This window comes from Juglans microcarpa x Juglans regia, chromosome 5D (assembly GCF_004785595.1).
Source record: "Juglans microcarpa x Juglans regia isolate MS1-56 chromosome 5D, Jm3101_v1.0, whole genome shotgun sequence".
Lineage (NCBI taxonomy): Eukaryota > Viridiplantae > Streptophyta > Magnoliopsida > Fagales > Juglandaceae > Juglans > Juglans microcarpa x Juglans regia.
In genome coordinates, this window is record NC_054602.1 from 14,238,829 (window position 1) to 14,310,249 (window position 71,421).

Sequence of the window (71,421 nt, forward strand, 5' to 3'; positions counted from 1 at the left end):
TTAAAAGATAATCTAATTAACCCAATATTTATAATGTGAATGCTCCTAGCTATGTACACTACTGGGCTCTAATTAGTTCATCAAAATATGATTTGATTTTTCAAATTAACCCCACATTTTGAAAAGGAAAATTATATTTACGATCTTCATGTGCAAGTCTCCTACATTTTTTCCTAACAAATTGATTAAATTTGAAATTCAGACGAAAAAAATTATTTTTTTTAATAATAAACTCTACTTTTTCTTTAAAATGAGTACGAAAAACTTGCATACCATAAAATTATATATATCTAACATTACTCTTTGGAAATCATATTGTACTAACTAATTAGTTAAGATGATCATCATGTAATTCATGTACAATTTATGAAGATATTTATGTAGAGTACTTTGCATTTAATTAGACAATAATAGTGCGTCATGCATGAGATCAAATGGTGGAAAAAGGGAATTTTGAGATAATATATTATATCCTAATCACAATTTTAGGGTGAAATTAATCTATCCAGAGAAACATAAATAAATAAATAAAACAGGTTTATGATAAACTATTACACACAGTACGTTGTTTTTTATTAGATAAAGACGAAGAAAGTTTCTCTCAAATAATTCGATCGTATGAAGTAATTTCTGGCTACATTTTTCTCTTTATATATATATATATATATATATATATGATTATGATAGCAGCTTGTCCTTGAAGCTTTCGAAACTTACTGGACAAGGGATTTGAAGCAAATATATATCCTAATGGAAGTGGAACCTAATTAATTATTCCATGGCCAGCTTTCGTTAATCGTATATAAAAGGTGAGACCGAGTAGTTCTCTCTTTCATGACTCCCATGGCCGCTGGCCGGCCTCCTCATTTCTCCGTGCGTTAACTGAAACTTTTTGGCGTGATTTGTGCAGGACTTCTACAATCTACTACAAATAAATGTTTGGGGCTCTTTCTGCAAGGCTGGCATGGGATCAGATTCTAGGGCGGACAGCTTTCTCGAGGTCGAGACCACTCACTCGGAGTACTTCGCAGATGTTATTTACTTCCACAACAGCAACTTTTCCGGTCGAGTTCTGATGATGGAAATAATTCCCGATCGGCCCGATGAGACTGGTAATTAATTTAGAGATGATCTTTTCTTTTATATATCTTTCTGCCATCCGTGTGTGTGTGTGTATATGTGCATGGTTCATCGTGTATATATATTCTAGTTGTATATATTATCGTTCTTTTCAGATTCAACGCTGGGTATGGACTTAACGCTTCTCGGCTTGAAAATCGTACCCATAAGTTCGCAGGTTTTAGCTGCAAATCTTGACTTTTTTGGTAAGGTGAGGTCATGACCATCAATGTTCATATCGTTTGCTGCTTTTGATCTTTTCTGGGATTATTAATTGTACTCTCTCTCTCTCTCTCTCTCTTCGTTCATTTTGCAGTGGTTTTCAAATGATATGATGACAGTGTCCAATTGCCATCGAAGTGTAAATCTACGGATGCATGCATCAGGTTATTATAATCACTCAAAACTTTTTGTCTTTTTTGGCAACTATTAAGATCTCCTATGAAAAGGTTTGGATTCCATTTTTAGGATATATATATATTATTTAAGGAAAAAACCTGAAAAAGAAATGAAATTTGTTGAATGTTGTTCTGGATTTGTATTCATGACTGCATGGTTTTAATAATACGACCCTCGCGAACCCATAATTCTAACTTCCAATTTTTTTGCTTGCATGCATGTGAGCTGGTTTGTGAAGCGCCTTCTCTTCTTGATAGAAGGAAGAGAAAAATATATAATCACACCGTTTCTTTCTTATATATTATGGCACTGGAGCAGAAGCAGCAGCACTCATGAACAATCTGAATGATCTGAATTGTAACACTCTGGAGCCAAACAGGAGACCTCTTTTAGTTCGATGGATTGCTCCCCTGTTTGGTAAAGCTAAGTTAAATGTGGATGGTGCATCAAAAGCTGGTAATCCTCGTGTAGCTGGTTGTGGAGGGGTTCTTAGATGCCATTGCGCCTTCATTTACGCTTTTTCTCGTTGCTTGGAGTTTGGAACGTCTAGTGTCTATGCAGAACTATCGGCCTTAAAGTATGGGTTAATGCTTTGTTGTAAAAACAATATACGCAAAGTGGTGGTAGAGACGGATTCACTGTTAGTAGTGAACTGGCTTGATAACGAGACACAGCCTCCTCTGCAATATCGCGAGCTGTTGGAAGATATCTTGAAACTTCGTAATCACATGATGTTTTGTAAGGTCAGCCATGTATATCGAGAGGCGAACTCTTTGGCTGATGGACTTGCAAATTATGGTGCACTAGGGAATGATGCATCATTCTCTTGCCCTTCTCAACTTCCTAAGCATTTACTGGCTATTTATGCACTTGATAGTGCTGGAGTTCCAACCTTTCGATCCACACCAGCTTTAGTCTAATTCCAATCTTCATGTTTTCTGTTTTCCAGCTAGTTTGTATACTTTGATCATGTATTTACTAATACGTACGCTGGATAACTGAATCTAAGAGAGCTTTTTCTTATCCAAAAATGAGCTAGCTGGGTATATAATTCCAGTTTGTGCACATGTTCTCGATGTTTGTGCACATATATGCATGGACCGCGGCACCATATATCATTCATGTCTACAAGACTGCAAACGAGGCCAATGCAACAAGGACCCCATGGGGCTTATTCCATCGCTTTGGGCTATTTCAGGCGATACACTGGAATCTTGGACCGGCTGGCTACTTTGTCGTCGATCATGCCGTCGCAGCAAGCTCCAAGCTGCCAACTAATTAAGGAGTTTGGTAGCTAGCTGTTTCAAACAAAATGATCATATTATATATATAGGAACACACCATAAACAATCATAGAAAATATTTTTAATTGGGACCATGAGTCATGATTCTTTGATCTTTTTGCATGACTCCATCCACGAAGCCTAATTAAGCCCATTATACGAATACCAACCCAATTAATTAGAAGAAGATCCACCAAACCCAAGAGTTGTAGGTCTACTTTCTGGCCTTCAACACAAAGGCTTGCTCTTGATCTGCCCATGCTGAAACTCATCTTGTGTTTTCTTAACATTTAAAAATAGAAAAATGCACTAGGACTAGGACTAGGAGCACGCAACCCAACATCACTCTTTTAGAAGGAAAAATCTAGTTGTAAGCAATTCTGCGCACTAATACGCACACTTATTCAATATGATTGGTCAGAAAGTAGACTTTATTGAAAACAGTGCTAATTTAAATTTAAAATATGAAAATAACAGTATTAGTACGTAGATTACTATGCGAACTTGCTTGTATATAGTAAAACTCCTTTAGAAACTGTTAATTTTGACGAATTGGTACGAATTATAAGCAAATGAATAACCTCTATTGTGTCAAGAAAACAAACAATTAGATAAGCTTTATATAAATTTTATGATAAAATTTATAAAGAAAGAAAAATATATGTGACAATATTTTCCAGCAAAAAAAAAAAACGGGGTAAGCACTTTTCAGAAAGAATCAATCCTTGTATAAGTTGTAGTGTGCAAGTTTAGGACAATTTTTTTAACAAGTAAGATATAACTAAATAAAATGACATTGGACGCCTTTTTTGGACAATGACAGTGTTTCATTTCATCTCATTTTATGATTATAATTTTATCAAATTTCTACATAAAATATAATAAATAATTTAATTTTTTTCAAATATCAAAACAATAGTAATATTATAAAATAATATTCTAATAATATTTTATTTAATTTTTAAGTTTTATTTCAATTCATTATCCAAACTGCATGGAAGTGAAAACCTAAGCAATTTTTTAATTTTTTAATATTTTACATCATAAGCAATTTTTTTTAGACCATCATGAATATGTCAATAAATATTAAAAATATTTTTTTTAATTGCCGAATATAATTTTCAAATGGGATTGGCTAATTACCATTTTTAAAAGAATGGTTTTATTTATATTTTACCTGATATATTTTAATTAAAAAAAATTAAAATTAAAATATTTTAAATCAAATCTGAATTAGGATAGCGCGGTCTAGTTTGAATAATAAAGTATTTTCAGAATTCTTCACTAATATTTATTATTTAATTCTTATTTTTATCTATTTTTTCTTATTATTTATTATTATTTAATATTTTATTATTATTTTTTATTACTATTCATAAAATATATAAAATTAGCTCACTACACAATCTTATTCTTTTCAAAATATATATATCTTTTGGAGAAAATGATAATAATAAATAACAACATTTTGCTTCGTCTTCGCATTTTCTCTTCGAAGAACACCGAACACTCAGCAATCCACCTTAAGAAAAATGGAATCACTCAATCCAAACGACGCCGACGACGTTTTCCTCGACGCCCCCGACGACTTCCCCTTCTACGACTGCCCCTCCTCCCTCACCGCCCAACCCGAGCCCTCCACTTCATCCTCCACTCTCTCTTCTCCCTCTCCGGCCGCTCTCTCCACCTCTACCCTTCGCCGCCGTTCGCTCTCTCGCGTCGTGGGTTCCAACCACTCAATCTTGGATTCCGATTTCACCCTCGGCTCTGAGATCCACTCCGCCATCGATACGAAGCCGAGGTTTCGGATTCATCGGAACCTGAAGGAAAGCCAAAATCCCGAGCCTGATCCCAGTCAATTTAGCTCTGTGTCTCAAGCCCAGGGATCATCAAATTCGACCGTAACCACTGAAACCGATAAACGGGCTGAAGTCTCGGCCGTGGAAGCCAACGATCCCTCATCCCACTTTCTCATATACGTTGCCGGACTACTAATCAAAGCAATTAGCTTCCAAATCAATCTCTTCGTTACCTTCACAACACTTCCTCTATTTCTTCTCTACCACTCTTACATGCTCGTCACCAACCCCTTTCAAACAGTGCGTCGCGGTAGAGACTATTTGATCCAGGAGCTCTCAAAATTAGGGCAAACCGTAGGCGAAAGCGTGAGTCCTTTGCTAAACGACTGGTCGAGGGAGCACAAGTGGGTTTGGAAGGTGGCATTGCGGTGGGGGTGGGGGTTTCTGTGGTCGGTTTACGTTTGCATCGTTTTGTGCAGCCTATTGGTCTCCTCGCTCGTGGTTAGCGGAGTTGTGATGAGGTTCTTGGTGCAGGAGCCGATTCAGATGAAGGAGATGTTGAATTTCGATTACACTAAACCCAGCCCGGTCGCCTATGTGCCCATCGTTTCGTGTGATGGCGTTGGTTGTGGCCAGGATTGTAAGGAACAGATTGGAGGGTTCAGGTTTATACCTCCTAATCACAGGTTGCAGGTTACGGTTTCGTTAACGTTGCCGGAGTCCGAGTACAACCGAAATCTCGGGGTCTTTCAGGTACTTGTTCACTCATGGAGAGTCAAGTCATCTTTTTTTTGTAGCTTTAGGAATGTTAGAGAGATAAAAATGCTTTTCAGTTATGTTTTATCAATCAGTCGTTATTAAGTCAATTTTGTTAGATGTTGGGATAGCAGCTTGACTTTTTAGTATATGGGGTTTCTGTCCAGTTATAGTTTGGACATGGTAGAGCTTAACCACTGATGCTCGAATATGTCTATTGCAATGACATGTTTACATGAATAGAGATTTACCCGTGTTTCATTTATATTCTAGTTGTGTAATTCTCCATGGTAGTTGGTTTGTGTCACTTTATTTCTTCAGTTTCATTGTCAGATGTTTTTTTTTTTTTTTTATCAGTAAACAAATTTTATTGATAGAATAAGACATAGCCCAAGTACTTTGTCAGATTGTTTTTTTTTTTTTTTTTTTTTTTTTTTTTTTTAAGATTGTTATCACGGAAACTGTTGGTAAACAATATGGGATGTAAAAAGGAGCTTGTGTCAAGTCTGTTGGCATCATAGGGTACAGTTCTAGTGATATTGGCAACTGGGCAAGTGCCTGAGTTTAATATGTTATTATATTCTTGAATTGGTGGAAAGTAGTCTGAAACTAAGAAGACACGAGATGCTTATAATAGTTAAGAAGTTCTAGATGAGATTGAGCCCGATTTTTGAACTCAATATCCTTACGACCCCTTTTGTTATAAAGGAAATAACAAATAGAAAACATATAGAACATTTAATCTATTGCAACAGATATATATCTATGTGTGGACTGTTAAATCATGTTTAAATGGAATGTTGCTTTTACAACAAAGCATTAAAGGCTTTGAAAGTTTGAGGGAAGGATGCTATTTCTCTCTTGAGTTTTTTCTTCTTTATTGTATAGTTTCAGAATTTTTCCTTTTTTCTGGAAAAGATATGCCTCTGTATTGTTTGGTTTAATTTTGGTGTCTGATATTTATATAAGATAAATGTTTGCTTGACTTTTTTTAATGTTTTTTTGAAGATCAGGGTTGGTTTCCTCTCTGCTAGTGGTAAAACCCTTGCCAGTTTAAGCCATCCATGCATGTTACTATTTAAAAGCGAGCCTATCCGTCTTCTACTGACTTTTCTTAAGATTGCGCCTCTCGTCACTGGTTATGTATCAGAATCACAAACCCTAAATCTGAAGTTTAGAGGTTTTACTGAAGGAGAGATGCCTACTGCCTGCTTAAAGATTATGATTGAACAACGAGCAGAGTACCATGCTGGTGCTGGCATCCCCGAAATATACGATGCATCTCTAATCCTTGAGTCGGAACTTCCCCTGTTCAGAAGAATTATATGGTATTGGAAGAAGACTTTATTCATATGGATGGCCATGATGTCATTTATGATGCAGTTACTGTGTACTCTAGTTTGTTGTAGACCGATTATTATTCCAAAAGCAAGGCCAAGGGATAGCTCTGAAGGAAGTAGTGCTGCTCTAAACGGTCCCTCTGCACAGGGTTGAGAAGTGGCTCCTGCAGACTTGATGATAATGGTGGAAAAGGGCCTTATTTCCGATATTGAGCTCAGTGTCTACTAACATATTCGATTGAAACGCGTTACTAAGGTTTGGGGTTTAACCGTGTAAAAGACATTGTTGCCTTTGTATGCCTATAAAAAAAAAAAAAACAAAAACGCATTCAATTACATTTGGTACGAGACCCTAACTCTGATTTTCCTCCATTTTTCGTAGCAACCATGACATGTGTGATTATGGATGATGTATTTTTATGTCGAAGAAAGGATTAAAATTAATAACCATGTAAATATTTTTTATTTATTTGGCTTTCAAATGAACATTGTTGTTGTAAAATATGATGTAATGAAGAAAATAAAGTATATATTGTTTTATTTACTTCAGGAAATTTTGGTCAAACAATCATTGTGCCATGGGGACTTTAGATTCATCCCGGATGTTATATGTACGTAGAGAAATTCTATTTGCAATCTTCGTTTAGAGATTGTATGTACAAGCTTTTATTAAATAAATAAAAAATATTATTTTAATAAAAATATTATTATAATTTTAAAAAAATTTAAAGATAAAATTAACTAAGTTTATAATATAGTTCTTATTTTGAGACTGTACGTGCATTGCTCATGTATGTATATAGTGCTATGAGGTAGTGAGAAATGGGATCCCTCCTTTAGGTTTCTGCCTATTAATTGATATAAAAATAAACATAAAGAAGAGGGCTTAGCCGATTAGGACCGAAGCTACATCACCACAAGTGTGGCCGGATTTGGTAGCTACCACGAGGTGGCCCTTTTCTTAATTTTTCGTAACAATTTTAATATTTGTAAGAAATTCAAAAAATTATTTTTATTATGAGAAAATATTATTTACTATTAAAATTAAAACTTCACGTGGCAATCTCATTGACTACCATATGTTTATTTTATTGACATTGATAGACAAGAGAACTCAGGGACCTCGTTCTCAACTTTCAATATAGGTTTTTTTTTTTTAAAAAAAAGGAAATAGACTTCATTTTATCTATGAAAGAAGTTATAACTGTGACTAGTTAATAAGGAGAAAAAATCTTAATACAAGCCAAACTATACATCTATTGTACGCTTCTCTCTCACAAATTTTTATGCGACGGCCATTATCTTAATTTCTAGAAACTCTCATAAGAAAGTATCGCTCTCCCAGAAAAAAAAAAAAAAAGATAAAAACCATCTCAGGTATCCAGATTCATCCCATCCTCCAAAAGAGGAGGGGTTCTCCTACTATAGACATAAGTCTAATAGCCTATTTCTTTTATTAATAAACACGAACATAAAAACAAAATTACAATTTTCAACTCATCTAAAACATGCATGCAGTCTTAGGATTTATTTTGTGTGGGCTGAGGTTTCATCTCATCTCATCTCATCATTATAATTTTTTTAAATTCACACACAAAATATAATAAACAATTCAACTTTTTCAAATCTTAAAATAATAATAATATTAAAAATAATATTTTATTCAACTAATTTTAACTCATCTCTAACTGATATCGGCTGTTATTGATTAATGTATTTTGTGGTATTTGGGTTATTTTCTGTTAATCCCAATAAAAGAAAAAGATTAGCGAAAAACAAGGTTGACTATTTCCTTTCTTTGTTAGAGTCAAACGTAGTATTTAAGCAACATATTAAAATCTGGAAGGGGAAAATAAAAGGAAAGAAAGAATGCGCTGTCGACAAGTAATTGACAAGCTTTTCAACTAATATTTAAGGATAAGGATTATCATGTTTCACGAGTTTGACGTAAGGCTGTTAATTGGGTGAGAGTAACATTTTTCTTAATTAAGAACAGCATTCATGTGACCTAAACATAAAGGGTTTCAAAAGACAACACCCGCCGCCCTCATTCAAACACCTTTATCCATTTGAAGTATTAATGGCTGCTAATGCATGCATTCAGCCTTTGCTTCTGTCATCTCTCCTTTCTTCCTCCATATATATGCCTGCTTCATATTATTATCCCATATTTAAAAAAAAAAAAAAAAAAAAAAAAAAAAAAAAAAAGAGGTGACCCCTCTACTTATTAATAAAAACCTTCACTCAGGTAGATGAATGATTATAATTACAACAATAAACCCAACTAAATACAAAAAATCTCTAATGTCTAACACAAGGAATACTCAATCTATCCGTACGAATAAGACCCATAAGCCTCCCCGGACCACACTCCTTATAGAGACACCAATTTCTTCTTATAAAAAATCTAATAGGAGGAGTGAGATAACTTCTTATAAAGATTAGAATGAATTTGTTCCTAAGTCGTGTGTGACTTCTCAACCCACCCTCTCACGTGTGGGCCGGTATTTCCGTTCCTCTTGTCCCAAAAGCTTAATCTGATGAGAATGGGTAGATTTTATTATTTTATATCTTAACATTCTCTTTCACTTGTGGGCCAAACTTTCCTTCAATGAGTAAGCCTAATAAGTGGAACATTTAATTAAATGGAATAGAGTGTAGAGTCAAGATTCAAACTTAAGACCTCTGCTTGTCTCAACGATTAAGTCATGCGTGTGTAAGTATGAACTAATTCAAATTGTGAAACTGCGAATGGCTCATTAAATCAGTTATAGTTTGTTTGATGGTATCTACTACTCAAATAACTGTAGTAATTCTAAAGCTAATACGTGCAACCCCCGACTTTTAGAAGGGATGCATTTATTAGAAAAAAGGTCGACGTGGGCTTTGCCGTTGCTCTGATACTATATAGACACTCATTTCTTTTCATAAAAAACCTAATAGGCGGAGTGAGATAACTTCTTATAAAGATCAAGATGAATTTATTCTTAAACCGTGTGTGACTTCTCAACACTTCTCTCTAAAGAAATCCCAAGTCCCGCCATTAGCCCCATGTTTAGCTAAAATATGATATATCCACCACCATCTACATACATACATATACATACATATATATATATATATATATAATACATCTGAGCAATAAGCATTATTAGTACTGTCTGAAAAATTTACACGAATAATGAGTTGAGACTCTCAAATTTGAAATAGACTAACAAAGGAAACAAGCTTCATTTCTCATATTTAGTATATTTTGCTAACATACAAAAAGCACATGGGTTCCTTTGTGATCAGAACTTGTTCTCTCTCTCTCTCTCTCTCTCCATGCGCACACACACATATCTCTTTATTTTTTCTCCCATTCTTAAAGATAATCAGATAGATCAGCTGTTAAGTCTTGACCCTCGAAGGAAAGAGCCACTCTTGGTGATCTCACGTGGCGGCTTATCGGTGAACCGGATTAAATTGTAGACCCATGCACCCGATATGGCCCCAAGAATCGGTCCCACCACATATACCCATATCCCCTTGAATTGCCTATGCACTATTGCAGGCCCCAAGCTTCTTGCTGGGTTCATCGATGCTCCCGAAATCGGCCTGTCATACACGTACAATACATATACCATTTTCTTATCATGATTAGCATAACAAATATATATATATATATATATATATGATATATACGATCAATGCTAATTAATGAGATTGGATCAAAGTTATATACCCTGCAAACAACACGTTGAGTAGGACGGTAGAGCCAACAGCAAGGCCAGCAAGCTCTCCGATCTGCAGACACCCAACAATATATATTTAATCAAATGAATGTAGAAACCTAAGAATTCATCCGTAATTGTTTGGTAACTTCAATTTTACATGGGAAAATTGAGAGCTGAGGAATTACTTACAGCTCTGTTGTCGGTGGCTACACCGGATATGATGAACATGAGGTAGAATGTGATTATGAACTCAAGCACAAGAGATTGCATGTTCGACCCGGCCGGTATTGTTCCTGGAAACCGGTTCTCTTCCCCACTGAATATTAGCCTAAGGCTTCCGATTGCCAGTGTTGATCCCAGCACTTGCGCTATTACATAAAGTGGCACCTACAGAATATATACATGATATATAATTTGAAGAATTAAAGAAACGAAGGAAAAAATGGGTAGATCTGGCCGGTTTTTATGGCATTTTCTACAGAACATTACGGTGGCACGACCAAGAATATTGAGCCGGTTTCGATCTATTTGTAAAGATGTTTTGCAAAGTTGAAACCCCCATGAATTTACAGAATCATTTGATTGCTAATATATAACATTAATTGATGTTGTGGTTTTGAAAACAAAGACGTTGAAGATCATCAAATGGTGACTGATTCTCCGACGAAAAGTTGGTCATTATTTAAAAACTGCCAGAAGTGTTAAACAAATGGCCTTTTTCTTGCAGTGCACCCAATTATAGACCAAATTAGGTTTGTTAGCTTACCAATTTAGACCAAAGTATACGTAAATGGATGATGCAGTTATACCTGTTTCCATGGAAATCTCTTGCAGGTGGCAAAAGCAATGGTGACCGCAGGATTAAAGTGGGCACCGGAGATGTGGCCGACGGAGTAAACCAAAACCATCACAGCCAGTCCCCACACAATTGAAATTCCGGGCAAAGTCACCACCTTTTCATAATTCAAATTCACCACCACCGCTGCACAACCCGCAAATATCAAGAAGTACGTACCCATCACCTCGGCAATCAACTGTCATCCATAAGTTAAATTCCCATGTTAAATTATTTGCATACTTGGTACAAGAATATATAAGAATTCGCATATGCATGGTAGACCTGAGAATATAGACCCCGGCCCCCAAAAAAAACTGACTTCTGGCAGAGTGTGAGGTTTGTTCATCAAGTTAAGATACATATATGTATGCATGATCGATTAATATAACCAATGGTTGAGTTGATGGGAAAATATATGAGGAATTAATGGATCATCGAAAATATTGGTTGGAAGAAGATGGGGGGAGACACCTTCTGCAGGAAAGGTATGCAAAAGCATACTTCATTGTTGCTTTTGGAGGCAGAGGAGCTGTGATTATCAGCACCTTCTTGGACATTCAAAACATCCACAGCATGGTTTCCATTACTTGCCGAGTCTTGAGCCATCTTTTTTTACACCAAAAGAAGAATTATCTAAAGGGACGGAGAGTTGGGATCAGAGAGATTGCCCAGCTTTGGCTCTCAACCTCGAGGTGGGCAAGAAACCGGCTGAACAACTCCAATTAAATCTCTAGGTACCCAAAAGGTCCAGAGAGAGAGAGAGAGAGAGAGAGAGAGAGAGATACCGAGAGGGAATTCTTTAGATAACAAGGATCAGAGAATAAACGGTATGCGGGCTGCTATCCTTTGTGTCTTGCATTTTATGGTAGAAACTTCAGAAGACACCTGAAAATACGTTGTTTTGGGGTTTTGAAGTTTCCAACGAATAGAAAAGCATTGGAGGGTATCGATTCGAACAGGAGAAACGGAGGGATATGAATGCCAAGTCTGTAAATATACAGAAGGGCGGAATCTTATCTGTTTTCCTTTCCTAACAGCTGGAATATGATAAGTTACACCCAAAAAGTGGATCGATTAATTTTTTTTAAAAAAAATCTGTGTTTATTTATTTTTTAGTATTGTGTTATTTATTTTTTATATTTTTTAATAGACACAAAAAATATTTAAAAAGATAAAAAAAAAAATGCTTTTAACATTGATAGGTAGCCTCTTCGGTACTGATCATCGGTATACGTAGCATCGTTCTTCTTAATATCAATTTTTAGACTAGTTATTTTTATTTTTTTATATTAATATTTTTAAATATCTGTACATTTAAATAGAATGAAAAAAATGAGATACCAATTAGATAGAAATGCGGTCTAGCTTAAATCAGAAAAGGGGCAAAAGTTCGTCACTCTGTTCTCTCCCCCGGGCATTTCTTCTTCTGTCTGCTAAGGTTCTTCCATCTGCAAACTCTGGGTCGGATGATTTGGTTTAAAGATATGAGATCTGAGGGTTACCTTGCAATGACTTGACACGCATGTGTTGCAAAAGTAGTCTTTCTTCTTTGTTTTGGATAAGTACTGGGTTTAGTTTTGCCCTGGGTTTCTGGGGCTTCATTTGGGGTGTATAGTGAATGATGATATATTTACCAGGGAGCAGTTTTTTTAATGCATTATCGATGAAAATGCGGCCTAGAAAGCTATATCTGACCCATCTGGTATTATTGTGCTTCGCTGGAAGAAGTGAAAAGCTTCGTCAATGGCGTCTTTCTCTCTGTAAGCTTCTTTACGCCTCTCTGTCATCCATGAATCCAATTTCAGGAAAGAAAACTTTCGAGTCTTCGAGGAAAACAGAAAAGAAAGGTCAAACTTTTCAATATCTTCGAGATGAAGTACATCCAAGGAGATTATCTCCTGGTAGACTCTCAAGGCAAGTAAATACCAGAACAACTCCAAAGCTTCTTGCCAACTGCAATGCAAATAGCGGCATTTTGTCTGTGAGTTGGAGCCAATGCAATAGTGACACCCTCAAGATATGTCTCTGCAATTGCTTGCTATCCTTGTAGGTTATTGTACCCATATGGTGATGGCTGGTTATTGGGTGGGTTGGACCTGATCCTGATGATAGCTGGGGTTTTGTTGAAGCTTTTGTCAATCAAACCTTTTGACTTTGGGTTTTTTTTTTTAAAAAATTATTGTGCTTCGCTTGTATGCCCACCAATGTGAGTTGTAGATGGTACTGGTTGTTGTTTCCATTATCTTTCAAGATTTGGGAAGGGTATTGTTAATGCATAATTTCGCACAACAGGCTGGAACGGCGGAAAGAGCTATCTTCAGTCCAGGATGACGATTCGAGCGTTGATACAGTATTTTTTGCATTCCTTCATGGTAATAAATAATAAATAAATATAGATATAGAGATTTATGTAGTTCGACATAAAGTCTATATCTACGAGTTGATTGGGGGGCAAAATCTACTATGTTGAATGTTTGTACAACCTTTCATGTCCTCATTTATCTCTCAATACAATGGAAGAATTTGGAACCACTAAATGGAAGGGATAATTCTCGCTCAGATCTCAAGCAACTGCTAACTCTCGTCGACTCTCATGTCACCTCTTCCTTAGTGCGAGGTTTTTTCCCTTTTACATCCACTAGCGTGTTAAAAGGCCTCTTTTGGGCACGGGAGGTGAATGGCTCCCTCATGAATTGATAATCACTAACACGCGATCGATTCGGCATCACCAAGAACCAGTCAATGTTGACTCTAGTCAAATGAGCATCGGTCCAAACTTCTTATTAGTGTCCCTCGACCCAAGAGTAGACGTTCTTTAAACGAGCTTGTTCTCGATTAGATAGATTTAAAGAAAACTCCTTACCGTCTGGGAGCCATCCCCATATGGCTCGAACAGGAAACTCTTGTGGGCCGACTTTGCTGGCGAGAAATTCCCAACCATGGCCTGAAATAAAGAAGAGTCTTTTAAGCCAATCCTTAATACGAGGTACTTGGTACAGGAATGAAAGCTACATGGATGACCATCATGGCACCATACCTCGTGCATATAAAAAAAAAATTCTCTTGCAGTCAGGTTAGGGTAATCTTTGCCCTCAGTCCCCAAGACCAAACGCCAATTCTTCATGCATTAGGATGGGGATAGAAGGGGCCAGTGCGAGATAATCTAGAACATCTCGAATGGGGTAGCAGAGATGAAGCTGCAGTCTATTCAAGGACATGGAAAGATACAATGCAACCTTCTCAAGGTATCCCTTCGAGTCAACAACCCCATGGTGTACTCCTTAAATTTCCAAGACAACGGAGTCAGGCACTCCTTAGGAACTCCTTACTGCGTCTAGGTTCGACAAAGTACTGGTCGAAGACTAGTGGTATCCCTCGAAATATTGAGGGTTATTCTGACTAGAAGCCCCAGTATTTTTGGGAGATCCTTCGAGACATGATGAGTGCAAGTCTTGAGATGAGAAATGGGAGGTGTTTTTGGGTGCCATTAGTAGCAAAAATGAAATATGAAAAGGAAAAGTTAGGATTTTTCAAAAGGAATGCAAGGGCGGTAGAGTACGCTGAAAGGGACTGAAAAGCTGGGAGTCAGGACTTAAATAGGTGGGCAGTGTTGATTGGACAACTCCTAGTAAGAAGTGACAAGTGTCATCGAAAAGGAAATTTCGGAACAAATCTCGTGATCCCCTCTACATTATGAGGTGTAGAAACTGAATTGTCACACGTCGTTATCCTAGGAGTGAGAATGTGTACCGTCGTAGAAAACGGGTACGGGTCACTTAAGCTTTGTAAGGTAAAAAAGAAAATTCTCATCATACTTGTACGGTAAAAATTTACGGGATAATTGGAGTGAGAAATATTTTCCCAATCGGACTAGACCCGATTGGCCTCACGAAAGCCCATGAACCAAATACCATAAGCCCAACAAGAAGTAATGAGGGCCACGACAGACAACCCTGAGAAGATGCCTCTAGGATATTGAGTCTTATTAATGACATAACCATTGAGAGAATCTCGGGCTTTTTTAATAAGGATAGGTATTTGAGATATTTACCGATAACAATGTATGCTTATAAGGTTACAGCCTAACCGAAACCGGATATTCATCATACCCAAAATCATTGAAGCATATCATGCAGTTATACAATCCTTAATAATCAAGTATGCGCTTGTATATCTAGCACCAACTGATGATTTGGGATAATTCTCTATGACCATACTGAGTCCACACTTCACAATTCTCAACACTCAATTAGGCATCGAAGGTGCTGTCTACCCATCGAGCCCTTGCGTTTCTTGTGTTGCGGGCTGATTGAATACATTGGCAATGGTGTGAAACACGTCTTTAACGTGTATAATGAAAGAAAATTTTACTCAATAGCCCTAACCATCGTGTGAGATTTGGGGGAGGGGAGAATGGCAAATGAATGGCAAAGTATAAATGAAATTTGATTTTGTTAGTAGCTGTAAAAAAGTCAAAACACAGTTTAGAAAAGAAATCCAACTTCGCAGGTGCGAGTGTAGGGCTGCCAAGTAGAATTACTCTTTCCTAATAACTTAAAAATAAATAAATAAAAAGTTGTAGGTCGTGTTATTACTTAATTACTCTTTCTCTTGAGTCAAAAATATTATTAACTTTTTATTTTCAAGAAATATATGGTAAACCCAAATGTGATTCGAATTTAAGTTCTATTATTAACTCTTGATTTAATTAAATATTTTACGTATTGAGTTAATTTATTACACGGAATTTAATTTATGGCGTAAATTAAGGAGAAGTATTTGAATAAATATAGTTTAAATAATTTTTAGTTTTAATTAAATATTCGAGATAAGTATCTTTTAATTTGTCATGATAAAGATATGAAAAAGAACTCGATTATACATGCATTAATTCTGTGGTAGAGAGCTAGGTCAACGTGCTTGTGCATCTATCTGGCCTTGTCGTGTCTCTAATTATGAGCAACGTACTCTAAACCATTTTTTCATTGAATTTGACCCCATTTATACAAGTTTGTATTATTATTATTTTTATGTCATTGATTTACATATATATATATATATATATAGTGGAGAAATGATAACTTAATGGTCTTACATCCAAATTAGACGGTCTGGGATAATGAAAGTAGTGTCTTTTGTTCCTCATGACTTTGAAGTAGTCACCCACTCAAGACTACTAGCAATTCCACAACCACAAAGTGAAAGTTTCTTGACTACTTCAACCAATTAGGAAAAAACAGTACACCATATTTAATTAAGCAGAAATTAAAATCAAACCAAGTAATTGACGATGAATTCATGTGGATATATCCATTAATTTTCCACACGATCCACCAAAATTCAAGCAAAACCATTTTGGATGCCCAATTAATTAAATGCTGGACAATTAAGCAGCCTAGTCCATATTCATGATGGGTAGTTGGGCTCTACTATTGTTCATGTAATCGTACCTTTCACACACTTATATATATATATATATATATATATATATAAATGATAGTTACAAACGCGTGAATGTATAAATGTCGTGTAATCACTTTAAAAAATAAATAAATATGAGACTCATATGAAAAAAATTAATTTTTTAATAATAAATCTCACTCTTTTTCAAAATGACTGCATGACGCTTACGTACTTCACGACTGCATGTAACATTACTCATATATATATATATAATATTTAGATTAATATGGAAATTAAACCCTCTTGACCATTAATAATATAGTTACGAAAAATACATCAATCACTATTCACTTTTATATTTTATAATTATAATTTTTTTATAAAATGTAAGAGTATTTTTCATATAATATGAGGTGTAAGTGATAAATAGTAATTGATAAGAAATTTTTTTCTATAATTATATAGTAAGTGAATATTTTTTAAATATTTTTTTTTGTTCCCATGACCCGTGGAAATTAAGTTACTCAGAAAAACCTTTTTAATTTGGCCTAGACCCGTCCGTATCGTATGTGACACTTTACTATCTGGGAAAATTATTTTTCCCTTCTTTTTTCCCCCACTCTTTTTGTTTTTAGCTACCGTCCAATAATTACTAATATCTATTGGGTTTGTCGTCTAGTATAAATTTATTTTTATTTATAATTTTTTAATATTTTTAAAAAATAAAAAATATATATCAATATATTAAAAATTATTTTTTAATCATTAAATATAAAAAATAAAATAAAATATATAAATAGTCAAAATAAAGCATAAACTCAAGCGACGTATTAATATTTCACTGTTGTTTTATTATGTTTTCTTTTCTGTTTATCGACCCCGTCTCCTACTTCATTTTAGTTAGTCTAGAATATATATATATATATATATATATTTCTTAATGTAAAGTTAGATCAAGTTGCACGTAATTGTAAACGTTGACTTCACAGCCTGTAATAATCAAATGATTATTTGCTACTTTTAGACTGATTTATATATTAGTTGCTCCAAGAATTGCAAAATAGCGTCCCTCTTCTTTTCAAAATGTATATTTCCAAATTGACACATACGCTTCACATTTAATTATGAAAAAATTATATTCATCATCTTTACGTTACACATTATATATAATTATTTTATTTTTTATTTTTTTTTATCAAATGCGTGGTTGATAGATGATGAGCAAAAGAAATCAATTAGTTTAAAAAGAATAAAAAATAAATTAAATTAAATAATAATAAATATAGTGTGTAGGGATGATGAGTAATAAAATTCTTAGTAGAATAGTTCAGTCTACTGTCTAGCGAACACGTCCTCAATATTACCCATTTGACAAGATTTGCTTTGCAATAAATAGTGTTTAAAATTAAATTATCTTGCAAAACTAAAGTTTGCCATGTAGATAATTTGGAGGTCCACATACAAGTATAAGTACTTATGCATTAAAATATATATATAATGTAAATCCGCTCTTAGGCTAACAATTAATATATATATATATGCTCTCATCGTTTGGTTTTAGCATTAATCTTATTGTATGTGTTTAATTGTCTCGTTTCACTAGGCCCTGTTTGAATTCGAAAAGTGTTTCATCTCATCTCATCTTATCATCACAATTTTCTCAAATTTTCACATAAAATATAATAAACAATTCAACTTTTCAAATCTCAAAACAATAATAATATTAAAAAATAATATTCTAATAATATTTTTTTCAACTTTAATCTCTTATTTAAAACTATCACATCTCATCTCCGACTCCAAACCAACCTATTAAATGTTATTTCCAAAGTTTAAGCTTTATATTGTAACATCAATAAAATATAAACAACCAGCATTAATAGGATTTGACATGAAATTGCTTTAGTTTATTAGCTACATGAATGGATTGGGATTCTATACATCTCTCTAAGGATGAATAATTCCAAATGCATGGAGTTATTAGAATGTTAAGGATCATTAACTTTGGGTTCTTTATCTTTCATCAATAAATAAATACATAAATAAATATTGTAACTTAGTTCCTTGATAGATGGAGTCAACTCATTTAAAGGAAATCTAAAATTCTGGAGCTAAGATTTTCAAGCGTTATGGACAAAAATTTAGTCCCATGTTGATCAAATACAAAATAGACAAATGTTTTATATAGAATTATTTAGTCCAAGAGAGGAGAGCTGCATGCGTCGTCTCAAGGCAAAACTGCTCTAAATTTATTTAGAAAAAACATTATTGAAAAATATTTAAGTGTTTTTCATATATATTATAAAAACTAAATTAAATAGAAAACTAGGCTGCATTTCAAATCGAAATTATAAATTATAAATCCAAATTTATAATAAAGTGTATAAAAAATATGTAAAAGTGACTGCACATAAAATTTTTGTTTAAGTTCTTCTATATTATGACACTGTTTTGAATGGTGTTTCCTTTGTTAGATCATCCTCAATGGCTAATCCATTGAGTATTTAATTATTATAGAGCAAAATATGCTCACAATGGATTAGCTAAGAATTTAGCTACAATGATTTTTAAAAATTTTTCTAAATTTAAAAGTTACTATACATACATCAAATACATATTTTATTAATTATTTCTCTCTCCCTTTCTTTCTATCACATATTTTATCATAATTAGTATATGAATTTGAGTTAGTGATATATTAATTTAATAAAAATATGATTATTAATTAATATATAATAGATAGAATAGTAAAATATGATAAAATAAAATTAAAATTAAAATTTTTTGAAATTATTAATTATTCATTACTATATAATGAATAAATGGATAATCTAATATGGAGATTTGATGTGAATAATTAAAATTAAATTTATCTTATATTATTTTATTGTTATATAATAAAAAAATAATTATTTCAATATAAAAATTTATTTGAATAGAATAATCAAAAATTAAATTTTTCTTAATGAAAAATGTCATTTCACTCTGAGTAATCCACTGAGAGTACTCGGCTCGGCGTTGCCTTATTGTGAACTTCGCGCCTTGCCACAGCCTTGCCCTTCTTTTTTAATTTCTTTATTTTCATTTTTTTTTTAAATTTTCGGCCGTTAGCTCTTCAATCCTAGTCTCTCGTCTTTAGCGCTCTCAGACTCACTCTCACTCACTCACTCACTCTCACTCTCACTCTCTCTACTCGGATTTGATCTGTGTTCGGCCTCCCTTCTTGGACCGGATCATCTGAGCTTCAACTTTCCCTCCGTCTTAGGTATGTGTGCTGAACAATGGTACTCCAAATTTTACTAGGAATTTGTTTGATTAGGGTTCGATCGTCCACTAAATTTTCGTATTCCTGATAAAGTTGGAGCATTTCTGACATTATTTCGGGTTTCGATCAAAACTCAAGCCTTTATGCTCGTCTGCCCTAAATGGTTCACTGATTGAATTGAAGACTTCCTTTCTTTGAGTTTGCTCAAGAACAACAATTAAATATTTGAATTTGGAAATTCCGAGAATTTTTCAAATCAAGAGTTTGATTGAAATTTAGGGAAATTAGTCCGTAGTCTTGAAATTCCGAAGGATGTAGGCTTTAGTCTCTTCAAGAATCCCTATCCCCATGCTTGTCTGCTATTAATGGGCCCAACTGAATTAAAAGGGTTTTCCTCCTTTTTACGGTTTTCAATGGGAACTTCTGAAAGGTTTTCAGATCAAGGGTTGGATTAAATCAAGGCTGATACAAGCATGGAAGAGGACTTTCGAAAGCCTCCTCTCACTTACAGTGCCGACGAGATTGAAGCCTGTCAAATCCTGCTCCAACTTCCTGTTTTAGTCTGTGAATCAGTTTCTCGCCTCAATTGTTTCGGATTCAATTGGGGCTTTAAGAGGAGGAGATCAAACCCACTTCCAAACTCTATCAAAGACAAGGTTAGGGATCCTGCAACCCAGGTTTCTTCCTCTCCCGGTGAATTCCATGAGAACTTGAAAAGGAAGAGGGAGTATAGGTATTAGAGGAGAATCCGCTTCCCCTGATTGTGACCAAGAAGATAGTTGATTCTCCATGATTCTAGCTCCTATCACTAATTCACCTTAATTATAGGAGATTGCCGTTTATTGTATATATTTAAATTATTTCCTTGTTTATAGTTATTTCCTTGTTTATAGTTGTACAGTTTTATTGTATAAATAAAGATCACCTCATAGCATTTACGCTTGAGGCATTTCCTTTACATGGTATCAGCCAGTCGGTCAAATCCTTGCCGAGATCTTTTTTTTTTTCAAGCTTTCATGGCTGATCCTTTCACCAACTAGCTTCCGCTCAATACGATGGTTCACATGGTGACCATCAAACTCACTCCCACAAATTACCTCTTGTGGCATCGTCAATTTATTCCTTTACTGGAAAGTCAGGATTTAATGGGTTATCTGGATGGGTCTTCTCCGGCACCTTCTGCTCAGATTCTCCAGGGTACTGATCTGGTTCCGAATCCTGCTTACAAGAAATGGCACGCACAAGATCGGCTAATACTCGGTCTTCTTTATGCCTCTCTCACTGAGTAATGTATGGCTGAAGTTGTGGATTGCTCTACTGCTCGTGATGCTTGGCTAGCTCTTGAAGCCTCTTTTTCACACAGTTCTAAGACTCGGGAGATTCAATTGATCGACGAACTCCAGCTGATGCAACGAGGCTCTCGTGGTGTTGCTGAATATGCTCGTTCTTTTCGTTCTTTGTGTGATCAGCTTAGTGCTATTGGCAAACCCATTGATGACACGGATAAGGTACATTGGTTTCTTCGTGGTCTTGGATCTGATTACAAAATTTTTTCTACCTCAATGTTGTCACAGTTGCCGCTGCCTTCGTTCGCCAACTTGGTACCGAAAGCCCTCAGCCATGAGCTTTTCTCTCGGTCCCTTCATGTGACTCATTCTCACAGTCGGCTCTTGTTGCCCAACGAGGTTCTTCTTCTTCGAGTGCTTCTTCTGGTCGCCCAAATCCTGCCTTCTCTTCGTCCGCTTTTGGAAAATTTTCCAAGACTCCGGGCATTACCTGTCAGTGGTGTGGTAAAGAGAGGCACACTGCCAAGAAATGTCATAAACTTGGCAAGTTACTGAAGAAAGCCAAGGCAGATGGTTTGATTGAAGCCTTTGCTGCTACTTCGGTTGATGAACCAACTGATTCCGAGTGGTATACGGATACTGGGGCTACTTCGCATATGACGAATGATGTTGATGCTCTTGATAATTCCGTTCCTTATACTGGTAATCAGCGGGTGTATGTTGGTAACGGTACTTCCATGCCTATTTCTCGCATCGGTTCAATTTCATCCACTGTTGCTTCTCATCCTTTACCTTTGTCTGATGTTCTCCTTGTGCCTAGTCTTACTAAAAATCTCTTGTCAATTAGCAAGCTTACTTGTGAGAACAATTTTTCCATCACTTTTTCTTCTTCTGGTTTTACCATACAGGATCTAGCAACAAGAACGGTGGTGGGAGTCGGGCGATGTGAGAAAGGGCTCTATGTTCTTGACCGTGGCCATGCAAGTTTTTTATCTAGTCTTTCTAAATGTAACACTCGTGCTTCATCTATCACTTGGCATGCACGACTAGGACATCCATCTTTTCGCATTGTTTCTTCTTTAAATAAGCATGGTGCTATTACCCTTTCTCATAAGAGTATAATTGATTCTAAACCTTGTTTTGGTTGTCAATTGGGCAAAAGTCATCGTTTACCTTTCTCCAATTTAGATCAACGTTGTGCCTCTTTATTTGAAAGGATACATTGCGATTTATGGGGTCCCTCACCAGTTTCTTCTCCTTCTAGATATAAGTACTATTGTGTTTTGATAAATGATTTTTCCCGCTTTAGTTGGTTTTATCCTTTAAAGCTTAAGTCAAATTTTTTTGACATATTTGTTTAGTTTAATAAGTATGTCCAAATTCAATTTGACTGTAAAATCAAATCTTTTCAATGCGACGGTGGTACTGAATTTACTAATCATCGTTTTACCTCCTTTCTTCGTGAGAATGGTATAATTCAGCGTATCGCTTGTCCTTATACACCAAATCAGAATGGTATCGCCGAGAGAAAGCATCGCCACATTACTGAAACTGGTCTCACCCTCATGTTTCATTCTCATGTACCTTTATGTTTATGGGTTGAATCTTTTTCCACGGCTTGTTATCTCATTAATCGCCTCCCATCACCGGTTCTTCATGGTAAGTGCCTTCACGAAATTTTATATGGTTATGCTCCTCCTTATTCCTTGTTACGTACATTTGGCTGCCTTTGTTTTCCTTTTCTACGTGATTATGTGCCTAACAAATTATCTCCAAGGTCCCTTCCTTGTGTTTTTATTGGCTATAGTCATCTTCACAAAGGTTTTCGTTGCTTGGATAAGAAAACTAACCAGGTCTATATTTCTCGCCATGTCCAGTTTTTTGAAGATTATTTTCCTTATGCTTCCAGCTCGACTCTTCCTCCTTTGGATGGTGTTGATTATGTCACTTTTAATGACCCTTCTAACAGTTTTCTTTCTAGTGATACTTCCTCCTCAGGTGTGACTTCAACTCATCGCCCGGCCCCCACCTTGTGTGTTCCTTGTGTTGATTCACGTATTCCTTCACCGCCTCCTGAAGATTCTTCTCAGCCTTCATCGCCGACGATAGCATTGGAAGTCATACCTCCTGTTCCTTCTTCCTCTAGTCAATTGCCGACCGCTACTCACCCTATGGTTACTCGTGCTAAGAACGGTATTGTTAAACCTTGCACTCTTCATTCGTTATATGCTTTGTCTGCTCCACCGTGGTTTCAGGTACATCTTGCTGTCAAAGAGCCTCGTGGATTTAAGTCAGCTGTCAAGCATCCCGAATGGCTTTCCGCCATGGATGATGAAATTGCTGCTCTCAAGCACAATAACACATGGCGTTTGGTTCCACGTCCGAGTGATCATAATGTTGTGGGCTGTCGGTGGATCTTTAAGACGAAGCTTCGAGTAGATGGTTCTATAGAACGTCACAAAGCTCGTCTTGTGGCCCAAGGTTTTTCTCAGAAACATGGCATTGATTTCAATGAAACATTCAGTCCAGTTGTTCAGCCTGCCACTGTTCAAATTATTTTGTCCCTTGCTGGTATGCATGGTTGGTCACTTCATCAGCTTGACGTTAAAAATGCTTTTCTGTATGGTTTTCTTACAGAGGAAGTTTACATGGAACAACCTCCGGGATACACTGATCCCCAATTCCTTTCTCATGTTTGTCGCTTACAACGTGCTCTTTATGGTCTGAAACAGGCCCCAAGGGCATGGTTCCAGCTTTTCAGTCAGTTTTTGCTTGGACTTGGTTTTATTACGAGTCGTGCCGATTCCTCACTTTTTGTGTATCATGGTCCTCATGGTGTCATTTATCTTCTCTTATATGTCGATGATATGGTTATTGCTGGCAATAATCAGTCTATGCTTCGTACACTCATCGATCGATTGACACAAGAATTTTCAATGAAGGATCTTGGTGATTGCAAACCTATTTCCACTCCTTTTCTGGTGGGATCTCATCTAACTGAATCTGGAACTGCTCATTCTGATGCTAATCAGTTTCGGTCACTTGCAGGAGCTTTGCAATATTTGACTCTTACCTGCCTTGATTTATCTTACAGTGTTAACTCTATATGTCAATATATACATGCTCCTATTACTGATCACTTTCGTGCCTTGAAGCGTATTTTACGATATGTTAAGGGCACCTATCATTATGGCTTGCAACTCTCGCGAGATTCTTCTTTGACTTTGCTTGGTTATTCTGATGCAGATTGGGCCGGATGCCTTATTACCCGGCGCTCTACAACAGGTTATGCTGTTTACTTTGGTCGAAGTCTCATCTCGTGGTGTTCAAAAAAGCAAACTACTGTTGCTCGCTCAAGTGCTGAAGCTGAATACCGTGCTCTAGCCTCTGTTGCTGCTGAACTTTCCTGGACACTTCAGCTTCTTCGCGAGCTTCATATCACACTCCCCTCTCCTCCGAGATTATTATGCGATAACAAAAGTGCCATCTTTATTGCATCAAACCCGGTCACCAAGTCTCGCTCCAAACACATTGACATTGATTATCATTTTGTTCAGGAACTTGTAGCTCGACGGGTCCTCAGTCTTGGGTTTGTCCCCTCTCATCTTCAATTGGCCGATGTTTTCACTAAAGGGGTGCCGAACTTACAGTTTCTGTTGGATTGTGGCAAGTTGTGTGCTTTTCCCATCTCACCCACGCCAACTTTGAGGGGGGATATTAGAGGAGAATCTGCTTCCCTTGATTGTGACCAAGAAGATAGTTGATTCTCCATGATTCTGGCTCCTATCACTAATTCACCTTAATTATAGGAGATTGCCGTTTATTGTATATATTTAAATTATTTCCTTGTTTATAGTTATTTCCTTGTTTATAGTTGTACAGTTTTATTGTATAAATAAAGATCACCTCATAGCATTTACGCTTGTGGCATTTCCTTTACAATAAGGATGTGAAGCATGAATCTGGAAGGATGAAGCTGGACTTGGGATTGAAAGCAATGAAGCAAGATAATCACATCAGTCCACTCGGAATTCACAACATCCCTTTTGACTTATTGGCCCTAGAGTTCGATCTGAATGAGGCTAATCGGATTCTGGATAAGACCATGGCTGCTCAAGCAGGAAGGACAAGGATTAAGATATGCAGGGCCAAGAACTCTTCTGCTGACAGTAGACAATGCAACCCAATACTAACATTAGATGCTCGATGATTCGTACATTCATCTGTAGCTTTTGTTTTCTTTCTTTTCTTCTTCCTATTCATCTATCTGTACATGGGCCCTGCAATCCAGCTTTGTTCCTCAACCAGTCGATTCCATAAGAAGCTCAGGATTTGTCAAGGAACAGATCATTTACCAGATAGGGGTTGTGAATGATGGTTCTGAAGAAATGGAGGCTTCCAACTTTGGGTTGAAAGCAAGGAAACAAGATAATCACGTGGGATTTATTCCTAGTTCTTGATCAGACTTCTTTGTGTTGAAAACGATGCTAACATTCCATTTGGGTGGCGCAAGAGTTGGATCTGAACGAGCAAGATATTTAGGGCCAAGAACTTAATGGCTTGATGGTTCTAATGCTCATTCATTTTTGGCTTTTCTTTTTTACCTTCCTTTTCTTTTCTATTTTTTGGCCTCTCTAGACGATTATTTGCGTTGTAAAAGTGTGTTGAGAATCGAGATTAATACAATGTTACAAAGCTCCACAGACCAAGATGCTTTAATTTATTCATATTTTGTACCCTTTTTTATTTTTATTTTTTATTTTACTTAATAGTTAAGGAAGTATTTTTTAATAATTTAATGATTTTTTATTTTTATTTTTTAAAAGTACTTAAAAGAGTTTGAAAAATTATTGAAGAAAAATGAAAGAAAAAAGAAAAAAAAAATTTACATAGTTACCAAATTTCATTCAAGAAAGTATGACAAGAGTGAAGCAACCAATTTATATGTTGAAACCATTTATTATTATTGTTTTTTTTTATAAAAATGATAGTTGTAATTGTGAGTATGCAAACATCGTGCAATCATTTTGAAAAAAATAAATAAATATGAGCACCCATATGAGTAATGATCACTAAAAATAGAGTATTGATACATACAAACACATTTTCATAATAATGTTGTAAGATAAGAGTATTTTTGTAAATTAATGTTACTTTTATAAAATATTTTATAAAATTATCCCTCATTTAATACATTGTTATGAAATATATTGTAAAAAATAGTGTATAAATCATTTTCCAAAAATATAATACCGACGTTCGTTAAAGAAAATTAGGAAGAGAAGCAAGATCTCTCTAATTAAAGAACAATAACAATATTTCTTCTTTTTAACGTGGAAACATTACACGTAGCCAGTGCTAAAACAACCAAACCAGCACAATTCCAAGTACACAACCTGACAACCACTCTAGCTTCGGTTCCGAACCAACACTCATGACCGTTGCACCCAACCCAAATTTAAATCCTCTTCCAACCCCAAATTTTCGCTACTCGTAAGAACTAAGAACCACCAACCTCTCTCTCTCTCTCCGAACAGCGCAGAAATGGTGTCCAAGATCTCCAAGAGGACTCCAACAAAGTCCATCAAAGACTGCCGTAGCAGCAGCCAGAAGCGCCGCCGCCACCGTCGTAAATCCCCTGCTAAGAACGCCGCCGTTGCAGCCTCATCCTTCGTCATCGCATCTATCAATAAGTCTCTCTTAACCTGCCACCGCCGCCTCATCCAGCTCTTCTCCAAGTTGGCCCGCATCAGCACCCCGAACCGGTCCCATGAGGGCTACAAGATCCTCACGAAAATTCCCCAACCCGAAAACACTGTCTGCAGATCGCTCGTGTTCGACAACGACAACCCAGCGCACCTCCCTCTGTTGTTATCGCCGAAGAGGACGGTGCTTCTCGACCTGGACGAGACACTCATCCACTCCAAAACCGACCCACCACCGGACCGGTTCGACTTCATGGTGAGGCCCAGGATCGACGGCGAAGTCGTGAACTTTTACGTACTGAAGCGCCCGGGCGTCGACGAACTACTGGCGGCTCTGGGGAAGAGATTCGAGGTCGTTGTATTCACGGCCGGGTTGAGAGAGTACGCGTCGCTCGTGCTCGACCGGCTCGACCAAGACGCCGTGATCTCCCACCGGCTGTACCGGGATTCGTGCAAGCAGGTGGACGGGAAGTTCGTAAAGGACTTATCGGGGTTAGGGAGGGACCTGAGCCGGGTGGTGATCGTGGACGACAACCCGAATGCGTACGTGTTTCAGCCGGAGAATGCGATTCCGATTCGACCCTTCACGGACGATCTTGGGGACACGGAGTTGGGGAAGTTGACAGAGTTCTTTGAGGGCTCTGATGTCTTTGAGGATATGAGGGATGCTGTGAAGCATTACGTGACGGCTAATCATACACACTGTAATATTTAAATTTTGCATGTTAGAGAATTTATATAATTTCTTCTGAGTTTTTTTTTCTTTTTTGGTTTTTCCTTTGTATGATTAATTCACCTCTATGTAAGTTGATGAAGGCCCACTGATTTACCTGTTCATGTAGAATGTGAGATTGAGATGAAATGACAGCGAGTATATTTAACTTGCATATTTCTCGAGTGATGCACGTCTCAAGAGTCAGATAATTATATAGTTCTGTTTTCTTCATTCACTTGCCTCTTGTTCCATGCATTTCAAAATCGAGAAACTTCCGTCGTTGTCATTGCCAGTGCCATCCGAGGACAATGAGCTTATCTGAATTTACAAAATATCATAAAACTATAGGTTATTTGTTAGTGAATGGAGATAGATAATCTGGAGGATCTCATTGTTAGAAGGGGAAGTTAAAAGAAAGGGTCTGCGGATTATGAAGGGGAAGTTGGAAGAAGGGATTCTTTTGGTTAGACAAACTGGAATGGATGATTTCATGTTGAGTTTAGTTTTTGATAACTCTTGCGTGTTCTCTCTCCTTCTTTTTAATACGCAGCTCTAACAAGATAATGAATGCCTGATCAAAGCATTGCAGGATTAAGAATGGCAAAAAGGTTCAAAGCTCATCAAAGTATAAAATTTAGAATGTTGAATCAGAAAACATATCCCAGGAAACGGGCTACAATTAGCTTCATGGCATAGAACTAGGGGGCCTCCAGAGAAGGCAGTTTAAGCTCAACATTAATTTCCTTAAGAAATCGGATGGCAGCTGCATGAAGACTCGTCGAACAGATTCAGTTGAGTTCTTAAAAGGAAATGGTACTGATGAATCACAGGGACAATGTAATGTAGAAAGCAGCAGACTGGTAGGATGGTTCAGGAATGAAACGTAACTGAGGAAAGTTTTTAAAGGTCTTAAATTCTGGGCAGGATCTTAAATTCTAAATGGTCTGTTTGGTTTCTGGAATACCATACTCTACTAGAGCATCCGCAAGTACATAATGCATTAGAAATTGATACTTACCATCAGCATGAATTTATAGGGTGGTTGTATTTAGGTTGTCGACAGCATTGCTAGACACAGATGAGAAATGTATAAGCTATAACAACTATAATAATGGAGAAAACGTCACAGAGAAAGGCAGTATGGCATCGATTGAGCCATCCTAGTTCACTTTCCCCCTACTTTTGTGGTACATATAGCCCTTGCCCCTTGGTTTGGGTGGCCCAACCCTGCAGATAAAAGCTAGCTGGAGAAATAGAACTGGATATTCTTATTTTATCGTTATATTTGTTTCTTCCTCCACCTCGTTCCATGCAGTAGTCACAAACCAAATCTAGTGGTTTTCTCCACACATTACATCTTATTAGAAATCAAAGTGATACTGCGGCTAATGGGTAAGTAATAGCCGTTGGGCAAAGCAAAACATAGGCTGATCATAAAAACAATACAACATAATGCCACCAAAAACAAAAAAAGATATGTGACCATGAACCATGAAGTAACACAACAGCCAGAGAATTATCACCCAAGACTCATGCATGTGAAATATCTGCTTCTTTTCAAACAAGCATCTATCCAAGTCCAAGTTACGTGTATTATCTCGATTTTGCAAGTACAAAACTCTAACCAGTGTTTTTGGTTTTTATTCAAGCGAAGTCGAACTCATGTCAAGATACAGGATGAATATACTCACCTCATCAATGCTATGGCATATGTGACTTGCTAAGCAAAAGTTCTGAGATGGCATAATACTGCTAGGTTTGAATACAATAAACACCTCATCTTATCTCATCTCATCATTACAATTTTTTCAAATTTCCACAAAAAATATAATATACAATTCAACTTATCAAATACCAAAACAATAATAATATTCAAAAATAATATTCTTTTTTTTTATAAGTAATATTCAAAAATAATATTCTAATAATATTTTCTTCAATTTTTAACTTTCATCTAAAATCATCTCATCTCATTTCACTATAAAAACCCCACCGCTAAAAATGTTATGGTCCAGATCTTGATTTTAGTCTATCTTTTTATATGAAGTCACTTGGGTTGGATTTGGTCTAACACACTACACCAGAACCAGCCTATTGATCTGACGGGCTTTGGCTTCCAAAAACCCGAAACCACAAAGTGCCACCAGACTGTCACTGACTGAAGATGCATTGGTGCTATCGGATTTTCAGTCAAAGATCCAACTCCCCTTTTTTTTCTTAGATATCTGAATCGTCTCTTAAAATTGCCTTTTAAGAAAAACTTTGTATGAAACATTAAACTAAGCAGCTGGTATCGAAATATTATGGGACTCAGAATCCCTAATTAGTTATCTTTTTGTGATTGATTGAGTTGGTCACATTCTCTCAATAATAAAAATAAGCATGGAAAATCAACAATTCAATTATGGCACACTCTCAACAAAATAGATGTAGGTATTAAGATTTCATTCAAATTTCAATCAATGTCAGACAACCCAAAAAGAAATAGAATCGCGACACTAAACTGGAAGAAAAATAACAACAACAAGAAGCTCCGCCAATCCAATCCCTCTAGTTCACAATAACAGAGGAGGGAGAGAGAGAGATGACTTATTCGCAAGAAAAGATCAGTCGGGGCAAGCGCAAAGCCTCGAGTCGGGTAAAACAGGTGTCGTCGATGGATTCGCTTCGGCACCAACGGCACTTTGGGTTCTGCAAGCACAAAGAGTCGGAGACCAACTGGGTGCAGTCGGGGATCTGAGACCGAGCGGCGCTTAATAGGCTACGAGTTGAGGATCCACTGTGGCCATGGAGTAGGGGTGCGGACGATCCGTGAAGAGTTTGGAGGAGAAAGAAGATAAAAAGGAGAAGGATCCGAAGCCTAGAGCCAGAGCCAGAGCCTGAGCCGCTACTAAAATTATTTGCCATCACTGACGAACACACATAGCTCGCACCAGCCCAGAATATGACCAAGTTTCTTATTACCACCACCTTGAAGGCAAAACGACGCCGCCTATTTGTCGTTTTGGGCTTGCGCAACACAGGCCAGGCCCACCGAGATTAAAATCTCCTTTGAATTTGTAATGATTATTTTTAACATTGAGTTTAAGAAATATATATAATTTATTAGACATTTTAGTTTCATAAGTATAATCACAGCTTCTCTCGGGTGATTGGGTACGAATAGTATTTTTTTCAAAATACTTCACTATTATTTATTATTTTATTATTATTTTTTACTTATTTTTTATTACTATTTACTATTATTCAATATTATATCATTATTTTTCACTATCATTCACAGAATATCTGAGAATACTTCACTACTCAAACATGAATCTCTTGTTTTAAATATGAATTATATTAGATACAATTTTACAGTATATAAATATCATACATTTCTTTTAAAAAAAAGTGAGATTTACTATTAAATTTTTTTTTTTTATATAAGTCTCATATTTAATTTATTTTTTAAAATAGAGTATATAAGACTTATACGCTTTAAAATTGTAAATAACATTCCCCTTCCATTATTGATGGTCTGGACCTCGGCCTGTCTCACCCAAACTTGTTTACCCTTTTTTAGCTTAACTTCCACTCGACTCGTTGGTCGTTCCTTTACTCGCCTTGCATTGCTTGACTTAGCCAGTTAGAGCTTATGTCCTTGTTGGGCCTAGCCCAATTTCCTATGGAATCGTTCCATTAATATGGGATTTTAATATATAGATTGGCAGTGTGTGATTTTATTTTGATAAAAAGGGGGTGGGGGCTTTTCAATCCAGAATTTCTATTTAGAAAATTGAGTCATATGTCATTTAATCATCAAACTCTTGACGACTAAATTAGGTTTTGCATATTCTATGACTTTGAAATAAGAAAAATGTCACGAAAATAAGAATATATGACTTTAAAACTCACCATGAGTTAGACATATGATAGAATAGAATGGATTTTTCTAAGGCAAGTGATGAATAAATTGGGTTTTGCAACAAGATGGATTAACCTAATGATGAGATGTATTGAGTATTTATCCTATTCTATACCCATAAATGGTACTCCTCAAAGTTTCTTTAAATTTACAAGAGGATTAGACAGAGTGATTTCTTATCACCAAATTTTTTTATGTTATGTTATGAAACTTTGAGTAACCTCCTCAACTATGCAGAAAACTCAAGATCCATCACAAGTATTCATTTGGCTCGAGGGAAACTTCACATAAACCATCTCATTTTTACAGATGATAGTTTACCTTTCTGCAAGGCAAATTCCTTGGAGTGGAGCATAATTATTGGATTTTTAAAGGTGTAACTGGACTAGTTTGATCCGATTTTGGACATATTTTAGAACCAAACCAATATATACATGTTTTGAGATTTGAAAACCGATACCGTACTGGTTATACCCTTAAACCAGTACATTCGATTTTATCGATTCGGTCTGGTTTTCTAGTTTTACAATATGCACATATTGATACCAATTGACAAAAGTTAATAGATGTTCTCTCTATTTGAAAAATTCTATATTAATGAAGTTTGCTTTGAGTATTGTTTGTTTCATGGTTCAGGTTGGTAATGAAGAAAGGATCCATGTATACTATGCACATGTCAACAGTATTTATTTAAATGTTAAAAAAAAAAAAAAAAAAGTCAAAGTATAACAATCCACCAATCTTGAGAACATAAATCATGGGTACCATAACCAGGACAAAAATGAGTCTTGTTCTCCAATAGATGAAAAGAAAATGACAAAAAATTAATTAAGTAGAGGGAAAATTACATATAAGACTGAGTCATGAATCCCTCTGCATCATTACTATCACCAAACAGAAAATAAAAAAAATACACACAGAGAGATGGATAGAGTGGGCGAAAGAGACGTGACACATGAAAGCAATTGGCATTCACACAGAAAATTTACTAGTGGACATTAAAGAACGAAGCAGAGGACCCATTTTTGTCATTTTCTCCATTCCATTATTTTGTGAAAAAAAACACACACAGAATAATCAATGTCATAAACAAAAAAGATTTAAGAAATCGATAAAGCAGCAGAGGAATCAGAGGACTATATTCATGACTTCTGCAAAGATTACAAGTAAATAGACCTGTTTCGAGATGTAACCCTAAATTAGATTTCAAGATGTAATCCTAAATCCGGAAATTCAATAAAATAAAATAAATAAACTTAAATGAAATGAAGCAATGAATTGTCGCAATGAAATGAATCATTATCAAGAAAAATAAAAACCTTAAATTTGTCCAGTGTTCACATACTGATTACCAAGAGGCGAGAGGGTGTCGATAGCGAAACAATGTTGACGGCGAGAGATTTAGACCCCTATATCGAGTTGCCTCTAGAGATGCCGCACATGCCCTAGTCATGGTGGGGACAAGCACTTTGTCTACCTCACAAGCATGCCTTGGCTCGTGCGGTGACACGCACGGGGCGCTCAGCATATATGCATGCATTGGCCAGCGTGATGGCACATACGGGGCGCCCAGCATGCGGGCTAGTGAGGCTAGTGAGAGCCTGCTCGCCGGGTAGTCATGCGCCGCGTGGCATTGCGCGCAACACTGGACCGCTCGGGCATGCGCGCGGCATTGCAAGCAGCAGCGCACCGCGCGCGCTTGCGAGTTTCAGACTTTCAGTGCGCAGGCCCATGCGCACCTTGATGGGTCGCTTGGCCCTTGCGCGCGCCCATGTACCGCAAGGCCATGCACAACACCTCCAGCCCACCCAGTGTGCTCGGGCACACATGCACAGCCCTGCCGCACACTAATGAGGTTAGTGGCATGCCTCACGGCATGCCATCCAACGCACGGGTCCAACCCATGCATTGCAGAGCAGGTCAGTGGCATGCCTACCAAGCATGCCGTCCAGTGCATGGCTCCAGTCCATGCCTTGCAGCCTCAGCACCTAGGCCACCAGCCTGGGCCATGTCGTGCCTCACCATGACTCACCATCAGCAAGCCATGCCGCACCATCTAACCATGGACCAGTCCAAAGACCACCATGCTCCAACTTAGCCCACCATGGGCCATGCATGACACGGCTAGTCTTGGTCCATGACCACTATCATGTTATTTATTTTATTTATTTAATTTGATTTATTTATTTATTTTCAATGGACCTATTGGAAGTTTTCAATTTGTATTGCTTATAAATAGGACATCTTTCACTTGTTTTATAATCTTTTGGCAAATTCCTAGAGGGAAGACTATTGTTTGAGAAATCACAAACCGGTACCATTGCACTTGGGCTTTTTGGGTGAAATTCGTGAATTCCAAAGAGAGAATCACACTTTGCAATTTTTTGAATAAGTGTGATTCATTTATTTTTTTCTTGCAACTTGGTGCAATTCTTGAATCCAAATTGTGTTTATTTATATATGAGGTTTATTCCATTCTTGTGCAATTTGTGAATCAAGTGTTGAATTATCTTGTTTGTTCTATTGTTCATTTAAGTTCATAAGTATTGTTGCTTTTGTTCTTGAGTGTTCATCATAGTGTTCTTAGTGTTCATCTTATTTATTGCTCTTCCAATCCATCCAAACCACAAAAGTCGACCAACCTAGTGTTTGTCAACTTTTTATAAATTGTTTGCCTCTTCAATCTTTGCCCTAGTCAAAACACATTACCCTCCCAAGTCCCACTCAATTTCAGCAACTACTTGCCATATTGGGATTGACCTAGCCGCCTACTCTTCTTTCCAAATTAGAGTTCCTATAATTTAGGAATCCTAGTTGATCCAATCACCACACTATAACCGGCCATTTCCTTTCCAAATTGAGTTCCAAGATTTTAGGAGTCTTGTCTAAAATCACTCAATCAATCAACCACGTCAAACCTTGTAGCCGTCCAACACTATCCTCCCATCTTTCAAGCCTTAAACCTAAACCGTAGCCACCCAATACCATCTTCCAAACCCTAAATCCTATTTTCCAAGTGGCGCCAACCCTAGTCCACTCTAGTGCCGTGCGTCCTTACTCCATTGTAGCCATACACTTCCTTGACCTTTTCCACCACACCATACACCCATCTTAGCCTAAATACCTAACCTCACCATACCAAATTGGTCATCTTGACCACCGTTGATCGAGAACCAAGCAAGAGAGGAACAAGGGTTCGGTCATCACAAGGCTACCATTGGCGTGGAGATCATAGTGTTTAGGGACTTGACCGAGGTCCCAAACAGAGGGACTGTTGACGACGTGAGAGAGGGGCCTGAGTATCTCAAGTACTCTCACTACTATTATTTACTTTATTATTACTTTTCACCTACTTTTCTACTATTAATTACTTTTCATCTGCTTTTTACTATTATTCAATATTTTATTATTACTTTTTCATTACTTTTTTACTACTATTAACAAATATTTTCAACACTTCTCAGATATTTTCACTACCCAAACCTAGAGAGTGAGAGTAAGTGGGAAAGACAGAGGGTCGCGTGTGCATGCGCGGGGTAGCCCGTAACCCTAAGCCCCAACTAATTAAAACGGCATCATTTACTCCCCTAAAACGATGTCGTCTTAATTAGTTAGGACTGATTTATATACTCAAACCCATTAAACGACACCATTTCAAACTTTCCACTGGGTCCATATATATAAACGGCGTCATTTGGCCTTTGGGACTAACACCATACTATACTAATATAGTATACTATATTAATACTAAATAAATTATAACTATACTAATACTAATACTAATACTATATATAGTTAATCAGATTTATATAGTTATAGTAATTTATATAATTATTTATATATAGTGGATTACTAATAATGATATACTAATACTAATAGATATTTAACTACCAATATGTTAGTGTCTAACTTATTTATAATTTATGTATGTTAGTGATAATGTACTAGTGATAATATGTTAGTATCTAACTTATTTATATATTTGATTATATATGTTTGTAATAATAATTAATATGTTAGTGGTTACATATATACTAGTGATGATATATTATATGATGGTTACATACACTTTTTATTGGGTGTATATGATCGAATGTATAGAAATGTATTTATAAAAAAGAATATATATTATAATTTATTATGCAATAAAATGTATTTATCCTTTATATATATATAATTTATATTAATAATATATGATCATACAAATGTTTATATTTAAGATTAAAACTTTATGTTATATTAATTTTATATTATAACATTAACATTTTTAATGTTATATTAATTGTATGTTATTTGATTATTATGAGTAATAAGATTTTAAAATTTATTCATATATTAATTAGTAATTTAGCATATAATATATAATTATTTTATATATAATTATATATAAAAATTATATATAATATACAAAATCATATAAAAAATATTTTATATAATATAAACAATTAAAAAATAAATATATATATATAAACCAGTCTGGTCCGATGCTAGAAAAGGAAAAATCGGAACCGAGACGGTTTCAACTAATTTTTAAAAAATGGAATTGGTACCTGACCGAATCCACCGATTTGGGTTGATTCATCGGTTCACTGGTTTTTATTTCACCCCTAGGCATTTTGGATACTTATGAAAAGGAATCTAGTCAAAGACTTAGCAAGGACAAAACTTCTAATCACTTTAGTAGAAATTAGGAGTGTAAAAAAAACCAGAAAATCGATTGAACAGGTAGGTTCAGTCCGGCTCGTAACCAGTCTAGTATGGAATCGATTATCAAGAACTGAAATCGATTTGGTATAGGTTTTCATATTTTGAAAACCATTTTGAATTGAATCCGACCAGTATGTGTGTGTGTTTTAATTATTTTTATATTTTATGTAAAATATTTTTATATAATTTTTTATTTTATATTATATATATTATATATTAAATTGTTAATTAATATAACATGAGTTTTTTCATAATGGTAGGTACAAATTAGCATGTATTGATTTTTCCCATAAAGTTATTTTTTCGTCACATTCATGTTAGAAGTATGAATTTCAATTGCAAGGTTCAAATGGAAGTTTGTTAGTTTTTCATGACTAGAAGCACATTTATGTATTTATATTGCGAAGAAGTAATGTTGATCAATGTCATTGTTTTAATTGTTGACTATCAATTGTAAATAATGTCATCACATTTTGAGGGGTGGCGGGATGCTTTACTGTAGAGGTTGACAACGCCAAACTATTTGCATAACTCAATGTAAGATATTTTTATTCCAAACTGCTTTAAAATCTTTTGTTCTCAATCCCTTCTATTTGAAAATATGTCCATGAGTGTTTCTTAGGGAATGAGAAGTTCCTTTGAGGATACTTGCAAAAAAAAATAGAGAAATTCCTTTAAGGAGAACGAGTATTAGAGGAACCGGTTCACAAGTCTCAACTGATGTAGTACTGTATGTGTAAACGGTAAATTGAAAAAATTGAACCGGACTGGACTGAAACTAGAAAAACTGAAAGTTTCAGTTTAGTGGTGAATTAGTCCAATCGATTTTTAAATTTCTAAAATCAGATTATATTAGTTCGGTTCCAAAATTTGTCTAAAACCAAATCGATTATATCCTTAAAAGAGATACTAGAAGAGAAATACAAGGTGTCATACCAAGCATAGCAGGCATCAAGTCCACAATGTCTTATAAAAGATACCTTAGACTACCAGCACTTTATTGGAAGGTCTAGTTCTAACTCATTTAGAAGCATTTTGGATAAAGTGTGCAATAGGATCGGCAACTACAAGATGAGATTCTTTTCATAGGTAGGGAAATGTGTTCTCCTCAATTTAGTTGTTCAAACCTTGCTCACTTATAGTATGGGAGTTTTCAAACTTCCAAGTTCTCTCATCAAGCAAATTAAATTAATAGAATAATGCAAAGATATTGGTGGAAATAGCAAGAGAATGAAAGAAAAATACACTGGGTCACATGGAACCTAATGGAAAAGCCCAAGTCAGTTGGTGATCTGGATTCTAGAGACTTGAAAAGTTTTAACCTTGCAATGTTAGCAAAGCGAGGTTGGAGACTAATCAAAAGTCCTAAATCCTTAGCCATATAGGTTAATATGGAAAATTTTTGTAAGAACTGCTTACCATATGCAAAAAGAAATGCGAGATCGCACTAAAGGGTAGCCTTCAAGCAGTAGCAGATAAAAGGAAGTCTGGTCAAGAGTTTGGAAACTAAACATATGAAATGCAAACAAAGTTTTATTATGGAGAGTATGCCTTGAAGCCCTTCCAACAAATATGAATATCTATAAGAAAAAAGTTGTGGAAAACCCAAACTGCTCCATTTGTTTAGAGGAGGAAGAATTTGTAGAACGTGCTCTATTGTTGTGTGTGATTGGAATGGAAGAGTACTGGACATAATGAGGATGAACCGGAATTGTTTTCCTAATCCCTTATTAGCAGAAACTGTTGGTGCTCTTCAAGTAACAATTTTTTGTACTGAACTGGAACTAAAGAATATCATTCTCGGAACCCCGAGGGAGATGCTCTTCAAGTGATCCAAGCCATTACAAATCCTAAGGACTCTTGGACAAGTACAAAAAATGCTTATCAATGATGTAAAACATAAATTTCTAAATTGTGACCATTGGTTTGTTCATCATGTTAGAAGAAAGGCTAATGAGGTAGCTCATACTTCAGCAAAAGCTGCTTTACATACCTCTAGAGAGATTGTTGACAATAAAACATGTTGATGATAGATATTGAATTCATCGAACCATAAGAATGAAGTGGCCTTTAATTATCTTTGTCTATCCCTATGAGATTCTCTCTTTTGAAAGTTAAAAAGAAAAGAAACAAAACAACCCGATGATGTTGTAAGCCAATCCAAACATCCTTTTCACACATTAAATTTATTCAAAACCTTATCATAATCGATTCCATCAAGGAAAAAGGGAATCACCCTCCTCTTCCCTCCATTTCTTTTTTCCAAGTTGAGACCACGTGTAGGACAATGCGTAACAGTTGTAAATAATAATAGTAATAAAAAGAAAGAAAATGGAAGACCGCAGGAATACATTACACAAGAGTCGTAGGTCTAGAGAGATCATACATGAATCCCACCAAAGCAAATGCGTCACACCATCCCCTCCCATAAATACAAAATTCTTTTTATTCAATATTTTATGAAGCCTTATTAGGAACAAGCGAGTTCGCGCACCAAGCCCCGTACTTCGCTTATATCGAGACTTATATATCTTTTTATTAAAAAGAAAAATTTTGAAAAAAAAAGAATATCTTCTATTTTGCAAAAATCATTTTCGTCTTCAATTCATACCGTTTCGTTAAACAGATGTCTTACATGTCAATAACGGTACGTAAATTGGTATGCGAACTCGCTTGCAAGAAGACTTTTTATATTTGTATTATTATTTTTTATAAATCATCTGAAAATCACCTCATTGTTTAAATATAGCCTAAATCAATAAATAAAGAAAAACTCTAAACTAATTTTTCATTGTCCATGTCCGTGAAAAAAAAAAAAACGAAAAAGGAAGCTGGCCTATGATCAAATCTCAAAACACTTGGCCCAATCATTCTCAACCCACATCCAATGCGTCTCTTTCATTGGTCTCTTCTTTCGATTTTTCAAAACCACCGTTCTATTATAATAGCTATGTATATCATTTCTCTCGTAAATATGATATAAGGCTAAGGAGTTGAACCTTTTTTTCACTAAATTAATTCAAAAAAGTATCGTTCATAATTTCAAAATTTTAAGTGTCGAAATAATGTATCTATCTATCTATTTTTTTTTTTTTTTAAATTTAGTGATTCAGTGACAAAAGAAAGATGATGACGTGTCATATACTTGCCATGCTATAGCCAAATATAAAAAGACGTGTTATATATATACACACAGTCAGCTTTTAAAAACTAAAAAAAAAAAAAAAATACACGATTAACATGTCATGTTAATATAAAATATCTAAAAATAGAAAACCTATTAAAAATGCAATAAAATGGAAAAGAGATAAAATTTCAACTAAATTAGAAAATAAATAGAATAAAAAGTAGAAATAGAAGAACAACTAAAAATAAAATAAAAATATAGTTTATATTTTCAAGTTTTGTCATGGTTTTTTCTTAAGCTCATAAGTTTGCTTACTATATCTCAATTGAAATAATCTTGAGAGAAGCTACTGTTTGGGAGTAGTCACTTTGCACACCTTATGTGGGTCATTCCAGCCATCCATCTGGAAAGAAAAAATTAGTAGATTGTAGTATGTACATTGTGTGCATCACTACAATGGATGCTATATAGCACTTCTCATCTCAATTTGGTCAGTTTTGTTATGTTCTAAATGCTTTGCTTATTATTTTTTTTTTTTAAAGTTTATGAATTTTGGTTTTATTAGTCATTTTTAAAGTTTGTTTTTTAAATCTTTAGTCATTTTTATTTAGAATTAGTAGTCACTTTTGCATAATTTTTACATATTTTATTTATGTGATCGATTAAAATAATTATTTTATATTAAACAAATGAGATAATTAATCACATTAATAGAGTGCGTAAATAATACGTAAAAATATCTGTATATAAAATTTTTGTTTTCTCAAAATTACAGTACTTTATTTTTTTTTTTTTCTCTGAATCAACACTTTATTTTACTTTACATAAAAATCAAAACTGTTAATCTGTGCAAATTATTGATTTTAATATAACGATTTGGGAAAATGGTGTTTTTTCTGTAAAATATTTTCCCACTTAACGTAATAGAAACGACTCTAGACCGTAGCTAGGTTCTCTCCCTCTCCTTCCTTGGATAGAAAAGCTCGAACACTTGAAAAACGCAGGGTTTTGTTTTTTTGTGGGGTCAATTTCTAATTTTAAAGTCGCCATTGCTGTTAGCCTGTCTTACCTTCCAAGTTTTCGTTTTGTTTCATTTTATTATTATTATTTTTTATTTTTGGGGATTAACTGACGTTCACTGTACAGTTGATGAATCGTCAAATGTTTGAGTTTTTCCAACTAATAACAGAAATGAGCTGTTTGCTTTTTGGTGTATATATATAAAGGACGACCTGTCAACTTTTCTCTATGTGAATAAGAATCCTAGTTTTTCTGAGGGTTTCTGCTTTGCGGCAGAAAGGGTAGCTTGCCTGTCTTTTCGCGATTTCTTTGGGGGGGTTTTTGCGTGTAGTTGACTTCGTGGGACTTCATTTTCAGGAGGTTTTACCGTTTTATGCCCTTAATTCTGGTGAGTTTCGGAAACCCCTGGTGGCAATTCGATGGGGTTCTTTGAATTGGGTTCCGCAGTTCCCGCAGGATTTAGAGGTAATTCGAGCTCATCGGAGCCTGGCACGGTGTTTCCGATGGTTTGAGAAAGAGGGTTGTATTGGAGTCTTGTTTTGTTTGGATTTGATTCTGTTGGTGTGGGAAAAAGCAAGGTTCTTGTTTTCATTATAGGTGAAACTCGAGGGGGGGTTTTAACGTAGAGGGTTTTGAAAATAAATCCTAGTTTTGTGTATTCAACAAGAAGATAGAGATTTTTTCCTTTCGTTTTCTTTTGTTTCTGGGGAGTTCGTGGTTTTGAAAGAGGGGAAATTAACTAAGGTTTGAGGTTGAGAAATTGGGAAACTAGGATGGATGATGCTTTGTCTGGTTCGAATTCGCTGCCTCCGTTCCTTGCAAAAACGTACGAGATGGTGGATGATCCCTCCACTGATTTAGCGGTGTCGTGGAGCAAGAGCAATAAGAGCTTTGTCGTGTGGAATCCGCCTGATTTTGCGAGGGATCTGTTGCCGAGGTTCTTTAAGCACAACAACTTCTCCAGCTTCATTAGACAGCTGAATACATATGTAAGCCATTCCGTTTTATTAGTTTCTGTCTGAAGTAGTCATTTGTTTCCCATATTAATTTGTTGGTTTGATCTTATTTTGCTTGAATCCAACTGAAATATGTTGTGTAATGACAGGGTTTTAGGAAGGTTGATCCGGACCAATGGGAATTTGCGAATGACGATTTTGTAAGAGGTGAGCCACACCTTTTAAAAAACATACACAGACGAAAACCTGTCCATAGCCATTCAATGCAGAATCTGCAAGGACAAGGAAGTGCGTCTCCTTTAAGCGAACCGGAAAGACAGAGCTTGAACGAGGAGATTGAGAGGCTTAAACGCGAGAGAGAACGGCTTCTTTTGGAGTTACGGAGGCACGATGAGGAACGGCGTGGATTTGAGCTGCAAATCCAGCTATCGAAGGAGCGTTTGCAGCAAGTAGAGCAGCGGCAGCAAAATTTGATGTCATCTGTGGCTGGATTCTTGCGGAAACCAAGACTTGCCTTGAATCTCGTGACACAATTAGAAAATCACGAGAGAAAGAGAAGATTGCCAAGAGCAAGTTGCTTCTATGATGGAGCCAGCGTTGAAGATAATGAGATGGAGACTTCCCAAAGCGTCCTTAGAGAAAGTGGGGCGAGTACTTCTGATTTGACATCGAACATGGAACCGTTTGAGCACTTAGAGTCATTGCTGTTATTTTGGGAGAATATTGTGCATGATATTGGTCAAACTTCCACTAAACTTAATTCGAAAGGGGAATTGGATGAATCTCTAAGTTATGATGAGAGCCCGGCTATATCTTGCTTACAGCTTAATGTTGACCGTCGGCCTAAATCTCCTAGAATTGACATGAACTCTGAACCTGCTACAGCTGCTGCTCCAGAGTCCGTTGACCCTGTTGCCTCAGAAGGACAAGCAGCTGGGAATGCTGCTACCATACCCACTGGGGTCAATGATGTTTTCTGGGAACAGTTTTTGACTGAAAATCCTGGCTCAACCGATGCAAAGGAAATTCGGTCAGAGAGAAAGGAATTGATGGCAGAAAGAATGAAACCAAACCTGGCAATCGTGGCAAATTTTAGTGGACGATAAACAACGTAAATAACCTTGCAGAGCAGATGGGGAATCTTACTCCAGCAGAGAGAACTTGATACCGGTTGATTCCCTTATCCGGCTTTTGATGCCCCAGTGGCACACATGTAATAAATTTAGGTATGAAATGGTTTACTGGTTATAAATAAGTTCCTTTTTTTTTTTTTATCATTTTTTTATTTGCCATATTCAATTCTCACAGCTTATGCAGATTTTTTCAATTCAGTTATGCAGAAGCTGATATTAGCATTAACATTAATTTTAGCATGCTTCCAAATATCTTGTTGATAAGTAATCTAAATTTTATTGATGAAAACAGAAAGCATATCTCATGTACACGGGACGTATACAAAGGAGAGAGACCTAGATAGGATTAAGAGATACAAGAAAATCATGGACACTCAGTACAATAAAATCTATCACATTTGCCCAAAGGAACAGTGCTGAAGAGGACTTTATCACTCGCAATCTTCGAAACTCCTTTAGTTCCTTTTTCTCCAAATGCACCACAATAAGCATATGAGAGCCATCCTCCATGTTGCAGCAATTTGTGGACGGCCATGTAAATCCCTCTAGTTCTCTAGAGAGTCTATCAAGCTTCTAGGCATCACCCAAGCTAACCCAAAGAGATCATCCCATAGCCCCCTGGCTACGTTGCAGTGTAGTAGCATATGATCTACACTTTTTCTGTTCTTTTTACGCATACAGCACCAATCTACCACAATTTTCCTGTTTTCTTAGGTTATGTAAGGTAAGGATCTTACCTAAAGAAGCTGCCCAAACAAAGAAAGCTATTATTGAAGGCACTTTTGTCTTAAAAATATTATTCCAAAGAAATGAATTGATATCTCGAATGGTGAGGGTTTGACTCAATGAAGTTGCCTTTTTAAGAAGGGCACCAAAGGGCCTTCACCCTTGTCTGCCTCTTCAACTCTCACTTTTGTAGAATACAATAAATTAAAGAACTCTGTAAAGGCTTCGACTTCCCAATCTTGTGCTACTATAGAAAAATTGACATTCTATTAAGGGAAGCCACTGAAAAATTTTAGAAGACTGGCTATTGAGGCTTCTTGTTGCCCTGCAATCCCATACAATTCTGGAAAAGCTTCCTTGAGAAACCTATCCTCACATTATAAATCATGCCAGAATTTGATTTTTGACCCATCACCCACCTTCTAACTTGGATTTGATGAGCATCTATGTCACTCTACAATGCGTGCACAAAACTACGCACCTTGATGGTAATCTTGACATAGTGTTGCACGCTCAGCTTTCTACGATTTGACTAATAAAACTTGATCCTGCCCATTGACATGAAATATTAATTTGTTTCCTCTCAACTGTTATTGAGATAAAATAATATTACAAATTTAAAATTCTTCCCACAAGTTTATTTGGACCTGACTAAACTTTCCTTAATATGTAGTGATAATATGCAAATAGATTATTTGAACCTGTTCAAGTTTTTGAAAAAATAACCATCAGCTATGGAATTTTGCATATTACATTGAGGAGTGGTGTTGCTGTTGCTAGTATGGTGACCCTTCTACCCAGGTTTTGTACTTGATCTAGAACATTTGCAACTTGCTTTTTCACTCTTTGGCCCCTGATATAAATCTGAAACGATTCTTTTGGTTGTGGGGCCTTTAGAATATTATTAATAAATTATTGTACTGGAGTTTAGTTAGGTCTAAATTGGATGCATGGAAGGTAATGTTGGTATGCTTCAAGATGACTAAGCTGGGGCCTAGTGTCAAATTTTGTTATAGAGGATATACACACTTTGTGCCTCGTCAGAAGTTTGATTGATGTTACATGTGAGATGCATTGGTTTTATTCATAGAGTCAGATGTGGGGGTTTATACAAATATATCAATTATAAGAAAGATAATACTTACACATCTAATGCATGTTTTAGAAGTAGTTGGTATGGTCGTAAATAAACTGACTTTTTTATGCACATGGGGATTGATGGAAAAGGCAACTTGTCACAACGATATATGGATGAGTTATTTAGCTCTCAGCAGCTTTTATGCTTTTATGCCTTATTTGTTGTGATTGTTATTAATTGGAAGTGCCTCTGTTTATGCTAAGAGACTGTTGTAGAATTTGTGTATAAACTGACACTAGATGGCTTAAGTTGCAATAGATGTGTGCTTTTAATGTATCTGCCGAGTGGTTTGTTTTGTATATGTCCTGTGTACATAGCCTATGCCAGATGCTTTGATTAGTAAATTCTTGATTACATATTAAAAAAGTGTCTGCCCAGAGATATTCAAGTGGTTGGAACTTTAAATGCTGGTACCAGCGTTACCAACATATCAAGTCCCAAATTTATTCATGTGCAATTATCATGTATTGTTGCTTTTTTAACATGGGCTTTTAGTATTCTTGGAGAGCTTCCATTATATTTTGAATTTTTCATTTACAAACCTACATTAGGCAAACCTTGTAGACCAACCACTTGTCTATGCAGATTCCTATTTGCAATTGGGAGTTCCATCACTCTTCAGTATCAAATTATCCTAAAAGTAAGATGGTTGTGAATGTTTCTTTTATGCAGAAATTTGACAATATGAAGCTGCTATAGAACGTGCCCATATGGTACTGCTACAAAGCTGGTCCGCAGCACTGAGTATGTTAGTACACTTTGGTACCAGACTTCTTGCATCTGCCGAGGAGTGGATGCATTCTTCCCCATACAACGTGTGCATAGTGCATACTTCTCTCCACTTCCAATTCATCATTCATAGAAAAAGTGATGTTCATCACTGAACTCTACCAAACCCATGCCAACTGAATGGAAACATGAGCATAAAGTTCAATATATAAAATGCAAAGGAAGCCAGATAGTTGCTTGTCCAATTGATTTCTTATCTGCATGTGCCGGAGTCGGGGCTTCAGGCCAAGATGAATTGATTCAGACTTTTGCTGAAAGATGGACTAAACATCGATGGTTTGCTTTCCCGTTATGCTTTTTTATTTGCATTCTTAACATGGGAGCATTAAGAAGCCTTTGAAAGTATTCAGAAATACTTTTAAGAATGGTCAATCAGCTCAGGCTCGATATGCTTAGTAAGGATGAGGACATGAGGTGGATGGTGAGATCAGAGGTTCCAGATCTGTGTGTGTTTATGACTAACAAAAAATAATAATTACTTTGAGAATGGATATTGGTATATAAAAGGTTATTCCACTCTGTTTAGACCCTTCATAACTTTGGAGAAATTCTGTTGCCTCATGCATTAGTTCATCCAATGGCCTACCATAATGAAGATGGCGAAAAGATACTATACAGGCATGTAACTTCAACTCAATGCAATTTCATTTTGTATTTCATCTCCCTAAATGAATGTTGTAGCTTGGAGTTGCTTACACAGATTAATTCTAAATTCAACATTTATTTATTACATTTTTATGCATTTGATTTGAAGCTGAAAGCCAAATCTTGTGCAAACTAGAGACATAATTTTAAAGCAGTAGTAGTGTTAACTAATTACAATATGATTACAGGTTTGCCTATCATTAGCTAAACAGAATTTAATCATTGCAACAATCTTCACTTTCTAATTCATTACTAAAACAGACCTGATTCACGTCAAACCATACTTGCCGAAACACCTTGATGATGAGATCATGGTATTCATCAGAATTCAATGTCAGGTAATTAGCCAAGAGTTCTTCAAGCTCTTCTGGCCGGCTCATCCTTCTCTCCATAATCATCTCAAGCATTGAATCTCTGAAGTCCTGCTGTGGGTCAAATGAGCATTTCACCATAGCGAAGCTCTCCAACCCTGTTACTTCCTCTGCAGTTCTCTCCTTTGCCTTAGTTTTCATCTTCAGTTTCGATTTCCTGATGTCTTCTAGCGGTTTTATTTTGCATATTTCAACCTTAGAAGGCGTTCTTGGAGAATAAAGTCTGACTTTGGAATACTGCTTTGTTCTTCTTCTTCTCTGTGAGTCCTTGCTTACATGGAGAGATTTCCCCTCTTTGCCACTCTTTGACTTTATCTCTTTAATTTTCATTTCTTTCAATTTCTGCCACTCAGGACCTAAATTTTCCACCGGGAGCCTCCCAGTTTCCTCCAATTTATGAGTAGCAAAAACACCATCTTCTGCAGTAGTTCTTAGGCGAGAATTCTGACAATTCAAGGAAGACCCAGGAGAATGTTTCGTGGAGCTAGAATCTACTACTTTGTACCTATCCCTCTTAGCTCTCCAAATTGTTCTTGCAGGTTTCCTTTTCAATGCATCTCTCTCTATTGAATTTGTTGACTTCCATTCTGCTTCATGTGATCCTCTTTCCAATTCCAACACCTTCTCTTCCATGATCGCCTGCCGATTTGTTTTCCTTAATTTCCAACCTTTCTCCATCCTCCTTGGTGTTCTGCATTCCATTCTCTTTTCTCCATAAAGTGCATCCATTTCAAGTGAAAGCTCCACATCTTTGGGCAGTGCTTTCACTCTCCTTAAACCCAAGACCATTTCATTCAGCTTCTTAGCCTCTTCTCTTCCCTTCACTTCAGCACCGTTATTTAATCTACAGTTCCTGCAACTCGAGGACGAAATATCAAGCTCATCATCGGATTCATACCAATCTGATTTCAAGATCCCTCTATTCTTTTTCTTCCCATTCTCTTCACCAAAAGAAAGTCTCCAAAAAGCAGCAGTATCATCATCAACATCATCCCCACCATAAAACCGACCAGCATTACTCCAAGCACACTGCGGTACTGAACACATCAAAGGAGAATTCAGCAAACCTTTAGGCTTCACTTTTCCAGGTTTCGGTTTAGAGCTGATGGAGATGTGCTTGAACCTGGAAAGCCATGACATGGGGAAGATAGGCTGAGAAGAGGAAGACGATGAAGAAGGAGGAGGTTTCTTTCTTCCACACCCCATAGTACGATGGTGACAACGGGGTTTTCTTTTTTGTATTCACGGAAGTTGGTTGTGGAGGTTGCATTAAGAACAGAGAGAAGTGGATGGTAGTGGAGAGGGCGGTTAGGCTGTTTTAAATAGGAACGTGGGTTTCTTATTGCATTTCCGGCCGTATTTTTGTTTTTCAAAAGAAAAACCCGCCCATCTTGTGACCACTAACCCCACCTTTTCGTACTTTATGCCTTTTCTTTTTCTCTTCTTTATTATTCTATATATAATATATATATATATATATGTATATATTCATAAGTCCGTATGTAGGACACGATCTATATTGTGGATATAATAAGATTTGATATGTAAAAAAAATTTATAAATTTAAATATTACAAATTAAATCATGTCACATCAAATCAATAATATAAATAGTATAATATCACGTCAACTTGGGAAGACTGTAAGGAACTTTTACTCTGTTAAACTTGTATCTTGTATCCGTTAATTTATTTATAAATACTTACTTGTCAGAGAAAAAAAAAAAAAAAATCGTCTTTGGTTCTTGGGGTGTATAAAACCGCTGTAATTAGACAGTGGGATATCTATTTGTAGGATTTAAGAGTGTAGGGTGGGGGAAATTGTCTCCTCAGCGTTGGGGTCTTCTTCTGCTTTGCTTTTATTGCCTTTGGGTTGTAGATTATGTGACTTTAGCTTTTTCCTAGTCAAAAAAGACAGCAAAGTACAGTGGGCCAGTAGCAACTACAACAACAGTGGGCTGGATTTGAACTTTTTTTGTCTGAATATGAAGTAATGCCAACCATTCCTGGCTTACTCTTGAGTTAGCCCACAACCAGAGGGAACCCCCAAGTCCCAAAGTAAATATTTTGTCCAAATGACCTTGTTCACGTGCCTAAAGTTACTGGGTGGGTCCCACTCAAGTCATCTCAAACCTCAAGTACTACCAAAAAAAAAAAAAAGGAAAATAAAAAAATTCTCATCCTATCTCTATAAATAATCACATATTTTAAAAAATAATTTTATTTCATTTCAATTCACATATCTCAATATTATTTATATATAATTTAAACAATTCAATTCAACTCATCTCAACTATAACTCAACTCAAAATACAAACGAAGCTATAAGTTTTAGTTTACATGTTTGATCTTTAATGGGCAAAAGCTATTTTAGAAATTATATTCAAATTTGTTTTTATAGAAAACTATTTATATTATGAAATTCATTCATGAAACTGTTCTTTTTTAAAAGCTTTATAATTCTGAAAAAAAACCCACTTGGTAGTTCACAAACTGCCATATATCGGCCATTAACATCGGTGGATTTGAAAAATAAAGGAAGTGGGCCTTCTTGTACCTAGCTAATTCATGGCACATGAAATTATTTCAAAAATATAATTTCATAGGTATGAATCTTGTAAAATTATTACTTTATCTCAAAAATTTAAATTGATAGAAAGAGATAGATTTAGACTTCGTTTAGATCATCAACCAATCTCAACTCATCATTACAACTTTTTCAAATTCTAACACAAAATATAATAAACAATTCAATTTTTTTCAAATCTCAAAATAATAATAATATTAAAAAATAATATTTTAACAACATTTTATCATCTCAACTCAACTCACTTCAACATCTAAGCACAGTCTTAATTATTTGTATTATATTCTTAACACTCTCCTTTATGTATGAACTAGACTGATCTCTTTTATTGGATAGCCCAACACGTAAAATATTTAATTAAATGGTGTAGACCTCTGCTAGATCTGATGCTATATAAAATCATCACTTATCCCAAAAACTTAAATTAATACGAAAAGATATATGTAAGGGTGGCTCTACAGCCACTGCTGAGAGCTCTCGCTAGTAGATTTCATCTATGGTTTTTTTTTTTTTTTTTTTTTTTTTTTTGCTTTTCTTTCACATGCATTTTTTAACACGTTTAAATATTTTAAAAATAAATTTACAACATCATAAAAAAAATATTTTCTTAATCATTACGTAAAAAATAAATTGAAAAATACAAAATCCAAACGTGAGGACTAGCATTTTCTTAGATTTAATTCTTTTATTATATTTCCTATATCTTAAAAGCACCTATCTTCATATGAACAGTAATTAATAGTATTTTCTTTGAACACTTTTTATTCCCCATATACCAAAACTCCTATCATCATATGAACAGTAAGATAAACAGTAATGAATAGTATTTTCTTTGGACACTTTTTATTCCGCATATACTCCTATGTAACTGACTATTATTACAATTATATCCTTTTAGATCTTCAGTTTTACAAAAAAGTACATAAATAGCTTACTATAATTACAAAAATTGCCATTAAAAATCCTTTGTCGTGTAGTATCTTTCGAGAGTAATTCTACATATAACCGTGAAGTGTGTAATTGTCGCGTGGGTCCTATGTTTTATTATTAAAAAATTAATTTTTTTCATGTAGGTCCTATGTTTTATTCACTTTTTTTAAAATGATTACATAACGGTTGCATAATTCACAGTTGCAAATATATTTTCTCATCTTCTAAATGTTTTGAACTCTTTTAGTGTATTAACAAAAAATGACCCTGACTTTTTTAGATGGGTTGGCATGCGTTCAGTATGACATAATCACATAAGCTCATACGTATATATATACTTGGTAGGCACAATTGTTGTTGAAAAATGTTAGTCTTCTTGCTGCCTCCCTCTGGAATTTTTTTTATATTTATTTTTATTTGGTAATTAAATTTTTTAAGATGTTGTCTATTTTAAAAATATATATATTGAGAAATGTTAAAAAAATGCATGTGAAAAAAAGCAAAAAAAAAGAAAAAAACACATGAAATACACTAGCGGGAGCCCTCAACAAAGCATTGGTGGCTGTAGAGCCACTTCTTTTTTTTTTTTTTTGAAAACTGCAGCCAGTGAAAAAGTCAAAAAATAAAAAAACACATGAAATACACTAGTGGAAGCCCTCAACAAAGCAGCGGTAGCTGTAGAGCCACTTTTTTTTTTTTTTTTTGAAAATTGCAACCACTGAATAGTATGTATTGTTAGGAATAACGCTAGCTATGTTGTCATGTATATATTTATGGAGAAGATCAGTCGAAATTAAATTAGAAAAAGCTAGCCAGCTAGCATATAATTATGTATATCATGTGGTGACGATCAAATCATGCAGCTAGCTAGCTAGCATGCATGTATTTGGTAAGTGAAACCAAATTATTTATTTCAAATTGCATTATTACTTGATCTCTATATTATTTATGTTTCTATCATTTCTACCCTACCCTGTAGATCGCCATTTGCAGCGTCAATCGGTTTATTAATCTGACCTATACTACACGACTCAATATTCTTATTTCTATCTGACTCTTTTATTGAACAAATAAATTTAGATTCATCGACTTTTAATTACTACATAACGACATTATATGCATGCTGCCATGCATATATTGGATAATCATATTTGATTGTAACTTCAACATGCATTATTATTATTATTATTATGTTGCTTATAAACTTGATAATATTTATGTAAAAAATTGTGTTTATAAACTTGGTGATTTTAAATATGCAACTCTCATGAGCTTGTCAATTGAATTGTGATTTTGTATGTTGGCCAATTTATATAAATAATGATGTTTTTAATTAGGTGTTGTTCAAAATCTACTTTTAAACAGCTTTTATTTAATTAATGAATTGTTACTATTATATACTTTTACAAAAAGATTTTTTTTTTTGTATAGATTTTTTTTTTTCCCCTCCAACCGAACAATACGTACGTACAAGGGGCACATGTGCCTTGCACGTAGCCTCCTTACTAGTTCTTAATAAATCTACCCATAATATGTGATGTAATTGAATCTCTTATCTATTATATGAGACCCTATCCAAGTACAGAGACAACTGTCAGATGGACCCAGATGGTTGGTTTTGGCCAAACGACAACCATGGAGATCAAATAAAAATTGCAATCTCAAAGGAAAGAATCACGTACTTCTCTCTTACTTCAGACCTGATGAAGGCATCGCTTCAATAAAAAGCAACCCCAGCCTTCTGATGTTCTTCTGAAAGTAACATATTTTGGTTGTTACAAAACAAGTCACTCCGGTCCTTTTTTGCAGAAACAGAAAACAAACACACATGCAAACTGTAATTGATTCAGAGATATCAACTAATTAAATTAAAGGATCATTAATTAATTACCCTGCATGTTCAGATAATTGGTAGTATATATATATATATATATATATATACATATATATATATATGTATATATACATATATATATATATATATATGCATGGATGGTGGGTTGGCCAGACGTGAAATCCCAGGTCCCAGCTTCATTATTGTTAGGCAAACCGTAAGTTTCGCGTTTATATTATAGCAGATGAGGAAGACGTCGACGTACGAATATTGAAGGAGTCCATTTTCAGTTTCATCTGTCTGAGGGTATGCATCAAAGACCCAGATCCTCCTAACACAGATGGTGCTCTTGATCCTCCTCCTGCTTTGACTACAAACCTTTCTCGTCATCAACTTAACTTAATTTATTGGTTATTGACCCAAAAAATTAATCTCGCTACATCACTCATTTAGGCCGCATGCATGCTGTATTTACCATGAAATACATATAGCTAGCTAGCATATGCATCCGCGCGTCTGCAGATATATCCCAAGCTATTTGGGATATATATAACTTGCACTCAATCTATTAGGTGTTGGTGAAATATATAATAATATAATAAAAATTATAAATAAATTAAAATTAAAACGAAGTCAGTTTAGATTGAGGCATGAAAATCTCTCTCTTTAAGGAGATTCAACCCCTCTATGGTATACAAAATCTCATATTAACTGGTGCAACAGAACTCTTTTTGACTTAACTCCTCTAAAATACAACAGTCTAACTAATCATCGTATAACTCAAACCTACTCTACACAAGTGGTTGAGACCAAAACTCCGCTCAAAAGAACACATCTCTTTTATTTGAAAATACTCTCAAGAAGCATGTACACACAAGTTTGTTTTTCTTATCTATCTTCCTCTAAAATTTTTTATTTATTTATTTATTTATCTACTTCGTACACCAAGAATAAACAAACATATATATTGCCTATTGGGCAAAAACAATTAAAGCAACCAACTTAAATAACCCTCTTTAATAACCCTTCAAAGTCAACGATATTCCGAAAGAAATAAACGGCAACTTTGTAATCAATGAAAAAATAAATTAACAAAAAGTTGACGTTTTACAAAGGAAACGGCAAAATAGGCCATCAAGAGTAATAACGGCAGCCAATCAATGGTCATTTTAATAAGCACTAGAAGCTAAACGGCTTACGTACATGCATGCATCCAAATTCAAGAGAAAATAAAACCGAAGCAAGCAACGGTAATGATCTCTTAAATAAAACATTATCAATAAAAAAAAATTATTATTAAAAAATACCAACATTAGGCATGCATGTAATTCTCTAGTATGATCAGAATGGTCACATCAAACCTAAATACTAACTAATAAATTGGATTATTGGAGTTCATGTGTGTGGTAAGATCAGTACTCTTATCCGAATTATTCTTCCTTTTGCAACACCAAACCATGCATGGTTTTTCTTGTTATTCAATTTACTCATGCTATGTATAATTTGTCCATAACCGTATATAGTCTTTAAGAGGGTGCAATGTCCCTCCATAAGTAAAAGGTTCATGGGTATTGAGGAAAGAAGAGAATAAATTAACCTAATTTGGAACCCCCAAAAAAAAAAAACATTAGATACTCAGGTATTCTCAGGTATTTTGAGAAATATCTCACTACTATTCATTATTTTATTATTACTTTTCATATTTTTTACTATTATTCACTAATATTTAATATTTTATTATTACTTTTTTATTACTATTCACAGAATATCTCCGAATAGCTCACTATCCGAACGCAACCAATGTTTTATTACTATTCATTATTTTCACTTTTTCTTTAGAGTATCTCATTACTTTTTATTTATTTTTTCATTATTATTCATTATTTTATTATACAATAGAACAATGAACTTTTACTTTCAAGGACAATATCAACCTTTTCTGGGGAACTTCGGATCTGTCTTTTCTTCTCTGTTACAAAGATACCCCCATGTCTGAAAACAGAATGCGCACCAAACAAACGGTGAGGATACTTCAATGGTAATACCATAAATGCCGCAAAGTAATACTCTGCCAAATCTAATAAGCACCAAAGCAGGCATAAAAAAGAAGAGTACGTTTCATGCAATGGAAAAGTATAGATTATGTAGAAAGCAAGTTCGATTTAAATATATAAGAAGAAACAAAAAAAAGTAACATAAAAAGTTCAAGTTCTCGTATCCCATTCAAGTTCATCAATCTAATTTTCAATTCCCATGCATATATATATATATATATATAGCCAAAGAATAGAAGTATTATGTATCAAGCTCTCTAGCTAGCTTGCTATTCATTTAATGGCTAGGCAGTACAGGCAAAATCCAAGTTCTTTTCCATTTTCTATTATTCTGGTTGTGGTTTTTCTCTCCTGCGGTTTGTTTGTGCATAATATCGGTGCTGAAACTCGTGAGTATGTATCGGCTGTGGGTGATCCGGGAATGAGAAGGGATGGCCTGAGGTTGGCGATAGAGTCATGGAATCAATGCAACGAGGTTGGTGAAGAAGTTCCTCACATGGGCAGCCCGAGAGCCGCCGATTGCTTTGACTTATACAAGGCTTCTCCACCGCCGGCAACAGGTAATTAGCATGCATGCATTCCATTATTCTGTTTTTACTTTTCCTTATGGCATGAAACTCTATTAATCATCGACCATTATACCTTTCTACGGATTGAATTCAAAGCAAAAAGAAGAAAGAGGCTAGATTATTGTTTCCTTTTAGTTAATCAGATCATCTTGTGTTACGTGCAATAAAATTGTTAGGCCCCGTTTGGATTGAAAAGTGATCTCAACGATCATCTCATCTCCTCATTATAACTTTTCTAAATTTTTACACAAAATATAATAAACAATTCAACTTTTTCAAATCTCAAAATAATAATAATATTAAAAAATAATATTCTAACAATATTTTATTCAACTCATCTAAAACCATCTCATCTCATTTCATCTTATCTATCAATACAACGGGGCTTAAACTCTTGGTATAATAGGCTTTTAAGGATAGAAAAGAAACTCTGTTTTGGTTTTGGCCAGTGTATATCAGTCGATTTGTACTTGGACTTTTGTGGGTTTTATTTGTGTAAGAGAGTGTACTAGAAATCACAATTTTCTTTGAATTTCACGCAAAGTGTGAGGACATGCAATTTTGTGTACCTATGTATGTAATTGAGGTTTGTAATGAACTTGTAATATTATTATCTGGGTAGAGAACAACTGCTCCTTGTGCAAGTCCATGCCTCATATGTTGGTCCACAGAGTCACGGACAATGACAACAAGCTAGGGGTAGGTGACCCATTCCTTGGGATCCAACCAAAGGCCCTTTCCGATGTAGACCTTTACGCTGCTGCGAAAGAACTCTATCTGGGATCGAAATGTCAGGTTGAAGACACCCCAAATCCGTGGCAATTTTGGATGATCATGCTCAAGAGTGGGAACATGGACACTTTTGCTGGAAAATGCCCTAAAAATGGCCATAAAGTTGGATCTTTCGGCCCTGACAAAATGTTTCCTTGCTTTGGAAAAGGGTGCATGAACCAACCAATGATTCATCATGACTATACCACATTGCAAGGGCCTGATAGGACTACTCTTAAGGGGAGGTTTTATGGGTCATGGGACTTGGATGCTAATTTGAGTACTGATTTGGTGGGGAACATATCTTATTATTCAGTAACTTGGGAAAAGGACCTTGGTGAGGGAAGTTGGGTTTTTCATCATCTCTTGAGGACTTCAACAAAGTATCCTTGGTTAATGCTTTACTTCAGATCCGATGCCACCTTTGGATTCTCTGGTGGATACCATTACGCAACCCGAGGAATGACCAAGATTGTAAGTATATTATCTACCTGAAAAATTCTAGATATAAACCTCACACCCTGCACACTCACTTAAAAACATGTCATTTTACTTTTATACCCACTTAATGAAAATGATTTCAGAAATGTTTGTAAGTAAAATAGGATACAAAAGTAAAATGACATATTTTTAAGTGGGTGTGCAGGGTGTGAGGCTTATGGGTAGCACGACTATTTACCTTTTATTATAATCTAGTTGGAGCTAGCATTTCCCTTGAATTATTCATTTGTAGGCAGATTTGTAATTGAATTCTGTTTTTGCTCCATTAAACCCCATGCGCTGTATCATGCCCATCTGTCAGCTTTCCTTAAGATTGAAACATCAATGTTGTTAATTATTAGGTTCATATAGACTCAATATATGTGCTATGCAGATCCCAGAGTCACCAAATTTTAGAGTGAGGTTCACCTTGACTGTGATCAAAGGTGGTGGTCCTAGCAGCCAGTTCTATCTAATGGACATTGGAAGTTGTTGGAAGAACAATGGCCAGCCTTGTGATGGCGATGTGACTTCAGATGTCACACGATACAGTGAAATGATCATAAATCCAAGCACAAGAGCATCGTGCCAGCCAGGAAATCTCAATGTCTGCCCACCTTACCACACTTTCCCCAATGGGACACGCATTCATCGTAATGAAACTGATCGCTTCCCTTATGCAGCTTATCACTTGTATTGCTCCCCAGGAAATGCAGAGCAGCTTGAGGCGCCTTATAGTTTGTGTGATCCATATAGTAATCCTCAACCTCAGGAGATATTGCAGATTTTGCCACACCCAGTTTGGGGTGATTATGGGTACCCTACTAAGCAAGGAGATGGTTGGATTGGGAATCCAAGGACGTGGGATCTTGATGTTGGAAGGTTGTCTCAATCACTCTACTTTTACCAGGTTTGATTTCCTCCATTTTTCATCTCACGGTTATTTAAACTTTATGATGATCAACAAAGAGTGATTCTTAAACGACAAATTGCGGACTAGAAATTGTCAAAACTTTATTTTTCTTTCAAGATTGAATTCATTGGATTTGGGAAAAAGGAAATGTGTCAAAAAGTGTTCTTTCTACTAAATTTGTTCCATTTGCTTATAGAACTGGAAGAATGGGAATATTGGGATTCTCTTGGTGGTAATTGATTTTAGATGCTGAAAATAGCTAGAAAATTTTCATTGCAGGATCCAGGTACTCCACCAGCAAGAAGGCAGTGGATGTCTGTTGATTTGGGAACTGAAATATTTAAAGACCCTGACCAAGTTGCTGAATGGACTGTTACCGACTTTGATATCCTTATACCTAAGCAATGAAGGCATTGCATGCTAGCTTCAACTCAAACCAATGAAGCTTACAAGGTGATAGAGTAGCTTTTACCCAAAGGGTGGAATTTTCATAGGACTTTCATTGGTGTTCTTTGCATTGAAAATTTTTTCTTTTGGCTAGCTAGTTAGCAACAAGATCCAAAGCTTGGGATCCCAGATTTTTTTATCAGAGCTGGAAAGAGTGAGATATAGAGCTCTACTACTCAATTGAATATAGTCATTCTTGGTTACAACAAAGAGCTAAATTACCAGTTTCTTCCATTAATCAAGATGAAATGGAAATAAGCACATACTTTATCAATAATATATAAATCCTTCTAATCCTCCCAACATATATAGCAAGGACCAGTGCTATTATTATTACCATATATCACCCATCACAACCAATTAGAAATCGATCTCTTGTCAGGCAAGTCTGTAATTGTTTTTCTTCTTTCCCCCGCTTAAGCTGTTGCAGAGGCTTGCGTTTTTTTTTTCCTGTTTTTCTATTCTCTTCAGAGAATAAATAATCAGATTAAAACAGAACACGCTTCATAAAAATATGCCTTGATCAAGACTTCCTACAATTTTTTGGTTCAAATACTTAATTTACAATTTGGATAGAGACAATTCCGAGATGAAAAATTCTACTCACCATCCTCACACCACATAATTTTTTTATTTTTTATTCTTTTTCTCTTACCAAATATATGATATATGGATGATAAGTAGAAGAACTCAATTAGTTTAGGAGGAATAAAACTAAAAAATTAAAAAAAATTAAAAATAAATGTAGTGTATGGTGTGTGAGGATGCTAAGTAACAAAGCAATCTCTCTCCGAATTGTAGAATGAGTCAAAAAAAAAAATTATAGCAATGCATGCCTTCCTTAGGCACTGACCGATCCAAATCATTGCTTAAAACTATTTGCATGACCGGATTTCTCAAGTCAGTAAACATATATAATTTATTTTGGAAGCATTAGCGGTTTAGGTAGTTTCGCTCATGATGTTACATACTATCTACCTTCTTGAATGTTGATATATTCATAAGGTTATTGAATTTTGAATTGGGTTAAAAGAGTACTATATAAAGTGTGATTATTGGTAGGTTACACCCTATATAAAAAACCTCTAATTTGTCTTTATCCATTTCAAGCACTCATAACTAATACACAAACATAAGGAGATTGATGTTCACTTAAAAGTTCTATTTATTGAATAATGACTGATCAAGTACTTATGTTGACTTAGTGGACAAACCATTTGAAAGAGATATCAATCCATGAGGCTCTTTGGTTGTATTCACAAGCAGAGAGACTCATGGTTGTGGTCGTGGGTCCAAAGTCAAAGACCCATAGCCACTTTAAAGAGGATGAAGAAGGAGATAAGACAGAGAAAAAAGGGAAAAAGGGAGAATACAGCGTGTTCAGATGGGTGAAATAAATAACTACGATGTTTTTTACTTTTAAGTAAAAGAGTTCGGAGGCCGGGTGAGTAGGTAACCAACCCACCAACTTATTGTCTATCGTCCGCTGTCATAATTAACATATCTTCGACATCCATATAATTGCAAAGAACCTGTCATGACGGCTTTCGTTTTATATATATATTTGAAAGTGCAATATTGACTAAGAGTCTTGCTAGGTACAAGCTGTTTGGCGCACCAAATCGCGTACCGATGCTAACATGACTTTTTTATTGAAAAGAAAAATTTTGAGAGAAGAATGTGAAAATTATTTCCGTCTTCAATCAGTATCGGTGTGCGGTTTGGTGCGCAAACTTGCTTGCAATAAGACTTTTCCTATATATATAAATATATATATCAAGAACCAACATCAAGTACATTGATGCGCCTGTCTATAACTATATATATATATATAGGAAGAACCAACATCAAGGCTGGAAAATCCTGAAACTACACTACCCTATCTCAGTCTGTTCACGTATCAGTATAATCCTTAAGATCAATCTTTGTTAAAATAGATATAAAACAATAAGAAATACAAGAATGATTCAACATTGTCAAGCCAAAGAAGAATAATGGTTGGATAGTTCTAACTCTATTGGATACGCAAGTCGAGTTATTTGCGAGGAGATGTCAAGGGATTTAAACAAGAGCGCGCCATTTTCGAACCTTCGTAACAGGTTGGGCATAATACATGTCTTTTACCAGGTTAAACCCTGGACCTATGTAACGCCCTCACATCACAGATTATTTACATTTCTCTACAATTTCCAGCAGTCAGGCGAGGTAGAAAAATTGCAACTGCAGATAGTTATACAGTTACAATTTGTTCTGCATTTCCTATGCCAATGCCTTGCACAGGCCAATTTGAGCGCAAGTGTCTAAAATGAATAACAATCAAAACCGCAACCAATCATGCAAGGCTTCAATTGACTGAATAGAAGAAAAGGCCTAACAATATAAACGGTTTCTCATTAAGAAAAAAATTATATATTTAATAGAGCTGCACGATCTAATTTATTTCCTACAATTTCTCATTACCTATAAATCATACTTTTATTCAATGAAAACGGATTTGACAAAGAAACTGACCTAATAAACAGTAGGAACCTCTCTACACATTAATAATGCAAATGAGGTGGCACAATCTATCCTTCCAAGCCATCCAAAATTCTGTTCTTTGTATCATCTCGGAGACTTAGTTGAGAGACACTTTCCACAGGAAACAAGCTTCAGCAATGAATGTGGCTTTCGTGTCCTGATTTTCAAACGTGAAAGCTGCAGATGCCAACGCACATAAGCACCATCCTCAAATTGATCACAATAAGTAATCGTTATCTAAGTATTTATCATACTGCAATTGAACACGAATAAAAAAGGAAAAAACTAATGATCTTAATGCATAATTTAATCAACTTACCAATTAATATATACACCTCGAGAAAAATCGTAAAGACAATAATGGGGAAGTCTTGTCAAAACAACCTCGGTAATGACTAGCTCTAGGTCCAACCAATTATAGAAAAAGCTAATATTTCTCAAAGAAAAGACAAATCCTAATATGGCCTTGAAAAACATGAAGCATAACTCTGGAAAGAACATGATACCTCAAAATTCTAACACACTTGAAATGAGGTAGCAACTAGCAACACCAAGCATAGGCATAAGCATATCATTCAGAGAAGAAGGTACTTGGTGTTGGTTGAAGTATATTAGAATAGGCCGATAATACTCCAATTGACCCCCATAAAACACATTTATGAGTCTGGGTTTCTGAAATGAATAAGGGGGAAGGGTTACAAAATATTGGCTTTTTGACAATTCTCTAAGCCTGCCTGATTGTAATTAATAAGCACAGCTTGGCACGAACACCTATGGGGTTAAGCATATCCGTCATGCAATACACACCCAATTTCCTAAGGATTAATCTACCTCATGCCTTTTCAATTATCCCCTTATTGCTATTATGTTGCTCTCAGTCGAAATAATCAAAACCATATATACCCTATGCACAGTCAAGAAAGATGAGTATTAGGTACTAGATCACATGGTTAATTATGCAAGAGATGGCATGTTGAATTGGAATGAGAGGAAACTATCCAGACTCTTAAGAGATATCAATTTTCTTTTATTAAAAGAGCCTACAGCTCAAAAAACTTATCATAAGATCTTCATGAATTCAATCAGGCAGTACCTTCCGACGAGTTACTCTTGTTGCTTTCCAGCAAAGTAAGCTTCTTGATCTAGGTTCCAGTCTCCTGTAAATTTAAGAATTTTAGAACCAAATCAAACTTTGTTGTTTTTATACAAGTAAGAAGAATTTATTAATCCATAAATTAGGCATTGCCCAGGTACATAGGAAGTATACAAGAGATGAACCTAATTACAATCTAAACACTGTAAAAAACAGCATAAAAGTCATAAAACTAATCACATTCAATACAATAGCTGAAGCCCAAATTAACAAGGTACGAAAGAAAAAATCCCTCCCAAATCAAACTGAGACAAGAAAATGTTCGCAAGTATGCAAAATAATCTCTATACCAACTTCAACACCAAATCGTTCCATTTTGGCTGGAGAAAACATGTAGTGGTTCTAGGAAACCCATCCCAAAATTTGGTTCACAGATTAGGGCAGGTTTGGGGGATGGGATGAGACACAAAATTCTCATCTCATCTCATCTCATCTCATCATTACACCTTTTTCAAATCCCCATACAAAATATAATAAACAATTCAACTTTTTCAAATTCCAATTCACCTTTTTCAAATCCCAATACATTAATAATATTAAAACACAATATTTTAAACTCTCAAACAAAACACAAAATTCTCATCTCACCCCCCAAACCTGCCCTAAGTATACTGATATACTAAATTAAACATGAAAAAGAGAAGAAAGGTTCTGTTGTCTCTCGATAGGTAGGACGCTTAACTAAATTGCACTCCTTCATTCTGTTCCAGAAATGAGCAATCTCAAGAAAAAACAGTTATCCGTTGGTTCAAAAATATTTTTTTTCTAGCAAACTAAATATTTTGATCATAAGCCTATTACAATAGCTTTGAAGTTAAGTAGGCATCTCTTTTGTTCAAACATTTTCTATCTATCTACTCAACTCACAAGTCAAATTTACATCTCTTGCTTCTTTTCACTCTATTTATATAACTTTCTAAGAATTTCTAAACTTCTGGCCTTTTTTCCAAAAATATTAGTTTTAACAATCAATCATGTCTGTTCTTTCTTTTTTCACCGAATACGATAATTTGCCAAGATTAGGTGAAAAAGATCAAGCTATAGGATGCTGAAACTACTGAATTGAGAAGATGAGATAGACCTTTGACAAGAAATTTCACATAATCAGAGTCCATTTTACACCAAGATCTAACAGTTTCATGTCCCTGCAATTAATGTTCTTTTCTATTGGTAAGTTACACTCACACCCTCAGCTTTTTCTACAAGTACATAAGATTTTATTAATAACTACATACGGAGAAACCCAAGCACGCAGGAAGTATACAAGTGTATGCCCTCAGAGTTTTGAACCAGTGGTCTCACAGTCCATTGGGTGGTGGGGTGAGGGGATGTGGGAGGGAGGAGCTACCAGATAATGTTGCAGTCATGTAAAGGTATCAAAGTTTTGTAGTTTAATTCTAGCAGTTAGATAAGATGTTTGGTTGCTCTTAAAGGCAAAATGAAATTAAAAAATCATTTAATCTTGAGAAAGAGTACGTTTTTTATAGGCTAATCTTGAGAAAGAATACTGGAATTGCAGTACGTACAAATTCTCTTGTTCAAGCTTTTCAGCAATGGAAACTGCTCTGCGTTTTGACCATCCATTTCGCTGGGTACATCCTTCTGCCTGCTGAAGTACGTGAGCCAGAGACACCTTGCTTCTAACAAGGCTCTGGCTCTGAATTTGTTCCCCAATCTTTCTCCTTTGTGGGAGTGAATCCGTGGTTGATTTCATAGAAGAAGCTGGCCTTTCTCCCACCCATGAACCTCCCGAACCTCTTTTACCAGATACAGCATGATTATCTGTGTGTTCATTATCCCTGGGTTCTCTAGGAGAAGCTGCTACTTCGACAATTTCACTCCTCCCCATTTGAGGATTGTCAGACTGCAAGAGCTGAGCTTGAGGGCTGACCCCATTTATATCTCTAATTTGAGATAAACCAACTTTGGAAGCTGGCAACATAAGAGGCACATGCACACCTGATCCTGAATCTTTGTTTAATTCACATCTTATTTCAATTGTCACTCCGGACCCAAGAACATTCTCAAATGCTTCTAAGATGTGCCGCCTATATTTCTCTGCCCTAGATTTTGCCTGGTGTGAACTGAACATCATCTGCACAGTAGGGGCTGCAAGAAAAGGTGATTTAATTAGAGAAACAGTTAGACAATGCACAAGAAGCAAATGTAGGTCTTAAATTTCTTGATAGGTAGACGAGATGCATCTAATGGAATACATATTGCAAAAATCTGCCATGCCAATTTGAAGAAGAGAAGTCCCACATATTAACAATGGAGGTTAACAACTCTTTAATGGCATGCGTCTAAGTTTAAATATGTACATGGAAAATCAGATATAAAAGCACTTTAAACAGAATGAACATGGTCTGACACCCACCGGATCAAAAAGTTATAAACAAACTTATAGTCAATGCCATATAAACACTATGTAAAAGTATGCAAATTTGAGTACATTCTTATATACAGAAAAAATATTTTTACAATAATTTACCAACAAAAAGTTCCAAAAAGCATTTTACAAGTCACAAGTCATATAAACAAACTTAAAAAACATTAATAGCATGTAAAAAAGAAAACTAAAAAACCTGAACTTCACGCAAGTGTGAAATCTAGACTCTACGGTCATGCAGATTTAAGAGTTAAGAAGATTGAACAAGAGTTTTGGCAACAAAACAAACCATGTGGAGTACCTACACGAGTGAATGGACAATGTTAAGTCCCACATTGGAAAGATATCACACATGTAAGTGGTAATATAATATAATTGGGCTCAAATCCATAGGCTTAAACTTTTGGCTTAAGTGATATTCTGATACATTATCTTTTTTTTTTTTTTTTTTTTTTTTTTTAGAAAGAGGAACCTCGGAGACTGTACAAATGCAACATGTCTTTTTACCTGATTAAACCTCATACCCGCGTAATGAACCCCCATCACACAGATAAGGTAAATCATGAGTTTTTTTTTTTTTTTTTTTACTTGTAAATCATTGGCTTTTCACTAATGGGACGTGACTCTTAGAAATTGTTTGTACCCAAGGGTTTGAACCTTAAGACCTAGGGGAAGCATACCCCCAAGACCAATGCCCTTACCACTTAAGCCAGCCCTTAGGTGGGTTCTGAAGTATTAACTTATGGTCATGATCGATGACTTCCCAAGGTTTTCATCCTCGTAATAAACCAGTTTTCTTGAATACCATTAGGGAGGGCATTTCAATTAATACGAGAGTTGCTGGAAAATTTACTATTAATTCCATTTTTGAGTTTCCAATTTGGTGCAGGTTCTGTGTTTTCACAAGCCAAATGATCCATAAGAGTTTTCAAGCTCCCAAGCACTAAGAGTTTTCATATACAGCATTAAAAGGAAAATATGGAGAATTTTGAAAACACATTCTGATGCTGTGATAGCGGTGCACTACTCATGGCACTTGTAAATGTATTGAATGCATAATCGGGTGTACCTGCACCAAAACTGACTGAGATCAGCTTCCCTTCTTGATACAAAAACTCCTTTACGCCATTGATTTGGATTTTTTCAAGCACCTCCAACCAGATGTCTTCAATTCCTCTATGGCTTTTACCAGAAATCTGCCTGCCAGTTGTCCCAGTCATGTCAGCAGCACGTGCAGATGTCTGCTGATGAGCCATATCAGTCCCAACATATCTTTTTCTCTCTAAACTAATACCCTGAAGCGTACCATTTTGATAGATATCAGCAGAACTTCCAGCATGGAGATTTTCTACCCTCACATTTGTTGACAAGCCTCTCCCCTTATTGGACATCTCAGAAAACTCACCCATTCTCGTGGCTGAATCTCTTCCACCCACATTATCCAGGGCCATGGGACTGTGATTAAAACTAGTGTCTGCAGAAGTAGGCAGCATGTACTGCTGATCAGGAGCAAGTTGAAGCAATGCAGCTGTTAGCCATGTTAATTTGTCATTTGACATCCTTAGCTGTTTTTCAGCCTCAGATAGAGTTTTCAAAGCTTGACGCAGTTTTTCCATATCCTCTTTGGATACTGCAACCAATGTGAACACATTGAACGAGAATCAGAAAGGCCACAAGAAAATTTGGCATTCACAAATTTAAAGAGAAAGGTTAAAAGAGCATTGCTTAACACAAGAAAGGGTTCTCCATGATTTCGTAAAAGAATGAGGTGAAGAAAAGAACAATGATTTTATAAATGAATCACATGATACAGATATACACAATACACATGTAAGTCACACGTGCTCAGATATAAAGACCTGCAGAGGGCTTATATAATCAGCATCACAGCAACTAGTAAATAAGTAGATGAATTAGCAGAATTTTAATAATTGGGAAAATTTTTACTCACAGGGTTGTCGCCGAAAGAACTTCCTTCTAAACCTTTCTTTCTTGAAGTCGTAACTACCAGCAAGTATATCAGTAATGACTGTAGCAAGCTGTGACATCAAAGCTAATGGCTCCACACCAGTTTCCATTATTACTCTCAAATTCTTCACTGTATTAACTGTGTCGGCAGATAGTGCTAAATCAAGAAGATCAACCAATTTCTCATCTGAGATAAGCCCAACCTAGAAAAATACTTAACTTTTAGTTGTTACGCAATAGAAAAGAATTTTCTGTATACCATGGATACAATAATTATAAGCGACATCTAACACCAATAAGGTGCTCGAAAGAAAGCACATAGAAAGAAAGTAAAACCAGATAGGGAATAAATATGACACCCAGATATATATTACAGAAGTTGCTATACGAATGACTTACACAGTGCTCGGACATAATCATCCTAGTTAGGGTGAACATATCAGCACAAGTAACAAGAATATGAGCACCTGAACTAGCTCTACTAACAACATTCTTAGGAATGCAGACAAAAAGGAGAATAGCCATACAACCTGCAATGCTTCAAAAATCTGGAAATAAAAAGAGGATAAGGGGCGTTAGGGGCCAAGACAATGAAGCCACCCTTGTGGATAATAAGACAATAGTGTGCAACCAAAGGAAAGGTGCTTATCCATGCTAAATTAGTTGGAATATTTTTTTTTCCAAGGTGAATGCTGACCAGAGCTTCTGGAGATATAATGGGAAAAAATTATATAGGCTACCAATAAGCATGCCGTACACCAGATACACCTTTTTTTTAGGTATATCAGATATAGTAAACAACTTAGAGCGAAACCTTTTTTCTTATGTCGTGATAAGTACAGCTAAAAGTAAAATCAAAATCTATAAACCACCATACATGACCATAGGGTAATTGTTCATTTAATTACTCTTCTCCCATTTAAATTAGAAATGCATTAAGCATACGCATACAAGGTTCTAAAAAAAGCAATTGATATATAATAAGTAAAAATATAATATTACAGAAGAAAAACTAAATAACTTTGTTGATATAAGTATACATATACGTTCATTTCTTATAATAATTTTGTTAATATAGACATAAAGCCTAAACAATTTAATCTTAACTCTATTAAAACTCATCATAGTTATACTTAATTTTCCTACCAGTTTTGTGGTAAGAAACACCTATGACGGCACAATGATTTCATTCACATCATTATACCACATCGATGATGCCCCACAAAATACATAAGAATCTATGATCCTTCATGAAAATGCACATCATTATACCCACAAAACACTAAAGCATCGTATCCTTGAAACAATGTTTTCTTATTTCTAAATCCTCGTGAGCATGACATGATAAAAAAATAAATAAATAAAAATAAATAAAATAAAAAAGAGTTCCTAAATTATAGATGTATGCTAAACACTGATGACTATTATATGTCGAAATTTAGCCTTGAAATCTCTACATATAAATTCAAGCACAAAGATAGAATTCTCATTTCCTTTGGTCCCTAATAGAAAAGAACCGGCCAACAAAAAAAGAATAAAGTACTATGTCCAAAAGCTTGTGTAAACATGTTGAAAGAATCATCAGAATTCATCAAATGATGAATCGTACATGTTAGCTTAATGAAACCTGACTGTTAAACTTTAATAATTAAACTTCCTAAGGGAAAATTAGTACAGGAAAGAGTACTTCCTAAATGCATAGCTCCCACGCTTATTAAGATCATCTGGCTCAAGATAAAAGAAATCATGTTCCGACATTGTGATTAAGGAAGTGAGCATGACAAGCCACCAGCTATAGGAACAGAGAAATGAAGATCCTGTCTTATAGGATATCTAATTGCTCATTTGATGTCAATAACATCTGACGTTGGTAGCAAAAATCATAGGTTGAAATTTTTCAAGATGATAAATAGTGACAAAAAAACAGTAAATCATTCTGATTCTGATGGAGAAAGCGGAAGTGGAAAAGAACTTACCAGTTCCTGAACCAGAGGAACAGATATTCTCTGCCCAAGCAAACTCAATTGTTCAAGTGTCATCTCAGCATCCCTCAATGATCCATCAGATCTTGATGCAATGAGTTTTAGTGCATCCTTATCAATTTCCAAATCTTCTTTGGTTGCAATCCACTGCAAAGTATAGATAATATCTGCATCCTTCAACTTTGGGAAAAAGAATTTCTGGCATCTGGATATGATTATATGAGGCAAAATATCAAGACTTGAACTGACGAGGACAAAAACCACATGTCTGGGAGCTCGATCAATGACCTTTGATATGGCACTCCAGCAATCAGGGGACAAATTATCACAGTCATCAAAGATAAAAACTCTATACTGTGATCGCAGCTGGGAAACAATCATATTGTCCAGTAAATCCATAATCCTCTCAAAGTCAAAATTACTGACTGGACCAACTTCCCTTATGTTTCTACTCCTACCCATGTCATGTGCAATGCATGAATTGCAAAGTCCACAAGGTTTAGGATGTTCTGAAGACTGACAATTCAAAGCTCTAGCAAATATATGGGCACAGGAGGTTTTACCAGTGCCATGAGGTCCATAAAACACATATAGCAATCCAACCTTCCTTTTCGTTACAGCATTTGAAAGAGCTTGTGCGACCAAATTCTGTCCCACCAGATCCCTGAAGGTTCTGGGCATGTACTTTTGTGTCAGGCTCTTGTGTTGACTGTTGCGATAACCTCTCAATTTTCGTTGATCACGAGAACGAGCTTCAGAGACAAGGTCAGAATCAGCATCATGCTTGTATAAATTATCAGAAAAAATTCCAAGTTCTCCTGAATAGTCACGGATCCAACCAGCACGTTCAGTGCTTTCCTGGGATCCAGATGCCTCAACTAGCAGAGGCACTGCCTCTGCATCGGATCTTGTGGATGAGTTTGAGTAGTCCGATGGCATTGGCATGTCAGACATTTCTCTCCCATGGGCAGTTGAACCTCCTTTCTTTAACCTTGAGTCTGACAAACCACAAGAAAAACTTCTTCCAGCCATGTCAAGAATATCTTTACCTCTGTGATGAATTATTGACCAATTCCAAGGAATCCCACACCCATTTCTTGGAGCCCTAGTGACATTTGTATCAACAAATTCTTCTTCCCTCTCTTCCATGTAAGACTTGGGATTGCTTGATCCCTGAGCTAACGTATTGGATGCCACAGACAATTCATTCTGAGCTCCAATATCTCTTGAAGATGTAGTAGCTCGAGTTCTTCTAGCGCCGCGAAACTTGCGCCTTTTAACTCTACTTAACCCACTGCAGTACCCAGGAATGCTGGCTTGTGGCTCCCCAACAGTTTTTTCTGGTCGCGAATGTTCTCCACGAAGACGGATATTAGAAGATGCTACATCATCACTATCCATTTGAATGTCATTCAACTGCTCAGAAAGGGTCTTTAATGGAACATTTCCAATATGCTTTCCCCTTTGTTTACTCCTTCTACCTTTAGATTCAGAGTTCCCCAACACAACATCATGAGTCAAATCATTCCAATCTTGATCAAGTGGAGGCTTCTCATTGCCACCCAAAATGTCAGTCCTATAACTCTTCCGGGTAGATTCCTCTCTCCCAACTCTTCTACTGTTCCCAACTCCACTCTTGCTACTATGTTCACTGACTGCCGCTATGCCATCATTAACCCCACCAACCTCACCAAGAGCAACTTTTGATGTGGCTATATTTGCTGAGGGTTGTGTGCTTCCCAACACTCTCCTAGCTTTCCTCCGAGGCTCAATGCCTATAGAACTTCTCCCCTCCCGAAGCATGTCATTTTCACCCTTATTTTGGAGTAGATCAACAATGGAAGGTGAATGCCATGAGGGAGGACTTGCAGAAGGGTCCCTGAGAGATCTTGACCTCTGAAGGACGACAAGGTCCCTCATAATGGACCTATCAGCTAATATGGGGCTATGCTTATGCATATGGTTCTTTAAGTGAATACAATTCGTCAAATGGATGTGGTTGCGTAGATGATCACTAATATCACCATTCGCATCCTTAAGAATCCTATCACGGACAGCTCTGGTCATGTTCAGAACAGTAATGCATCCAATAGAAGAATCACTTTAGAAGTAAGGAAACGAGTTAAAGTATATGGCATTTCTCATTAAAGGAACGTTTCCAATCTTCGCAATTATGGCATTACAAAAGCAACAAAATCCTTAACACCCACCAACGATATACCGATGGCACAGCAAAGCACGCGACAATGCCCGAATTCAAGCAATTAGAGGTCGCCCAGCACCTATTGTCAAGTCCAGTAACCCCATCTCCAGAAATAATCCAAACTTCCCCCGAGTACAACAAAGAGTTCAAAGCGAATCATTTCTCACTCAAAGGCATGAAATTAAACCCACAACAAAACAAGAGAGTAAGCACCGAAATCCCTTCAGCCAATGAATTCAAGCTCAAAAAGTTCAAGCTTTAAAGCACCAACCCAAATGCCGGACCACAAGAAGAAGCACTAGCCAAAACAAAACACCACGCGGCAGCTGAGCTCGAATGCATGAAATCACATAGGACAAACCTAACTTTGAGCTTTCAACATGCAAAACTCAGAACAGAACAAACTCAAAAACCCACGTTTCCAAATCTCAGCAGCAATCATTCTTTTGCTCTGAAACCCTTAAGAGATTACGGATTTTGACATAACGGGGGAGAATTAGAAATGGCCGTGAGATAGAAAATGAACTTGATGTAACATCACATAAAGGGAACAAAAGAGAAAGAGGAGAAGGAGCAAAAAGCAAGAAGGCAAGCACTTCAATCACCTGAATCAGAAAGGCAAAGCAAAGTCCCGGATCTTTCACCAAGCTTCACATGCAGTTCACGAGGCCTTATTTCAAAGAAAACAATAGTCCCAGAGAGAGAGAGAGAGAGTGGAGTAAAAATAGTAACTTGAGAGTTGAGAGAGAGAGAGAGAGTGGAGTAAAAATAGTAACTTGAGAGTTGAGAGAGAGAGAGAGGGAGTGGAGGGAGGGTGGGGGGAGGAATATCGGGTGAGATCCGTTGCAGACAGACACAGAGGTCTCTGTGAAGAAGGGAGACACTGCAAGAAAAGCGGTTTGTCCGTTTGCTGAAGCATGCAAACAAATATACTTTTTCTTTGAATTTAATGTAATTTTTTTCCGTTCTTTCTTTTCAATTTTTGGGAACAAAATCGTCCTATTTTGTACAAAAGGAAAATAGAAAATCATGAAGGTTTTGAATATGGGGGAACCACCACGTCCCTTCCGTTGAATTTTCCCGTTTCTTGTTCGCATAGGGCAGGACTTTTTTGGAAGCCTATGCAAAAAGAATGAATTTCTTTACTATTTATTAAAAACAGAAGAAAAATATTGAGTGGGATTAACAAGGAATTGGCTAATTACTTTGTTTAATTAAACGTGGGACCTTAGGCCAAAAAAAATTATTAATCCATTTGCTATTAGGCATTGACTATGAGTGGGACCATGCCGAGTTTGTTTTTGCAAATAAAATAAGATGAATTGAGATAAAAATTAAAAATTAAATAAAATATTATTAGAATATATATTTTTAATATTGTTATTGTTTAAAATTTTTGAAAAAATTGAATTACTTATTTTATTTTGTGTGATAATTTGAAAAAAGTGTAATAATTAGATGAGATAAAATGTAATTTATTATAAAAACAAACGTGACCTGATCTCAAATTATTTATGAATAATAATAATATAAAAATAATAAATAATTTATGAATAATAAGAAATTATTTATAAATAATAATGTCATGTTGAGAAAAAAAAAATACACTTTTATTTAGTTATTTACTTAGTTCACTATCTATCCCCTGGGATTTGGGAAGTCTTTTCAAGTAGTTTTGAATCTTGATGAAAGATTGATTTTTTTTTTTTTTTTTTTTTGGAATAAATAGCAATATAATATATTATTTGCTTTGGAAGTTTGAATGTTCTTTTCTACGTGAATGGTTTTATTAAGGTAAAGCCATGGACTTATTATCATGTTATAGTTAGTATCACTTTAAAAGGAAAAGTGCAACTAAAAAATAAATTGACAAGGAAAAATCCAACCCACATTAATTGCTTGAGTAATAAGACTTATTAGAGGATGACAAATGTCAAACTTAACACGATCTTAAACTATAAAGAACTTATTAATTAAGACAAAAATAATTATTTTTATTATTTTTTTTTTTTTTTTTGTCAAAGACAAAATAACTTTCGGTAATTATTATTACTATATTATTATATAATTTTTAATATTTTATTGCCTCCACCGTCATTTTATAAATTAAGATTATTTAATAAAAATTTCGATACATATAATATTAATCAATATATATATATATATATATTTACAGCTGCACCATATATATTGTTGAAGTAATGGGGACAGATTGATCAATAATTAAATTCCTGTGATAATGGAAGGGGATTCTCAACAAATTGTCAATGGACTGAATCAACAAAGCAAACGTTGGGATAGTGTGGGTATGATACTGAATGATACTAAAATTTTATTATCAGAATTTGACATGTGGAAAGTTAGTTATGTAAAGAGAAGTGGCAATAGTCTTGCTCACTGTCTAGCTAAGAGATCTCTTGAGCTGGCTGAGGATGTATTAGAGTTGGTTGAAAGACCATCTGTGTAATCATTTTCCTCTT

General features: G+C 35.6%; 8 protein-coding genes across 10 annotated transcripts; 5 read left to right on the forward strand and 3 right to left on the reverse strand.

The window, feature by feature from the left end:
* Positions 1–4,249: 4,249 nt before the first annotated feature.
* On the forward strand, positions 4,250–7,165 carry LOC121266052 (seipin-2-like). Its single transcript, XM_041169751.1, has 2 exons — positions 4,250–5,353; positions 6,365–7,165. The coding sequence occupies exons 1-2, from the start codon at positions 4,334–4,336 to the stop codon at positions 6,848–6,850; spliced, it is 1,506 nt and encodes a 501-aa protein (XP_041025685.1). The 5' UTR covers positions 4,250–4,333; the 3' UTR covers positions 6,851–7,165.
* Positions 7,166–9,896: 2,731 nt separating this feature from the next.
* On the reverse strand, positions 9,897–12,242 carry LOC121265353 (aquaporin NIP1-1-like). The gene is made up of 5 exons (XM_041168945.1): positions 11,722–12,242; positions 11,222–11,446; positions 10,602–10,799; positions 10,421–10,482; positions 9,897–10,293 (listed from the first exon to the last, which is right to left on the reverse strand). The coding sequence occupies exons 1-5, from the start codon at positions 11,854–11,856 to the stop codon at positions 10,080–10,082; spliced, it is 834 nt and encodes a 277-aa protein (XP_041024879.1). The 5' UTR covers positions 11,857–12,242; the 3' UTR covers positions 9,897–10,079.
* Positions 12,243–19,736: 7,494 nt separating this feature from the next.
* Positions 19,737–25,927, forward strand: LOC121265354. The gene is made up of 2 exons (XM_041168946.1): positions 19,737–20,651; positions 25,150–25,927. Exons 1-2 carry the CDS (start codon positions 20,392–20,394, stop codon positions 25,412–25,414), a joined length of 525 nt encoding a protein of 174 aa, XP_041024880.1. The 5' UTR covers positions 19,737–20,391; the 3' UTR covers positions 25,415–25,927.
* Positions 25,928–26,657: 730 nt separating this feature from the next.
* Positions 26,658–27,804, forward strand: LOC121265352 (carboxy-terminal domain RNA polymerase II polypeptide A small phosphatase 1). The gene has a single exon (XM_041168944.1). It carries the CDS (start codon positions 26,749–26,751, stop codon positions 27,622–27,624), a length of 876 nt encoding a protein of 291 aa, XP_041024878.1. The 5' UTR covers positions 26,658–26,748; the 3' UTR covers positions 27,625–27,804.
* Positions 27,805–40,578: 12,774 nt separating this feature from the next.
* LOC121265299 (heat stress transcription factor A-4a-like) lies at positions 40,579–45,824 on the forward strand. Its single transcript, XM_041168873.1, has 3 exons — positions 40,579–41,374; positions 41,491–42,567; positions 45,011–45,824. Exons 1-2 carry the CDS (start codon positions 41,159–41,161, stop codon positions 42,445–42,447), a joined length of 1,173 nt encoding a protein of 390 aa, XP_041024807.1. The 5' UTR covers positions 40,579–41,158; the 3' UTR covers positions 42,448–42,567; positions 45,011–45,824.
* LOC121265298 (transcription repressor OFP5) lies at positions 45,770–47,431 on the reverse strand. The gene has a single exon (XM_041168872.1). It carries the CDS (start codon positions 47,347–47,349, stop codon positions 45,988–45,990), a length of 1,362 nt encoding a protein of 453 aa, XP_041024806.1. The 5' UTR covers positions 47,350–47,431; the 3' UTR covers positions 45,770–45,987.
* Positions 47,432–53,671: 6,240 nt separating this feature from the next.
* Positions 53,672–57,032, forward strand: LOC121266553. The gene is made up of 4 exons (XM_041170418.1): positions 53,672–54,106; positions 54,738–55,360; positions 55,761–56,276; positions 56,559–57,032. The coding sequence occupies exons 1-4, from the start codon at positions 53,827–53,829 to the stop codon at positions 56,685–56,687; spliced, it is 1,548 nt and encodes a 515-aa protein (XP_041026352.1). The 5' UTR covers positions 53,672–53,826; the 3' UTR covers positions 56,688–57,032.
* A 2,065-nt stretch (positions 57,033–59,097) lies between these two features.
* LOC121265215 (protein STICHEL-like 3) lies at positions 59,098–69,890 on the reverse strand. Of its 3 annotated transcripts, none has more exons than XM_041168750.1 (7): positions 69,547–69,890; positions 66,733–69,267; positions 64,740–64,959; positions 63,858–64,418; positions 61,926–62,508; positions 60,340–60,403; positions 59,098–59,423 (listed from the first exon to the last, which is right to left on the reverse strand). In XM_041168750.1, exons 2-7 carry the CDS (start codon positions 68,803–68,805, stop codon positions 59,331–59,333), a joined length of 3,594 nt encoding a protein of 1,197 aa, XP_041024684.1. In that variant the 5' UTR covers positions 68,806–69,267; positions 69,547–69,890; the 3' UTR covers positions 59,098–59,330. The 3 variants fall into 3 exon arrangements, with proteins under 3 accessions (XP_041024684.1, XP_041024683.1, XP_041024682.1); XM_041168749.1 differs by having other exon boundaries at positions 66,733–69,400; XM_041168748.1 differs by having other exon boundaries at positions 66,733–69,890.
* Positions 69,891–71,421: the final 1,531 nt, after the last annotated feature.

Excerpts from the sequence above, each read along its gene's own strand:
- LOC121265352 (XM_041168944.1), top strand. The coding sequence starts at position 26,749 with ATGGTGTCCAAGATCTCCAAGAGGACTCCAACAAAGTCCATCAAAGAC.
- LOC121265298 (XM_041168872.1), bottom strand. The coding sequence starts at position 47,349 with ATGGGGTGTGGAAGAAAGAAACCTCCTCCTTCTTCATCGTCTTCCTCT.
- LOC121265353 (XM_041168945.1), bottom strand. The coding sequence starts at position 11,856 with ATGGCTCAAGACTCGGCAAGTAATGGAAACCATGCTGTGGATGTTTTG. Across the intron at positions 10,483-10,601 it reads TAGCCACCGACAACAGAGCT|ATCGGAGAGCTTGCTGGCCT; the intron begins GTAAGTAATTCC and ends GGGTGTCTGCAG. Across the intron at positions 10,294-10,420 it reads CTCAACGTGTTGTTTGCAGG|GCCGATTTCGGGAGCATCGA; the intron begins GTATATAACTTT and ends CGTGTATGACAG.
- LOC121266052 (XM_041169751.1), top strand. The coding sequence starts at position 4,334 with ATGGAATCACTCAATCCAAACGACGCCGACGACGTTTTCCTCGACGCC. Across the intron at positions 5,354-6,364 it reads GAAATCTCGGGGTCTTTCAG|ATCAGGGTTGGTTTCCTCTC; the intron begins GTACTTGTTCAC and ends GTTTTTTTGAAG.
- LOC121266553 (XM_041170418.1), top strand. The coding sequence starts at position 53,827 with ATGGCTAGGCAGTACAGGCAAAATCCAAGTTCTTTTCCATTTTCTATT. Across the intron at positions 54,107-54,737 it reads TTCTCCACCGCCGGCAACAG|AGAACAACTGCTCCTTGTGC; the intron begins GTAATTAGCATG and ends TTATCTGGGTAG. Across the intron at positions 56,277-56,558 it reads AATCACTCTACTTTTACCAG|GATCCAGGTACTCCACCAGC; the intron begins GTTTGATTTCCT and ends TTTTCATTGCAG.
- LOC121265299 (XM_041168873.1), top strand. The coding sequence starts at position 41,159 with ATGGATGATGCTTTGTCTGGTTCGAATTCGCTGCCTCCGTTCCTTGCA. Across the intron at positions 41,375-41,490 it reads TTAGACAGCTGAATACATAT|GGTTTTAGGAAGGTTGATCC; the intron begins GTAAGCCATTCC and ends GTGTAATGACAG.
- LOC121265215 (XM_041168750.1), bottom strand. The coding sequence starts at position 68,805 with ATGACCAGAGCTGTCCGTGATAGGATTCTTAAGGATGCGAATGGTGAT. Across the intron at positions 64,960-66,732 it reads TTCCTCTGGTTCAGGAACTG|GTTGGGCTTATCTCAGATGA; the intron begins GTAAGTTCTTTT and ends GTATTTTTCTAG. Across the intron at positions 59,424-60,339 it reads CAAGAGTAACTCGTCGGAAG|CTTTCACGTTTGAAAATCAG; the intron begins GTACTGCCTGAT and ends TGGCATCTGCAG.
- LOC121265354 (XM_041168946.1), top strand. The coding sequence starts at position 20,392 with ATGGAAGAGGACTTTCGAAAGCCTCCTCTCACTTACAGTGCCGACGAG. Across the intron at positions 20,652-25,149 it reads AAAAGGAAGAGGGAGTATAG|GGATGTGAAGCATGAATCTG; the intron begins GTATTAGAGGAG and ends CCTTTACAATAA.